The following is a 72,089-nucleotide window of genomic DNA, read 5'->3' on the forward strand; positions in this document are numbered from 1 at the left end:
ATGCTGGGTGCTACAAAGCAGCCATACAGTAGTTTCAGGTTGCTTAAAGCCGTTGTCCATGTGGGGGCGCTGTAAAATGCACACCATAGTTAGCTACACCTAACTTACACAATAATACAACAGCTTCTTCACTTCCACATTTTATTAGATTTAGTTATACTATTTTAATTTATGGAAACTGCATTCTGTGCTATTATGTAATTTTTGTGAAACGGATTTAGTTATTTGTTGCATACTGCTTTTTCCCTTTTTTTTTGTAAATGCTTCAGACTTTTTGTGACTAAAATAAAATCTATATATTAGCCTCACAAAGTGTAAACTAATGGTTCATAAGTTCAGTTCTGAGAGGAACCTGTGGGCTGCATATTTTTGCTTGTTGCCCTAAATTTATCTCACTGTTTAAGCAGCCACTTTGTATGTCTTCTCTTATTTTGCAATCAGACATTACATTAGTGTTAGCTGTGCATTTATAAGAAATGTGTAGTTTTGCCATATTTGGATGCTTAAGCCAATTTGTTTATTTCACTTTTTCTGTCATGTTTGTTCTCTTAATTGTATTTAAATACTGACAATTAATGATAAGCGTTCAAGACACCAGCGCAAACACCACACAATGCGAAAAGGCAGCTAACTTTAATGTTATGGATTTGTCTGTTTATTAGTAAATAATGGCAAATAGAAAGAAAAATAAAAAGAACACAGTATATAAAAGCAAAAAATGATTTTTTTTTATGCAACTAATACAGACATTCCTGGTTCATTCAACAAAATGTTAGCATAACCAATCTGCAACTTCTGGATTTATACAAAAAGTCAAAATAATTGAATAAATTAGTTGGGATGAAAACGTGCAGCCTCAGGGGGCCTTTAGGACTGAACTTGAGAGCCATTGATGTAACCAATCATCTTTGTAAGGTGTAATATGGGCTAAGAACAGAGGCCTGGATAAAATTAAGTAACTTAAATCTTACTTTTCAACGATATCAATTCCCACATAAAGAAATAAAAAGGCAAGCTCTTTTCACAGAAAGTACATTAGATACGCTCAGATTACCTGCTGTGGTTCACTTCACAACATTCTGGCTAGAACTCAACAAATGAGCTCTTGTCCCGTTAGGCGTCTCATTAACTGTGAATGTTGCCAACACCTGAATAAAAACATCAATTTTTATTCATTTCTATTCAAAAACTTATTACTCTGTATATCTGAGTTTGTTACAAGGAACATAGCTTAAAGAAAACTCAATCTACTACAGATAATAGAATCCCTATAAAGTGCTGGAATTACTTAAAGAAATAGGTAATGCTGTCTTCCCATTTCAATAGATTGCAATGTTAAATTGGAAGAATATTAATTTTATACCCGTATTATACCAGGTTAACACAGCGAGTATTCTATACAGACAGTAAGAAAACAACAAAAGGGTGCTATATACTTAAAATTGTTATTTAATGACTCTGTGACATAGGGCAACAACATTTTCAAACCTGATCAATCAGGCTTAGGGTACAAGGGAGGTACCAGCCCTGGAGAGAATGACAAATTCCAGTACTTTTCTAAAAATCACAGGAACCATCAAGTCAACTATAAACTAAAAAATGTACCTCTTAATCATTGCAGAGTAAATGTTACTATTTCAAACAGTGTACTTAACAGCAACTTTAAAGATGATATGTCCCCAGGGAAACAATTATGTAACCAATATTTATGTCTGTACCATGTATCATACACAGCATACAAAATACTTGTGTAACTGAAACACTGCCCTCTATCCAGTAAACTGAGATAAACCAGTTTGGTGTGAAAACATGAAGATGTGAAAGGGAAATAATACACAAAGTATACAGAAAGTAATATTAACTGGACCTAATCTATCACCAGTTCAGCTGAAGCTCTTCAGCATTACAAAGGCATCTGGATTTAGGAAGAACACATATTACCAGCTGCTGTAATAAAAATAAAAAAGTGGAGTGCGTACATCAGAGCAAACCTAGTCTGCAAGGTGCTACCTTCACTAACACTCCGTGCTCACACAGACTCCAGCACCAGCTACTTCCATGTCCTGATTATGGTTTAAATAACAGCAGAGACAAGGCCTCATAGTGTGTGTGGGTCTATTGATAAAACTCCTAGAAAGATGAACAAACATTCATCAATGAACTCTAACATTACAACACCCACCAACCAATTTCCAGCCAGACATTTTAGCTTAATATGTATGCAACATATTCTGGTGTGGAAGCGTTGTGTTTACAGCTGGGGTGACACTCTAAAGAGCTGTAGGTAGAACATTAACTAGGTCTGTTCTTGTCTTATTTTTTAAATAAAATGTATTTTGGCATTTAACATGTGCATAATGTGTGCACTGTCTTATAATGGAGTAATATATCCTAACATAGGGTCCTATATCCTAACATAGGGTCACGGATATTTCACTCGGTTTCAAATAACTAAATATTCACTTAAAATAAAATAAATCACACAGATCAGCAACTGGAAAACAGAAAGAGTGGTTAATGTGTAATTTAAAAACGGATCGACTGACTGACAAAAGTGAGATACAAAATGTTTATGAAAATCCTACAGTGGAAGGCAGCAGTTTCAATGAAGCACTTATGTCTGGACAAGCAAACATCCAATAAGGAAAAAAAAAGGTTTTGTAAACAAATTTTTATGAAATATGAGAAAAAAAACTCACCTGCTGAATTGCAGCATTTTAGTGCGAATATCCACTTCTAAGGTTTAAGAGCAATTATCGGTGTACCACCTCTCAAAACATTCAGTTTCTAACTCTTGTTAAATGAAATAAAAGCAAAATAAAGACCTTCATAAAAATGGGGCAGAAATCACAGGCATTGAAGCATTTTTTATATTAAAATTCCATACAAAGGTGGACATAACAGAAGCACAATTTTACCATGATATGAAAAACATCTTGTGGCTATTTATAAAAATAAAAGTGTCCCTCCATTTAGATGGCAGCAAGTATTATTAAAGTATCTAATGTTGGGTGGGAGAGGAAGGAGTTCATATTTCTACATCATTAACACCCTTAACTCGCAGGGCTAGTCGCACAGCTTTAGCAGTCATTTCATACATAGCTCCCACGGTTTCTCTTAGAAATCCCATACTCTCAGAAGCTGTGCCTCATGCATTTAGCAGCCGTCAGCAAACGTGGTCACTCAGAATTCTTGACGGATATTCTCTTTGTTCTCATCCCCATGCTGCTGCTTCAACTGATAAATTTCATTCTCCAGCTGGACAATAGCTCGTTCAATCTCATAGTTCTTGCTGACCAGTGATACCCATCTGCACAGAAAAAAAAAATACAATTTCCAGTAAAGTACAATCCTCATAAATACTATATAAAAATGAAGTAGATACTGTTTAATGCCCCATTGAGGCTATTTCTATTTTTATGGCACTCAAAAGTACTTTTATGTAGTTAAAACCACTTACAGTCAGTTTACCAATTAGCATTTCCTGGAAATGTGCTGTCAGAATCATTTTTAGTAGTTGGTAACATTACAACTCAAGCTGAATTATATTGAAGTTTTTTTTTTTTTATGAGAGATTGACAAAATAACAAAAACATCTAACAATATAATAAAGAGGACCCAATACAGAGCATGGCCACCTTTTGCCTTCAAGACAACCTTCTTGGAATGCAGTCACACAATTCCTGAACTGCAGGCATGGGATACTGCACCATTTTTCAAAACGAAGGCCTTGAATTCTTTGAGGGATGAAGAAAGTAGAAATCTTTCTATACAATTTGTGCTCTAGAACTTCCCAAAGTTACAATGATGTTTAAATTTGGCGACTACAGAACAATGGTGGACATCTGAGTTCAGCCAGGTATTCACAAAAACCATGTCTTGAATCAGTTTAGCGGTGTGAATGGAGGTGTTTTTACTCTGGAGTAGGAAACATCATAAAAGAACACTGTCCCAAGGGTATACATGGTGTTATAGAATGGTTTCAGATTTGTTGGTCTTTATACAACTATGCAAATACAAAAGCTGGACCTAATGATTCCAACAGGAAGACAGCCTGTTAATAAGCAGCCACTGTACGAGTTGTCAGGAACACATGCAATAACTATGGTAGCTTGTCTAGGACAGCTGGCTGGGACAGTGGTTAGCATTTGTGCCTCAAAGCTCCAGGTATCCAGGTTAGAACAAAAGCTCAGTCAGTATATGCCTGGAATTTGTATATTCTTGCCATGTCTATTTGATATTAACTCAGTCTACTCCAGTTTATCCTCCACATTCCAAAGACTTGCAGGTTTGTTAACTGTTGCCTTTAAAATGGCCACTGCAGCATTCCTTCAGATGTGTGGACTGAGTGGGTACTTTGGCAAATCCCACACAGAGATATTTACCCACTGGACGGGAAGTAACCACTTTGAATTTGGAAGTACCCTTAAAATGGCTTGAATTAATAAAATGGGACACAGCTATGGATTGTTATTGCAAGATGCACGGTTCCTACTGGGGATGCAAATTTTCATTATTGATGGTCAGACTTTTTGATCAATTAATAATCCTTAACCATTAAAAGCAGAAGCAACTTTTTAATATAGTAGAAATTAAGACAAAGCTAAATCTCCTAAAAAGGAAATTTATGCATTAAGCATGAAAGTATGTGTTTAAATTTTAAGTGAAAGCTGGTCACAAAACAATACTGGAAAGTGCCATATTCAGTTTTGTTTAGAAATTGAAGCATATTAATGTATTTTAAGTGTCAGGCACGTGAACACCCACTCTAACATCAACGTGTGCTCAGGTAGCCTCTTGCTCATGTTAAATCTATTACTGACTAAGACCTTCAATGAATAAGCGGCCACTGTGCGAGTTATCATGAAGACATACAATAACTATGGTAGTGTGTCACAATGCCTATACAGTAGCAGTTAGGCTCAAAGGCAAGGTTGGTATCTGTTTACTTCTCTGGAACATTTTGTGTTTGAAGTCACATTGATTTCACCCATTTTATTGGCTAACTGATAAGCTATTGAAGGCCTCTGTCAGCAACAATGTTGACTGAGAACACTGTACATGCCCTTTGTGCAAGTTCCTCGGACACTAGATTGGCACGTTTACTCCTTGCTAATGCTGCCAATGCTGTAGGTTGTTGCAGTTTGACCTCACAATTGGAATGCTTGTTTTGCATCTTGTTAACACACTGCTGTTCCTCATTGGTATTTCACTACATAATTAATTAGGTTGCAGTAAACTTTGTTATCCTATCACACCAAATGTTCCCAAATGAGCTAGTACTCACTATTTGGGGACCAAATCTGACAGCAAGAAAGCCAGTTTCCTAACATATATAAGAATGGGCTTGCATGTGTAATTTGGGCACCATTTCTGTATATTTTGCGATTTGTTAACATGGCAAAACAGCTACAAATTCATGTTAAAATACTTAGGTTTTAACAACGTGCTTCTAATACTCATTCTGTTTACTGCATTTCTCTCCTTTTACTCGATTGTCTTGTGCATTTACTGCTTTATGAACATACTTCTTTTCAACTTTGTAATTAAACTGCAATATAACCTGAAGTGTTCATGTTGGAATTTGTATAGTTTCCAGTCCTAATACCCATAAAAACACTACAGAGCTGTTAGCATTAGTGCTGCTTGATGTTCAAAGTATGACATAATTTAGATTGAAGGTTAAAGTTAAACTTTATCATTGTGTTGAATTTATTACTATTACACTTTTGAAAAATTGCAGAGTTAAAATTTCATTCTTTCCTTCCTCAACAAAGTCAAAATCATTGTTCTTTCTTGTCTCTTACCACCCTCTATTGTGACCACTGCATTTCAGAACTGACCTACGCATACACTCTCATAAAAGCAGCACACACTTACGTGGACTCAAGCTCCCGCAGTTTTGCTCCTCCTGAAAGTTGATCATTCTTCCTCTGCCAGTTTAAATCCTGGATCTGCTTTCTGCAATAAAGAAAACAGAGATAGAGAACCACTCATGTTAAGCATGTAATGGCTACCTTGTAATAACATTCTTATTTTTCACTATGCTGATTGGCTGTATCTATTAGCCACTTATCAAATACACACACATTTCTATACTCTAAACTGAAGCAGTGGTAGTTACAAATAAAGAAATGCAGCAGAGCAGAAAAGTACACAGTGAGACACAAAGGTCTAATACATGAAGAAAAAAAGTACAATTCTGCCACTTGTCAACGTGTGCAAATCTGAAGCTTGGTGAATATTGGATATGAAATATTTAAAAAGAAATTAAGAGAAAAACAGTGTTTTCTGACCGCAAGACTTTAAGGCTAAAGTACACTTAAAGACACATAAACACAAGAATGTTAAACAGATTATACATTCTGTTCTCAATAACCAAAATACCTAAACATTACAGATCCCCTCTTTCCAAGGGGTACAGTCTATGCCCACTCTATAGACAACAGGGAAAGACAGCTCAAATGGGTGACAGCTAAATCACACCTGTCTCAGTAACTACTGCAATATCAGATCACATAATAAAATGTCCAGCGTATGGTGGTACTTATGTACAGTTACATTCTCCCCCTCCACATTCCAACATTCTACACAAAAACACAAACAAAAAAGAGAAATATTTGGTAAGCAAAAGACAGCCACCTTAGATGGCCCAACAACAGGCCAAATACAGTGAAGACCTGGAAGTCCTTTATCTGTGACAAATTCCTTACCTGAACCTTTGTAACTCCTTCTGTGTTTGCTCAATCAAATGCACCAGGTTGCTGTCACAAAGAAGAGGACACAGTTTGTTAATTTGTAGTCGACTTAAACTCATTAGCTGAACATGCAGAAGTGTGATTCTATATTAAAGAAGAAACAGGAAACCAGAAAGTTACAGACTCAATCCCACAATGGAGTTAGTGTTATCTAACTCAGGCATGTCAAACACGCGGCCCCCAAGCCACATGCAGCCCACATGACAGATCCTAGTTAGAACTGAACTTGTACAAAATGATTACTATCGTTTGTGACTGATTCATTCTGCATCTTCAGTGTTACTTATTGACTCTTTTTACTTCTGCCTTCTCACAAAAGCACGTTTTCCCATGGCATTACGGTACCGGAAACGTCATCTGCTAGTATAGCCACAAGCCTTGACCAAAGTTAATGAGCCGCAATGTCACAACTGAAGTGCTAGGCTGCAGCAGCGGGTTGCAGGGGCGGCTTTAGGCATGTGCAAACTTTGCACCTGCACAGGACCGCCACATCAATATATATTGAATATAAAACAGAAAGAGAAAATAACGACACAGCTGACGGCAATGCGGCTGAAAAACATGGTGTTTCTTGTTAATTAGTACGCTGTATTTACTAATGTTGCTAGAGTCGGAGAAGTAAGCTATATGTAGTATTATAATGTTCTGCCATAATGAGAATATCATAGGCTGCCACTTGGTTTTCAAGTTGTGGACATGCGCATATAGAAGTGTGTCATGAGCACGAGGCGGCTATGCAGTGTCCGGAACGCCGTGCATAACATACCATATTGACATTGGCGGGCGAAGGGGCCACCAATTCTCTCTCTGCCCAGGGCCGCCCCTGCTAGGCTACACTACTGGCTGGGCTGCTGGGACTGGCCACTGGGCAGAACTGACCATCACGAGTAGTAATAGCTTGCATATTTTCACGTTTTTTTGCTCTAGATTTATGTAATTTTGTGCTAGTATTGTAACGAACAGTTAGTGCAGACTACAGCTGAAGATCTGAAGTGGACGCGAGAAGTTGGTGAGTTGTTTATTAACATATTTTTGTGATTTTGAGTTTGTAAAATTAGTGTAGGTCAGGTGGCTTTTTGCATATCAGCTTATTTTACAATATAAACTTTGAAGTAAACTTAGTAAAGTAAAATTAGATTTTTGGAGGATTTGTTTTCCAACTTGAATTACTGAGCAATTAATTCAGTGGGCGTTTTCGTGATTTCAGTTCACACGAACAGAACTTTGCACTATTCTCTTACAACGTTGAGAATGCGCCTGAGAATATCCAAATGGAATTGATTGAACTGCAGTCAGATTCTATTCTGAAGGCAAAATACAACGAAGATGGTGTGTCAAGCTTGTATGCTTGCCTGCCACCCTCGTATGTACAGATCCGTAAGTTGGCATTGAGAGTACTGTCTATGTTCGGAAGCACATACCTTTGCGAGAAATTGTTTTCATTAATAAAAGCTACCAAAACCCCACATTACTCAAGACTTACTGTCGAACACCTTTCATCCCTCATAAAAGTTGCAGCTGCACAAGATTTCAAGCCTGATATTGACGAACCGGTTACTAACAAGAGATGCCAAGTGTCGGGACAAAAGAATTAGATCTCACAATGTAAGACTCCTATAAAAGCAATGAACATAATATAATGAATATAATATAATAATATAAGGACCTAGCTAAGAGGCTAAGACTCTAATTGTACGCTGTTGTATGGAGAGTGTATGGAAATAAATTGCTTTTCTTTAAACTTTAAGTGTTACATTTTTTAAAGTTTTCAGTATTGGAAAGAAAGCTACAGTAACTTGGTATAATAGTATTTGTTACAGTGCGGCCCACTGACGCACCTTTGGCAGTAGAAGCGGCCCACCAATGGTAGGGAGTTTGACATGCCTGATCTAACTCACTTAATATACAAGTGAGACAAATGTGCATAAAAAAAGAATTTGTCAGAATGTTTGTCACATAGGCACTACATAAGATGAAGGTATACGGAATAGCAAATAATGGACTACTGTGCCCAGCCAGCTTCTAATAAATCAGCCAAATGAATGAATCAAGTAGGGTGGGTACAATTGTGCACTAAGGACAGAATGAGAATTGTTTATATTTTTTAGAGACTTAGTTGAACACCTACTCATTATAAAGCTTCCATGCATTGCTACCATACTGCAGCATGAGTTCTAAATTCTCAATACGAACAGCCTGGTGCTCCAGCTGTGCCATGGAGTTGTTTACACACTCCTGCCAAGCAGTAATGTCATTTTTCTGGCCAGATGAAGGAGCTGGCAGCTCATACCTGAGGAAGAGAAACAGTTGCATTTTACATATATTGCTAGACAAAACCTTTTACAAATGTCAAGTGAACAATTTAACTTTCAATATCCCCTTACTCATTGCTTAAATGTAGGCCTTTAAGACTCCAATGAATGCATAGACTACACTTCATTTAAAAAAAAAAAAACTAAACTGTACTCTGCAATGGTATTCATTAAAGGTAACTAGATTTCCAAAGATCAGAAGAAGAGGATGCACATGTCACATGGCAGGGCAGCTACAGACTATAGTGTCGTTCATTCACCATAAATGCTATTCTGAAACTGTGTGTGTGTGTGTGTGTGTTCCAGCATCACTTCCGAATGGCTGGAGCGATTTTCATGAAACTTGTAACACATATTTCTCATTGGTTGACTAAAAATACTGGAGGGTGAAATCAACCCTAACCCACCCACCCCCATTCTGGGTAGGGTGGGATGTGATCTTGCGGTCTTGTATGCATGTTATCATCCACGTGACACTCGGAACAACCACAAGAGGGCAATTTGGAGGAGACTGCCAGCATTCTTTATATTTGAGCACCATCGCGCCCCTGTTGCTTTTGAAATTAAATAGAGTTGGCCAGTTCCGAGCATCAACTGGATGATAACATATATGCAAGACCGCAAGACAAGCATATTAGTGAGTATTCATTTTTTGTGGGTATTTCAGCTTGTTGAACTACTGTATAAGTTGCCAGTTTGGTGTCTCTCTCTGTATGTCCTTAAGCAAGACATTGTAAAAGTTGTAACCGAGACTGAAAATACAAACTTTGTAATTCTGACCTACAGGTTACTCTGGATAGAATATTAAATCTAAAAAATATTAGACTTAATATTATACATACCTTTTCATACTGAGAAGCTCCATAGGCTGTCTAGATGCCAACCTTTCAAATTCATTGCGCATAATTTCGGTCTAAACAGACGAAAGAAAAACCCAAGAGCTGATGTCAAGAACACTCAAGCTTTACATACAATGCACAGTGGTCTTACATTCTTTTCTGCATTACTGTATGAATCTTTGGTTTGACCCATATCGCCAAAGTATGGCTGGACAAATCTGATGACAATCATATCTTAAGACACCATTACAAAACACATTTTAATCAACATATAGTATGATGAAATCAAACAGGTACAATTTTATAAACAAAAGAATTTGAATGATGTTGGATTTATTGCGTGCTGCACATGCAGACTAATTCTGTAGCTGTACTTGATACAAGGTAAACAACTTGCATCCACATTGGTCTAATGAACAAATAATTGCTAACTCCCAAAAATATAGTACAGTATAATAATGTAATTAGTTATTTTGCATTGAAGTAAATTTAAAAATATTTTGGGACTGCTGGTAAAGGTTAATGTGCACATATAAAATTTGTCTTAAGATGCACCTTCTGTGAATATATTAAGTATTGTGATTTAATAAAAATAAGAACATTTTAGTAAAACTAGGGCGCTTCGCTCGCCCACCCCCGTGTTTGGTTTACCGGATATACAATTTAAAGAGATTGTTATTTTTATGGGAATTGTTACTTGTGCATTATTTACACTTTTACTTTAAAACTTTTGTAAAAACAATACTGTACTTGTCCTTTATTTCTGGCTCCAGGTGTGGTTAAATCTCTTTCTCACAGGACATATAACGGTGCACGGGTTGTGTAGGGGGGCGAGGGGGATTGGGGGTTTAGCTAAAAGCATGCTAAAGAGAAGCGGTTGGATCATCTGCTGGCTTGCTGCTGCATATTCTCCTTGTTGCACGACGTGTCAATCATTTAAAAGCCTGTACAGCAGCTGTCCTTTTGCCACTTCGCGTCTCTGCTGCTCACGTTGTGAAGGGGGGAGGGGGTTTGGCTGAACGCATGCTAAGGAGTAGCAGTCAGATCTGCTTCTGGCTTGCTGCTGCTGGCAAGCTGCGTGTTCTGCTTGTCGTTGTTTTAAGAGCTGGGAGCACAGTGTCTGCCAAAAGCATTCCAATAACTGCTTCGTTAGATGTCCATGAACTTGTTTTAAATGTTGTCTCAAGGGACATCAAATTGTCTTCTGAGAAGATCACGCCTAGTCTCACTAGTCTTCCAAGATTTTTTTTTATAATAGAAAGATAACACAAAGTGATCTAATTAAGTATTAAAGCTGTTGCAAAATGTAAGTAAAATTCATCTTTTGATTTGCTTGGCCCTGCATTTATTGTGTCTGTTGCATCCAAGACTATGGTTCAGAGTAGATTTAAGCACACCATACTTTACTCTGATAAAACAATACTTAGTAGCAGCAGCAGCATATATATTGTCAACTGTGCTAGTAATATTTCACAACACAGGTACTCTGACCTTCCAGTAAACACCAGCATAAAGCTTTCTTTTTTCCCCAAACAAGGTCACAGCTAGTACTGTAACAGTTTATGTAAAAGCTCTGCAAAGAATAATGGAATAAACTGCTTGAATCCAGTTGTGCAAAGCTTATAGAGACGTCCTAAGAAAATCTGAAGCTGAAATTGCTGCTAAAGGAATTTTAGCAAAAGTACTGAATTAAGGGCCTGAAAACTTAATACAAATTAGAAATTGCAGTTTTGATTTTTTAATAAAAGTGGAAACCTCTCTAAAAATTATATTTTCACTTTGTCACTATGGGTTACTTAGTGTAGACTGATGATAAATTAAATCTACAACACAATAAACTGTGCAGCAAATCAAGGGTCTGAATACTTTCTAAATCCACTGTAGGATCTTTCTCCATACTGTAGTCAAAAAAGGATATTTAAAAATGTTTTTTAAAATATATAAGCAACAAAATGTACATTCAGATTTTAGTTTAGTCTATACAATAATTCTGACATATATGTTTGTGACACACTACTACTTAAACCAATTATCTTCAAGGATGCCATAAGGGTCCCCAGTACATCTATAACTTGGACATATCGTACAGTATTTTACATAGCAGACTTTCCCTTGGAATTGTTATACATAAACAAAATATATAATTATAATAATAATATACCTCAAAAGCAGAAAAGTCTGGTGTAGGAAGGTAACTCAAATAATTCTTGGTGGGTCTGTATCTTCTAGTCTCTTCTTCAACCAAAGCAGCAGCCTGAAATAAATAAACATTTGTATGTTACTGTGTTCAACAGCTGACCAGAGAAATGAGAAGGATAGTCTTCCTCTCATTTTCTTGCTTCTTTTGGCACTTTCCAACTACTTTTTGTGTCCGTGACCTGTGCATAAACAGCTAGATGCTTTACAGTGCCCACTGTTTTAGACTACAGGTAGTAAGTAGAATGTAAATTGCTTTAAAAGATGGAACTGTGCACAGCATAGAATGTTCACTTGTTTTTACAGTCGGTCCTCGCTAAAACGAACTTAAAGGGACCCGAAAAAAAATTCGACTTACGGAGTTTACGAGTAGGGGAAAACGGCATAATAGGCGCGGGTTAATCAAGGACATTATTTTTCCGGCTTAATTATTATACAGTATAACCGTTTATTATAGTGTCGTTTTATACATATACATGTAGGCTACATCAGCGCTTCCTGATTGGGGGTGCTCGCAGAATCCATCGAGAAAGACAAATGAAAAACATTATTTTTACAAAATCTTAATTTATCTATCCATTCCTAAATAATTAAATGGGCAGGCTATTTCGTATCAGTGCAATATGCTGCTTGTTAAAACGGATGACTTCCGCTCTTACGCGCACTTAGTGCTGCGTGGGTATTATGAACTATCATATGAACTCATATTTTTTCATACTTCTTCTCAAACCAAGGAGTTGCGAAATTGGCCTCATCCGTCACAGGGGGTGCGAGGGTAAAATGAATCGGGAAGCGCTGCAGTACATGCATCTACAGTATGTACTATCGAACAGTGCAACGAAACAGGTTACCTTTAGAGAAAAAAGTCTGTTAACTTCGTTTGGCGTCAATGCACCGATTAATCTCGCTCGACAATCTCCTCAATCTCGTCAATGGACCGAAACACATTTTCCTCAAGATCTGGTGCATTGAAGACGTCATCAGGACTGTAATCTTGAACAATTTCTGGCAGTTTCTGTATCAAATTACTGCAATCTTTTTCTGGCACTTGCGCCACATAGCCTATTAAACACAATTCCGTGTCTTTTCTTGAATTTGTCCAGCCAACCATTGCTGGCTTTAAATTCTGAATGGCCCAACTCTTTGGCAAATTCAATAGGAACGTTCCTATCCCTCGCTTGCACAAACCACTTCAAAATGCATTGTTCAATGACGGGATACTCACATTCCCTCATCCTCTTCTGATGGCCACATGACTTCTCACTGTACAGTTTCAAAATCTTTTCTTTTTCTTTCAGAAAAGTGGAGAGCGTACTTGTGGGAATACCGAATTGCTCTGCAATTTCCACTCTATTCTTGTCGCCCTTTTCGACGACTACGATGACGGTAACTTCTTCCGCAATTGACAACGTTTTAAGCTTACGCTTACCAGTTGCCATTTTCGGGGCACGTACCGTATGGGAGACTATGGAGAAGCACACAGACACAAACACTATTAAAGGCTCCTCCCGACAACAGACTGACAAAGGTGAAGGGAAAATGGGTTAAAAACGTCTTTCTTGACACAATTTGGAAATTCCACACGCCACCCGGTTGGTTATGACTCATGGAGCACCGAAGGGACGCGGATTATTCCAGCCACTCCCTTTAGTTTTCGGACATTTTTGGTCTCAAAATAGACGTCCTACCTTCAGAGAGTCGCTTAACCCCTTGTGGAATGCATTAAGATAAGACTTTACGTCCCTTTTCTTGGTTTTCTGGATCACGTGTTCTGAAATGTAGCCTCAGAATAATAACCCAAAGACCATAGAAAATTCGACTAATGGAGTTTGTGAGCCGAAAAGTTTTCGAGTTGAGGAGATCTAAATACATTGGTCTTATGGGAATTCGGCCAGGGACTAACGAGCAATTCGAAATAGGGAGGTTTTTGACTTAGAGAAGGTCGACTTAGCGAGGTCCGACTGTATCAGTAAATATAAGCCTCCATTTTCTAGTTTTCTGAGCTGCTGTGAGGCTCAGAATAAAAAAAAGTGGTGGACACTTTCTGAAGAACATGTTTAGCCAGCAGAACTGGAAAACCTACAATGTGTCCAGCAGCAGAACTCCTTAAGACCTACTAAGTTGTGATTTTTTACTAATGGACAGCAGGGCAACACCCACCACTAAAAACATAATTCTAGGAACATTTTTCAAAAATAAATGGAAAGACATTATGGCAATTTCACTACATAAGGTTTGATTTTATTTAGGTGCAAGTTTTATTCTTAGCTATGTAACTGTTAGAATGGGGCCTCAAGAACGCAAGACTTTTTTTTTTTTGTTCTTTATTTCGCCTTGTACAATTTCTCATATTAGGAATTTGTTAGTTTTCGCATACCCCTTGGAGTCAGAGTGCAGGGTCAGCCATTGTACAGCGCCCCTGGAGCAATTGAAGGTTAAGAGCCTTGCTCAAGGGCCCAGCAGAGTAGGACACATTTTGGCAGTAACGGGGATTCAAACCGGCAACCTTCGGGATACCAGCGCAGATAACACATTCTGTGGCCGCACCACTTTAAACTTTATAGAGGTACAGATGTACAATCTAAATGCTATTAAACAGTTTCAGATTAATGAGAACAATCAAAACCACAAGCATAGGTTTTTCATTTTGCTTTCACATCCTGGGTATTCATGTTTGCATACATTAATACATTTTAAATAGGTTTTAAATTGAGAAAATACATATTAATGCATAATTGATTGTTGAATTTTTCATAACTTTCTACCACAGGCCATTTCCAAGGAGGTCTATAGCATCCCTTATATGTGCCACTGTTTAAATGAAAACTCACTCACACTAGCCATGATCAAGAATGAAAACGTAAGGCATCTTTCCATAGGGAATCTAACTTTTTCCTGGATGTGGATATTCTGCTATGTTTAACAGTTCTCTTTGTACTACAAATGCCTGAGGCCTATGGTTTGTGGTCATTGGGCAGCTTTACTTTATATATAAAAAAAGTCTGGGTCAAAAAAAAAAAAAAAAATTTTTTTCATACTCAGTGTGCAGTCACTTCAAAAATACCACACACCATACCCACTTTTTTAAAATAAAAACAACACACTGGAATAACTTCACTAATAAGGCTGTTCATTATCAAACACCAACTAAGTACAGTATCCTAATTTATTTTATAGAAACCCTGGTACAAATTGGCCAAGTGCCAGGACAGGCCATTCAAAACACTTCAAATAGTAGGAACACTATGAATCTACTTATTACTTAAGGGATCAGAACACAAGGTTCATCAGCTGACTAGATATGTACAAATATTTATAAAGACATCAGTAAAGAATAGTTTGTTTATTCAAATAAAAAACATAAATACAATTAAGACCAGATAAATATTTCTTTTACAAAGTGACTACATCATACTGTAAAGCAGAAAGTGAGCAAGCACCATACTTTCTTTTTTAAGATTATAGTTTGGCCAAACTAATGGTAAATATTTTTAATACTGCTGTGTGTGGAAACTAAAGCAGAAAATGAGGAGCTACTAAATAATTTAAAGAATAAAACAAAAAATGCGGACCTAAAGGCAATGCTGGCTGTACAGTGTAATGCCAGAAACTGAAAAACATAATATAGTATTCAGTAAATTTTAAATATGGAGTGCCTATTAACTTTAGTTTAAAATCATAAGTGATAAAATGAAGTTACAATGGGGTTCAGTGCCGTTTCATGCATTACTCACCCCTAATTTCAATAATGGTTCAGAGCTTCCATTTAGCTAATAAGGAAGAAAAAGAAGAGATGAAGAAGAGGGACAGAAAAGGATATGAAATGATTTTGACATATGGTGAGCTTTTGTGTTTTTGAGTTTCCTAAGTTTTTCAATGTAACAGTGTGGCTTGGAACAGAATGTAAATGTCATTGAAAATGTGCTTAGTATATTACAGAAGATAGACTGGAACCACAAGATTGTAAAAAATGGTGATGAGTAATATAATTCTCAGAATCTTCCCTTAATCAACACTTTTTTCCTCCTCACAAACCACTTTTTTACTCAATTCCAAAATCAACTATTGTCCCTCTTGTGGGCCATGCTTGGAAACCGAACATACAAAATAAAATATAATGAACCAAACAAAATTCTAGAATGCCATCTCCAAGACAGACACCTTATTATGGTTCATACAATGAGCCGTCTGTAACAAGACTGAAAATGTGATGAATGCTAAGTTGAAGCAGTGATGAGTGATATTTAACTTTAAGGAACAAACCAAGCCAAAGAAAACAAAACACTTCCAATGGTAGTAACTGAACGAGGAATTTAGCAATTGAATGCAGAATTTTTTCCTACCTGGTGAAACTGGCAAAGTCCTATCTAAGCACTCATGCAACATCCTTAACCTGAAAAGGACTACTCTGCCTAATGGGAATATGGAGACTACAAAGCAAACTACTGTCCCCATGCAGTGTCTTGATAGCTTGCATATCTGAGCTTTAATGACTGCTACAAACTGACAACCACTAGTACAGAAATTATATGAACCAAATCAGGTATGGTAAGTTTCAAAATATTATATAGTACATTGTGATGAAATAATTGTCCAGTGACTACTGTGGTCCTTCCACATTTGTGGTTTCTATCACAAAAATGTCAGTCCAGATGGTGGTATGAAGAGTATTTCATCAAAAATTCCCAAATTTGATGGTTTAGCTGCAACAGCACTTTCGTGTGGAAAAGACAATGTATTAACACAAAACCATTCAACTAAAATGGCTGTATGCACAGATGCAGCAGACTCTTCAGCCCCCACGTACGGTGCTATGTTTATATTAATGTCCATCCTGGTGTTTCCAGGAATGCAAGTCCTTTTCGTTTTAGTTATAGTCGTAATATTCTTATGGCTTTAGATTAAAGAACACACATCGAGGCAGGTACACTGCAACAATTTCTACATCGGTAACAGAGAGACTAAATGACCTAGGGCTGCTACAAGGAAAAAGTTCCACCACAGCGACACGTAACTCAGATGCTGGGGATAGGAGGCACCGCAAGTTGTGCGAGAGGAATACGTAATAAGCAATCGTGAGTCTGTTGTTGGCCAAGCCCAGCCGTCCATTTAGGAATGTCACTGCTTCCTGCAAGACCTGTGGCAGGGGGACTCTGTGTTTATGTAAACAATGACTAGTGCTACGGCAGTTCTGACTTATTGCCCACCACAGCTGGAATTTTTAGAGGTGAAATATCATCTGTTTTATCTACAGCGAGAATTCACCTTAATTATAGTTGCTGTAGTGTACAACACCCCCAGCGAATGCAAATGAGGAGCTGCAAGAGGTCATCAGTGAGCTGGAAACGGCCTATCCGGACAGCTTTTTTTTTTTATCATTGTCGATGATTTCAAACATGCCAACTTAAAAACTGCAACACCACAGTTTTACTAGCATGTGAACTTTGCCACAAGGGGTGAGAATATGCTGGACCTTTTTTAACACTAGAATTACCAGAGCCTACGAGAAAACTCGTAAATCCGGCCCACCTTAAATCCGTTCGCACCTCTCCCTCAGCGTCTTTTGTCCTGTAAATGTGCTGATTAAGACAAGAAGCCTGCTATTCCATCCCCCACTTCGCAGAACGTTCACAAACTTCTCCTAGCTTGTGCCTTGTTTGATTATCTGGGAGTGAAGTGCTGGAGTTTGAGTAGAAATAATAGATTGTTATTTGGAACACATGCATTCATGTGTGTTCTGTTACTACAATAATCTGTGTAAACACATTGTTAAAACAGAAACCCTTTCATATTTTAGTTATAAATGTTACAAAATGTAGGTATAAACTATAGAATGTGTGAAGCCTGAAATCCAAAGATCAGATAAACACTTTCACAAAAGTTTCAAGTACGATACAACAGCTTCCGTGGCGTAGCGGTAAGATTTGCTGACTTGTAATCAAGAGTACCTGGTTTGATCCCCACTGCCTCCTATATTTGCCATTTACAGTAGTAAGCTGCTCTTATCGTTAATACTAGCAGGAGTACCCGGCGTTGCCCTGAAATCCATAACTGGTAAATTTCCCAAATGAAAGAAACAGAACATAGAAATAGAACAAACAGTTTTCTGATTCACATTTTATTGTAAGTTCCTCTACTTTGGATTGTGTCTGCTGTGGCGTTTGAGACGCCCTTGAAATAGACTTTTTTCTGGCATCTGAAGTGGACCATGGAATTGTACGTCTTTTTTTTGGTGACATGGTTATATTCGCCTGCGGTGGGCTGGCGCCCTGCCCGGGGTTTGTTTCCTGCCTTGCGCCCTGTGTTGGCTGGGATTGGCTCCAGCTGATCCCCGTGACCCAGTAGTTAGGATATAGCATGTTAGATAATGGATGGATGGGTATATTCGCATAAAGCAAGAATTATAATGTGTTACATGGTATTACGTACGGAATATGCACCACAGTGAGATTAATTAAATGTATTTACACTACGTTGGAAAGCGAAAAAAATCATAGACATATATAGATAGACGCTGCATTCACTGTGTTGCCCAGTCGACACGATACGTCAGCGCGTCCGCATTATTGCGAGTGGTAAAAATACCATTTAAAACTAATACATGTAGATGTGGAAACTGGGTTTTCTGATGAAAAAACAATAACATTTAAAACAGTATCGTTTACATACAACATATTTTGGCAAATCTTATAAATGTAATCATTTATATCCATTTATACACTAATGAAGGCAATTACTAAATAATACTAATAATAAATTATTATTATTATTATTATAAAATAATTCCTCTCATATAAGTAACATTTCGCAGACTGCCTTCTTCCATCTCTGAAACATTTCTAGACTTCGTCCTGTTCTTACGCAACACAGTGCTGAAGTATAGGTTAATGCCCTAGTCACGTCTAGATCACTGTAATGCTATTCTATCTGGCATCCCACAAAAAATTATCCATCACTTACAACTTCTTCAAAATTCTGCTGCCAGGATAATAACCTGATGTTCTAAATCCACTGAACATATTACACCGATAATCTCTCTCAGCTTCCATGGCTCCCTGTTAATTACAGAATACAATAAAAAAATACCGCTCTTAACATTTAACACTCTCCAGTATTTAGTCGAGGTATTGACACGAACACCATACATCATCATACATACGGGGTATTGACGCGATCACCAAACATATGGATATTATCAAATTATATATAAAGGATTATACAGTACACACATATATTTGGTTTGCGTCTATAACAGACCATGTACATTTATAGTTCTGTACTTGTAAAAGTTACCTTTTTTTTTTTCACTTTTATTCTCTCAGTCATGATCACGATACATACTACCGCCCTAGGGATCTGACACTGTTCGTTTTTATTTGAAACTGGGAGTAACTGTAGATGCGAATAGTGTTTTGAGGCAATGGAACTGGACATTCTCTGATCTGGAGGGATAAAAGCTGACACACACTAAGTAACAGCCCCAGCATAAATTCACACCTGATCTGACACTGTTCGTTTTTCAAATAATATTGCATTAGTGCGATGATGTTTTCCGATTGGTATTATTCAGGTCATAAAATTACTTCTTCAAAATGTCACATATATTGTCTCTTTCTTTCAGGTGTGTAATAGAAACCACCACAACATAGAGAGAAGTGTGCGCATTGCAACAGGTACACATGTCGTAAATGTAGGAAAGACAGTCCTTGCATGTATGTGAACTGTTAACATTTGAATTTGATGACTGCATATAGTGCTGAACTGACCTCATAAAAGGTCATAAAATTAATAATTCCAAATATCATATATACCTACATCTGTTTTTTTTTTGACATCATAAACCATAAGGGGCATACTAATTCTGTGTGAGCAGGAACACTCAATAAAACAGAATAAAAAAAAAATAAACTGACGGTGAGATTCACTAGCGTTTGTGTGTCAGCTTTTATCCCTCCAGATCAGAGAATGTCCAGTTCCATTGCCTCAAAACACCACTCACATCTACTGTTGCTCCCAGTTTCAAATAAAAACTAACAGCGTCAGATTCCTAGGGCGGTAGTATGTATCGTGATCATGAAGTGAAGTGGAAAAAAAAACGGTAACTTTTACAAGTACAGTGCTATAAATGTACATGGTCTGTTACAGACGCAAACAAAATGTATGTGTGTACTGTATAATATTAACAATAAGAGTAGCTCACTACTGAAAACGGCAAATATAGGAGGCAGTGGGGATCAAATCGGGGACACTTGATTACAAGTCAGCAAATCTTACTGCTACGCCACGGAAGCAGTTGTCTTTTCCTTGAACCTTTTGTGAAAGTCTTTATTTGATCTTTGGATTTCAGGCTTCACACATTCCATAGTTTATGCCTACATTTTGTAACATTTATTACTAAAATATGAAAAAGTTTCTGTTTTAACAATGTGTTTACACAGATTACTGTAGAAACGGAACACACATGAAAAGCATGTGTTCCACTTAACGATTTATTATTTCCACTCTAAATCTCCAGCACTTCACTTCCAAATAATCAAACAAGGAATGAGCTTGGAGAAGTTTGTGAACGTTCTGTGATGGAGGTGGGTAGGAATGGAATAGCAGGGTGCTTGCTGCTTGTCTTAATTGGCACATTTACAACACAAAAGACACAGACAGAGAGGTGCAAGTTGATTTAAGGTGGGCCTGATTTATGAGTTTTCTCGTAGGCTCTGGTAATTCTACTGTTAAACAGATATTAAAAGATTCTTACAAGGCTGTACCCTGCCCCCATTTGGGATTCTCAGACCACTTCTGTGTTATGTTACTCCCAGCATACAGGTCACTGCTGAAACAATCCATGCCAATACAAAAAACAATCAGTCTGGCCTGAAGGAGCCAACTCAGCATTGTAGGACTGCTTTGAATGTACATACTGGAATATGTTCAGGGAGACAGCCACCTACGACCAGCATATTAACTTAGAAGAATACACTGGCTCTGTGAATGGGTACATAGGAAAGTGCATTTAAGAATTGTCACTATTGGAAAAAAAACTATCATTATACACACCAACCAGAAGCCATAGCTGACAGCTGAAATCCATGCTGTGCCGAGAGCAAGAGATACTACCTTCAGATCAGGAGATGAAGGGGATCTCAGATCAGCATGGGCAGAGCTTTCCAAGTCCATCAGGAAAGCTAAAAGTCAGTAGGCACAGAAGATAAACAACAACTACTGTGACTTGAAAGATCCTAGGTGCATGTGGCAGGGCATCCAGACCTTAATGGATTATAAAATCTCACCAAAGACCTATAGCACTGATATTTCCCTCTCTGTCATGCTCAACAACTTTTACACACGTTTTAAGGCTCAAACCAGCACACAGCCATACAAGTCCAAGCCCTCCCCTGAGGAACAGGCACACTGTCTGGATCCTGTCGATGCAAGGCGGACACTTTCCAGAGTCAATCCATGAAAAGCTGCAGGACCAGACAACATTTCTGGGTGTGTGCTTATAGACTGTGCCGCCCAGTTGGCTGATGTCCTCACAAACATCTTTAACATCTATTTGAGCCAGGCTGTGGTCCCCAAAAAAGCTTCAAAAAGACCATTTTCATTTCAGTGCCAAAGAAGTCAATGGAGACATGTCTTAATGACAACAACCCTGTAGCACTGATACCCTTCGTGATGAAGTGCTTCGAACAGTAGGTCAAAAGACACAACACCATCCTCCCTAACTCTCTGGACCCAATTTAGTTTGTTTACCGTCCAAATCATTCCACTGATGATGCCATCTCCTGTATCTTGCACACTCTCACCTGAACACCAGGGATACATACGTATGTCAGAATGCTGTTTGTTGATTTCAGCTCAGCATTCAACAGGATCATTCCCCAGCAGTTGGGGAGAAAACTCTCCCTGCTGGGCCTTGACACTCCTCTTGGCAACTGGATTCTGGACTTTTTGAAAGAGAGGCCACAGTCAGTGTGCATTGGCAGCAGAACATCTAATACCATCAGGCTGAGCACAGGTGCATCGCGTGAAGTATAACTCCGGCCTAAGATGAAAGAGATGCTTGTCGATCTCGAAAGAACATCGGCTGACTATTCACCACAGTTCATCAATGCCTCTGCTGTGGAGACACTCAGCAGAAACAAGTTTCTTGTGGGTGTACATTTCTGATGACCTCTCCTGGACAATCAACACCAACTCCATTGTCAAGAAGGCAGAAAAATGCCTCTTTTCTGTGGAGACTGAAGAGAAATTGGCTTATCACAACCCATTCTTACCACCTTTTACAGAGGAACAGACAAACTGTATGAATGTGTGGTTTGGGAACAGCAAAGCACAAGACTCTACAACGTGTAGCGTGTAGTAAGGACCACCGAGAGGATCATAAGGGTCTCCTTCCCATCAATCCAGGACATCTTTTAGACTTGCTGTCTGCGTGACGCTGAGCCTACGCCATTGTGAAAGATGTCTCTCGCGCATCAAAACTCATTGTTTGATCTCCTACCATCAGGCAGAAGATAACGCAGTATTAGGACCAGCACAGCTAGGTCCTGTAACAGCTTCTTTTACCATCTATCAGACTTTTGAACATATAACATTCTCCCAATTATGTACTGCCACTTTGCACTTTAATATGGATACCAAGCATTGTTCAAGCTTTATAGTCTTGCATCTTTTTCTCTTATTGTATTGTAGTTGCTGCTCTGGTTTTTGGTAGTGTTATGGTGTATGTTAAATGTATGTAGTTTTGCCCAAGCACCTTGAACTGTAAAGAACAAAATTTTGTTCAATAATATACTATGTATGTGAATGAATGACAACAAAAAACACACAGAGAAACAAATTTAAAGGGAAAAAAATTCAAATATCAATTAAGACTTAATTTAATTGGTTGAACTCTCTCTGTCTAGGCTGTCTATTCCGAGGGCCCACACGTTAAACAGTATTACCTCCTCCCATCTTTGGGTATCTACCATTATATTTTAATTACATTAATCAGAAGTATCTCTCCCTCCCTGTCTCTTTCTCTGACATTAATAGCCAGTTGTCTCAGTATTTCCATTTGTCCAATACAAAATTTCCTACAAATCTTCTTGAGGGTTTGATTAAAAAGTGCCTCCAACTCATTTGGTACGGACTGGTATTAATGGCTACAATCCCTAACTGATAGCAAAGCTGTGTCATCAGTCTTGATATAAAATTAGACCCTTAATCAGTTATTGTCTTTCCAGGAAAGCCCAATCTGGAAAACACTTGACCAAAGCATTTATGATATTACCTATAGTAATAGAACTTACTGGGAAAGGTTCAAGACAATACAATCCATTTTAATAAACTACATACAGTGCATTCAGAAATTATTTAATTCCCTTCATTTTTTTCCCCCATTTTGCCATGTTGCAGCCTTATGCTAAAACATTTAACTCCACCCCATCAAGTAACACTCAATACCCCACAATGACAAAGAAAAAACAAGATTTAGAAATTTTACAAATGTTTCAAAAATAAAAAACAAAAATACCACATTGACACAAGTACTCAGACCCTTTATTCAGTACTTATTCCCTTTGGCAATGATTATAGACTGCAGTCTTCTTGGGTATGATGCAACAAACTCTGCACCCCTGCGTTTGAAAATTTTTTAACTGCCTCTGCAGATCCTCTGAAGCTGTATCAGGATGAATGTAGGACAGCTTTTTTCAAGTCTTTCCAGAACTGTTCGATTGGATTCAAATTCAGGCTTTGGTTAGAACATTCATAGAGTTGTCCCGTCTTTGCTTTGTGTTTAGGGTCATTGGCCTGTTGGAAGGTGATCTTTCAGTCCTAGTCTGAAGTCCAGAGTGTTCTGGAGCAAGTTTTCATTAATCTTTGTACTCTGCTCTATTCTGCTTTCCCTTGATCCTAACTGGTCTTCCTTCCTGTCCCTGCTGCTGAAAAACAACCCCATAGCATGGCACTGCCACCACCATGCTTAACCGTTGGAATGGTACTCTAAAGATGATTACCAGTACTTGGTTTCCTCCAGATATGTCACTTAAAACCAAGACCGGAGACTTCAGACTTGGTTTCATCAGATCACAGAATCTTGTTCCTTACAGAAGGAGTCTCCTTTAGGTGCCTTTTTGTAAACTCTAAGTGGGCTTCATGTGTCTTTTACTGAGTAGAGGTTTACATCTGGTCACTGTGACACTAAGCCATGATCAGGGAAATGTTGCAGTGATGGCTGTTCTTCTGAAAGTTAATCTCATCTCTACACAGGTTCTCTGGAGCTTATCTATTTTTGGTCACCTCTCCTACTTAGGCCTTTCTTCCCCAATTACTCAATTTGCCTCGGTGGCCATCCCTAGGAAGAGTTGTGGTTGCTCCAAACGTCAGCCATTTAAGAAATGGGGAGGTAACTGTATTCTTGGAAACCTTCAATACTGCCGAGATTTTTTTAAAGCTTTCCCCAGATGTGTGCCTTGATACAATCCTGTTGGAGTTCTACAGGCAATTACTTCAACCTCATAGTCTGGTTATTGGTCTGATGTACATTGTAAACTGTGGGACTTATGTAGACAGGTGTGTGCCTTTCCTAACCATGTCCAGTCAATTGAATTCACCACACCGTAGGTGAACTCCAAAGAAGGTGCAGAAACATCTCAATGATGATGGATTAACAAAATAGGATGCACATGAGCCAAATATCAATGGTTATGCTTAGGGTCATTGTCCTGCTGAAAGATGAACCATCGCCCCAGTCTGAGGTCAAGAGCGCTCTGAAGCAGGTTTTCATCCAGGATGTCTCTCTACATTGCTGTAGTCATCTTTCCCTGTATCCCAAATAGTCTCCCAGTTTCTGCCACTGAAAAACATCCCCACAGCATGATGCTGCCACCACCATGCTTCACGGTAGGGATGATATTGGCCTGGTGATGAGTGGTGCCTCCAAAGAGTTCAATCTTTGTCTCATCAGACCAGAGAATTTTGTTTCTCATGGTCAGAGTCCTTCAGGTGCCTTTTGGCAAACTCCAGGCGGGCTGCCATGTGCCTTTTACTAAGGAGTGGCTTCTGTCTGGCCACTCTATCATACAGGCCCGATTGGTGGATTGCTGCAGAGATGGTTGTCCTTCTGGAAGGTTCTCCTCTCTCCACAGAGGACCTCTGGAGCTCTGACAGAGTGACCATCGGGTTCTTGGTCACCTCCCTGACCAAGGCCCTTCTCCCCTGATCGCTCAGTTTAGATGGCCGGCCAGCTCTAGGAAGAGGTGGTTTCGAACTTCTTCCACTTACGGATGATGAAGGCCACTGTGCTCACTGGGACCTTCAAAGCAGCAGAAATTTTTCTGTAACCTTCCCCAGATTTGTGCCTTGAGACAATGCTGTCTCGGAGGTCTACAGACAATTCCTTTGACTTCATGCTTTGTTTGTGCTCTGACATGAACTGTCAACTGTGGGACCTTATATAGACAGATGTGTGCCTTTCCAAATCATGTCCAATCAATTGAATTTACCACAGGTGGACTCCAATTAAGCTGCAGAAACATTTCAAGGATGATCAGGGGAAACAGGATGCACCTGAGCTCAATTGTGAGCTTCATGGCAAAGGCTGAGAATACTTATGTACATGTGCTTTCTCAATTTTTTTATTTTTAAGAAATTTGCAAAAATCTCAAGTAAACATTTTTCACGTTGTCATTATGGGGTATGTAGAATTCTGAGGCAAAAAATTTATTTAATCCATTCTGGAATAAGGCTGTAACATAACAAAATGTGGAAAAAGTGAATACTGTCTGGATGCACTGTAACTTGTCTATGTACAACACTAAACAGGCACAGAAGATTAATGATGCATAGGGTAACCGCTGCAAAAATGCATCTGTTCAAGATTTCCAAATAGCCTAAAATATGTGAGATTTGATGATGCTTTCATGTTGACATTTTCTTTCTTTAAGTCGATGTACATTCTATTCGCACTATTTTAGCCCTTCTCTATAGGCCCAATTACATCCTACATGCATCCATTGGTCAAACTCCATGCATCAAATCTACTGAACCACTTAATCCAATTTTAGTTTCTAGTAGGGCGACTAGTAGATGTTTGAGCTTCCACAAGCATAACTTAATGTACTATATAGTAGATGCTGATAGGAAAAGAGGAGGAATTGACATGAATGTCAGTTTGGTTCACTATACAACTATGTTGACAGAGTACAGCTGCATTACCATTAAACGCCAAATCATGAGTACAACAGAGGGCCAAATGAAAAAGTAATTATACAGACAAGTTAAAAAATATTTACCCATATTTCTGACTTAGGTGTAATGCTGGCACTTACAGCATGTTTTTTTTCTGCAAACAAAGATGCTAGCGACTTAAAAATGCACAATCACTCTTCAAAGCACAAAATTGCTGTTAAGGGAGAAAGCTCATCAGCTACTTTATGAGACAAGGTAAAAACAGGATACTGTAATTGCAGCTGATGATGGTTTTGTATTTGACAATAATTACAAATTAGTGAAAAGCCTAGCGGATGAAAAGGATTTATGTATGAGGTACAGGGAATAATATTTATTTGTGTCATTACGTTTCAAAGTGCTTCATTAAACCTGACCATTACTTGCAATCAGCAGGGACTTCTCCCAGGTTATGATGAATATAACTGCTTCATTTTTGTTATTTAATTTTTTTGCTATCATGAAAGAGAAACAGCAAAGATGGAAGTATTACAAAAGCTTTGCAAGAAGATTAAAGTTTTGTTTAGAAAAAGAGGTAAAGATTCATTACTTTTGAGGCATGTTTCAACGTTTATGGAGGATTATTCATACCAAAATTAAATATAACCCAATTGTTAACAACACTACAATGCAATGAAATACATACAGTATTGCACGGGGTAAAAAGAAATCCTGTGTATGAAAACATGCTACCAAAATAAATGTTCTGGTGCATTTCATTTTGGCATTATTTTATCATGTCATAACCCAGCAACGGGAGGGGATGCAAGAACCAATAGGTTTGTTCAAGCCGGTCCCAAGTCTGGATAATTGGGGAGTGTTACGTCAGGAAGGGCATCCAGTGTAAACTTTTGCCAGATATGCGAACAACAATACAGATTTCCATGCTGGATCGGTTGAGGCCCGGGTTAACAACAGCTGCCACCAGTACTGTTAGCCAACGGGTTGCAGAGTGAAATTAGGCTACTGTTGGCTGAAGGATAAGGAGGTGGGAAGACATGTCTGGAGGCAGGAGGAAGAGTAGGAGAGTGGAAGTGTGGGTAGGAACTTTGAACGTAGGCAGTATGACTGGTAAAGGGAGAGAGTTAGCTGATGTGATGGAGAGTAGAAAGGTTGATATATTGTGTGTGCTAGAGACTAAATGGAAAGGAATAAGGCCAGGTGGATCGGAGGTGGATTCAGATTATTCTACCATGATATGAACAGATGGAGAAATGCAGTAGGGGTTATCCTGAAGGAACAGTATGACAAGAGTGTTCTGGAGGTGAAAAAGAGTGTCAGACAGAGTGATGAAGATTGAAATTGAAGGTGTGATGATGAAGATGAAAGCTTTTAGTGTATACACCCCGCAAGTTGGGTATGCGATGAACGAGAAAGAAGACTTCTGGAGTAAGACGGATGAAGGGGTGGAGTAATAGTAAGATACTGCTAATTTGAAAGAATTTCAAAGGATTTGTTGATGAAGAGAACAGAGGGAATATGAAGGTGATGGGTAGCTATGGTGTCAAGGAGAGGAATGAAGAAAGCCAGATGGTAGTGGATTTTGCAAAAAGGACTGGCTATGGTAAATACATATTATAAGAAGAGTGAGGGACACAGGACAATGTACAAGAGTGGAGGAAGATGCACATAGGTAGATTATATCCTATGCAGGAGAGTCAGTCTGAAAGAGACTGGAAACTGAAAAGTGGTGGCAGAAGAAGCATATTTAGGCAGCATAGGATGGTGGTCTGTAGGATTATGCTGCAGATCAAGATGAGGAGGAAAGTGAGGGCAGAGCCAAGGATCTAATGGTGGAAGTTGAAAAAGGAAGACTTTAAGAGTGGAGTTCAGGGAGGAAGTTAGACAGGCACTGGGTGGCAGTGAAGAGTTACCAGACAGCTGGACAACTACACCAGAAGTGGTAAGGGAGATAGCAAGAAGAGTACTTGGAGTGGCATCTGGGCAGAGAAAGGAGGAAAAGGAAACCTAGTGGGGCAATAGAGAAGTACAGGAGAGTATACAGAGGAAAAAGATGGCGAAAAAGAAGTGGGATAGCCAGAAAGATGAATAAAGAGGACAGGAGTACAAGGAGATAAGGTGTAAGGTGAAGGGAGAGGTGGTAAAGGCTAAAGAAAAGGCATATGATGAGTTGTATGAGTGGTTGGACACTATGGGGAAAAAAGAACCTGTACCAATTGGCTAGGCAGAGGGACCAAGCTGGGAAAAATGAGCAGCTGTTTAGAGTGATGAAGCATAATGATGGAAACGTACTCACAAGTATGAAGAGTGTATTGAACAGATGAAGAGTACTTTGAGAGGTTGATTAGTGGAGAGAGAGAGAGATGGTTGAATGATTTGGAAATAATGAAGCAAGAAATGCAACGGATTAGCAAGGAGAAAGTAAGCATAGCTATGAAGATGATGAAGAATGGGAAAGCTGTTCGTCCAGATGACATACCTGTGGTAGTATGGAGGTGTTTAGGAGAGATGGCAATGGACTTTTTAACCTGATTGTTAAATGCAATGTTGGAAAGTGAGAGGATGCCTGAGGAGTGGAGAAAAATAATGGGGATGTGCAGAACTGCAGTAACTACAGAGGGATAAAAATTGAGCAGCCGCAGCATGAAGTTATGGGAAAGAGTAGTGGAAGCTAGGTTAAGAAGGAAGGGGATGATTAGTGAGCAGCAGTATGGTTTCATGCTTTAAAAGAGAACCACAGATGTGATGTTTGCTCTGAGCGTGTTGATAGAGAAGTTGAGACAAGGCCAGAAGGAGTTTCATTGTGTCTTTGTGGACTTGGAGAAAGCATATGACAGGGTGCCTTGAGAGGAGTTGTGGTATTGTATGAAGAAGTCGGGAGTGACAGAAAAGTACGTAAGAGTTGTACAGGATACGTATGAGGGAAGTGTGACAGTTGCGAGGTCTGCGGTAGGAGTGACAGATGCATTTAACGTGGAGGTGGGATTACATCAGGGATTGGCTCTGAGCCCTTTCTTATTTGAATGGTGATGGACAGGTTGACAGACGATATTAGACAGGAGTCTCCATGGACTATGATGTTTTTTCGAATAACACTGTGATCTGTAACAAGAGTAGGGAGCAGGCTGAGGAGACCCTGGAAAGGTGGAGATATGCTCTTGAGAGCAGAGGAATGAAGGTCAGTATGAACAAGACAGAATACAAATTAGTGGGATGCTGGAAGTAGAGTTGGTAAAGGTGCACAAGTTTAAATACTTGGGATCAATAGTACAGAGTAACAGGAATTGTGGAAGAGAGGTGAAGAAGTGGGTGGAGAACAATATCGGGAGTAATTTGTGAGACACGGGTATCAGCAAGAGTGAAAGGGAATGTTTACAGGACGGTAGTGAGACCAGCTATGTTATATGGGCTGGAGATTGTGGCACTGACCAGAAAGTAGGAGACGGAGTTAGAGGTGGCAGAGTTAAAGATGTTAAGATTTGCATTGGGTGTGACGAGGATGGACAGGATTAGAAATGAGTACATTAGAGGGTCAGCTCAGGTTGGACAGTTGGGAGACAAAGTCAGAGAGGCAAGATTGTGTTGGTTTAGACATGTGCAGAGAAGAGATGCTGGGTATATTGGGAGAAGGATGCTAAGGATAGAGCTGCCAGGCAAGAGGAAAAGAAGAAGGCCTAAGAGGAGGTTTATGGATGTGGTGAGAGAGGACATGCTTGTGATGGGTGTTAAAGAACAAGATGCAGAGGACAGGAAAATATGGAAACAGATGATCTGCTGCAGCAACCTCTAATGGGAGCAGCCAAAAGATGCAGAAGATGATTATTTTATCACATGGTAATTAAAAACATATCAACCAACTGACTGATTACTTTTCACTACAGGTCACATTTTTCATGACAGTTTAAAATGCAATACAAGGGTGTACTGCACTTTATGTCCACAGATCATGTGTCATAGCTAAAAGCAAAGCAAATTGCACTTTTCTTACCGACCTCTCCACGAGTACTACATTTTAATTCAAGACCATGCATTAATCTTGCCCAAACTGAATGTAGTCAGCTGACCAATCAGCATCAAAAGATGGGATCAGGGGAGTCAACAGATGAGGTAAAAGAAATTCCACTTCAAACATTTCTGTGTTTAGGGTGATTAAGTTAAACAGCAAAAAATATTTTTTGAGTTTCAATGAAAAACATATTTCTTATGTTGTCTGAATAATGTGTTATGCCTGTCTTATATCAGTGTTCCCTCCTTCTTCGGATAGTCATAACCCATCTGTCAAAAGGTTTAGCAACAGCTGGTAGAGTCATCCCCATCTGCAGGTATTTACAAACCATAATGTGTTCTAAAGATGTTACTGTAGCAGCTGGAAATTCTTCTCCTGTTGCTACTTCTATTACATCGGCCCTTTCCAGCAATCAGTCGACACAGCAGAGAATGAAATCATCATTTTCATCGCCAGCTTCCACCTGTTCAGTAAGAAGGTGCATCCCATGCCTTATCAACTACAGCTTTTAGCGCTGTGTGAACACACTCGAGATTGGAATGTCTGCTGACCCCACTGTTGATGTCAATTGGTCATTAGATTACACTCAGTTTTTGTCTTAATTAAAACGTGGTCTTGAATCGAAATGCAGTAAGTCTGCTTAGGTTTTAGTTATGACACGCGATCCATGGACACGGATTCTGATGCAATACGTGTTTGCAACTGGCAAGAAAATTGTGTGATGTTGTGAAAAGCAATCGGTCGCCGAGTTAGTATTTTTTTTTAATTATGACGTGATAAAACCAATTCAAAATGTAAGGTGCCACATGCAAATGCACTGCACCACAATGTAGTTGAAACGTTGGATTGCATTTCATTCTTACACGAATAACTTTGAATATATGTTTTCACGATCTCTTTAACGAAAAATAAAATATGGTTTCCCTATGATAAATTACATTTAATCACACGGGCTGGCTGTGCACACACTCGGACGAAGCAAACACTTTTAATACGGGCTATTTCCTTATGCTTTGAAAACCATTAATTTTTTTTTTTTTTTGCCTGACCTCATTCATTATTTACAGTTTACTGGCAGTTGTTTAAACAAATAAAGCCATTTAGGTTTGGAAAACTTAAAAACTGAGTCAAATAAAATTAAGGTGGAAAAATATTTCCATCAGCAACGGTAACTTACTAATTAAGAAAAGTGACTACGGCTCTGCAGGAACTATGTTACAACCCCAAGGTTCATATGACTGTACACGTGAAAACAAACCTCGCACCACTACATTAAAAATAAATGGTTTTCACTTTTCATAGAAAGCCAGAGTTTAAAGTTAACATTAGTCTGATTACTTGACCCTCAAAGCTGCGAATCATTTAACCCTACAACATTAATATGCTTATTTGTCTCATATCAATCAGGAATACGTACTTCTCACCTCCCAATCAAGACGCTTTCTTATACTACTACAAGGCAAACGTCAGTTTTATACACTAAAGCACAGTCGCAAACTTACCGCTTCTCTAACGCCTGGCGCATCGTAACCTTGGTCAAAATACGGCAAAGCATCCACAAAAACTTCACCAGCCACAGAGCTCGTTCCGGCCATCTTGACCAGGGGGCTGCAAGACCGTAACACACCGGCGAGCGTAAAAAGCCGGAGACAACAGATCTATGTCGCGATGTGATGACATCACACACCTGAAAACAAGACGGAGGTGTACCTATAGTGATGCAGTAGAGGGCGCTGTAATCCGCGTTCCATTTTTATGAGGGCGGCGTGAGACCGAAGTTTAAAAAACGTTAAACGTCAACATGTGTAAGGGCAATGCGAGTTAAGATTACAACCGTGCCTTTATATGTAAATATTTGATTTAAAAAATACCACCTATAATTATGTATTATTCGGTGTATTTTTTGGCGTTTTAATTGCCGAAGCTGCAGTCTACCCCAGCAAGAATATAGAGCAAGGCAAGAACCAAGCAGACAGTAATAATATGTGCATAGTGTTATAAGGCATATAAAGAGAAAAAAAAGACTTGTAAGCCATTAAGATTTTTTAAAATTAATTTTACACAATTCATGAATATTTGTATACCTGTTCCAGAGTCTATGATGCTTACAAGAAAGTGAAACAAAGAGTCTTAATAAGGCTTTGTTATTATTTGTGGCCCCCACCTAAGTCAGGTGTGTTGGAGTCTTTTTTACATTCACAGTATTAAAATATTTTTCAGAATTTGGCGATGTAAAAGTGGTGTTCCTCATGGGTCAGTGCTGATGCCGATGCTCTTTTAAATACGCAGTACATGTATGACATAGACAAGAATATAATCACAAAGCTGGTTAAATCGGCAGATGAAACTAAACTTGGAAGAAGAGCTGATAATAAAGAATCAGCTAAATTGTTACAGAGAGACTTGGAGAGCAGACAGGCTTGGACAGATTTGTGGCAGATGAAATTTAATGTAAGGAAATGTAAAGTGTTACATGTTAGAAGTAGAAATGCTACACAATTTGAGGTCTGAAAAGTGCACCTTTCGAGAAGGACCTTGGTGTTATAGTGGACTATTATTGTTAAGTTTGCTTAAGCCTCGTTCCCCACAATGACGAATAGGCCTATCTGGATGAGATAGAGAACATGGCAGGCTCATGAATGTCCAAGGAGCTTGTGGTGGACTTCAGGCATTAGTAGCAATAGATCTAAAGCCCCTCATCATAATGGACTTCCTGTTGAGAGGGGGAGCAGCTTCAAGTACCTGGGTGTGTACATCACCGAGGACCTGACATGGACCCAGCACACACAAACTTAGATCAGGAAGGCAAGACAGTGCCTTTATCACCTGAGTGGACTGAGGAAATTCACGGTCTTCCCAACTATTGTCAAGCAGGTATCCAACTTACAGGGAAAACTTGGGGGTTGGTTGCAGGATTGGCACTCCAGCCACTGTAAAAAAAAACCTCACACTGTTCCAGTGTGGTTCTGAGGTGTCACCTTTTGCACGGCTGCACTTGGATCTCAATCCAGGGGCCTCATGTATAACGCCGTGCGTAGAACTCGCACTATAACATGGCGTAAGCACAAAAGCCGAAATGTGTTTACGCACAGAAAAATCCAGATGCAGGAATCTGTGCGTACTCCAACTTCCACGTTCTTCCGCTACATAAATCCCGATCAGCGTGAAAACTAACGCTCGTGCACGCTTTATGTAACGCCCCAACTCCTCCCAGAATTACGCCTCTTTGAATATGCAAATCAATATAACTCGCCCTTAAGCGCAGCCTTCTGTGAAAAGACAATGGGAAAAGCACGGGGAAAATATAAGAATTTCAGTGAATGCCAAGTGGAGGCAAAGGAAAAACATACTATTTGTTCAAATAAACCGTGGTATAATCAACAAAATGAAGTTGATCGAGTGACATAGCGTGTTGGAGAAACTTGAAAGCTCACATTCACAAAATCGCACAGTGCCGGAAATAAAAAAGAAGACACATATCAAAGTTGCCGTGAAAAGAAGAGTTGTAGCCCACCGTCTGAGTGTCATATGAAAGTTTATTAGGGTACAGAGAAAAAAGGCACACGGTGGGGAAAAAGCACGAAATGTCAACTTCAATCTCGACATTTCCACTTTAATCACGTAGTTTATTTTGTCATTTAGTAGAACATTATAAACTTCATATTAAAATCGTTTAATTAACCAGTTTCTCAAATCACATCGTAATTAAAGTAGCACGTTAAATGCTTTGTTTTGTATTTGATCTTCTACTCGTATGTGATATATGTGTGTGAATCACTACTTGCTTCTTAAACTGGCTCTCTTCCTCCAACTGGACACAGAGTCCATTACATTTGTGATATTACAGCTCTCTGAATAACTAAAATACTAAGATGTATACGTGATGTCATTTTCATGATGATAGGAGCTAAAGCACATTATTAAACATGTGTTTCATGAGCCTCGTGCTCATGACAAGCATTTATCTTTTGTCGAAATTTGTCGCTGCGTTTTTAGCTGTGTTGTTATTTTCTCTTTCTGTTTTATATTCAATATATATTGGCGTGGCCACCCCAAGAGTCCTTGCTTTTCTTTCCCCAAGTAACCAATCGCCATACAATCAGCTCTGTAATAGGCGTTAAGCCATCTGTAAGCTTAGCGCGATTCTTCAAAGCGTTTAAAGAACATTGAAATATCTTCGTAGTACATGTTTAATTATTCTATCCTTCACGACACTCCCAGTGAAGAATATAGATTATTTAAATGAAGTTAAAGTTTTATGTGTATAATTTAACAAACATATTTTGCTGCATTTCACCTTAAAAATGATATTGTCATCATATGTAAATCTGGCTTTATAAAGTGGCCCAGGTTATGAGATATTAAAACTGTAGTGCAAGTTTACAGTGGGGTGATTGTACTTATAAGTAGGCTACAAACAGTTCTACAAGGAGCAATTGATTGAGTGCATTTAAAGTTCTTGGGATTAAACTGTTTCTGAACCGCGAGGTCCGTACAGGAAAGGCTTTAAAACGTTTTGCAGTGGCTGAGACAGCGTGTCCTTAAAGCTGTATACCGATAATTCTCTTTCCGATCAGCTGCTGCTGTGATTCCCCACTCAGATACAGTGATATAAATACTCCGAGTCGTGCAGTGAGAGTAATATGGAAAAAGATGATCCGCTGTGGCAACTCCTAACGGGAGCAACTGAAAGAGGAAGAAGAAGAAGAAGAAGAAGAAGAAGAAGAAGAAGAAGAAGAAGAAGAAGGAGATGTGAGAGTAACAACGCTAAAGCAGTTATGGTATTTGGAATACTATGGCTGTTCCCTGGACCATTATATTGTTACGAGTTAATTACAATCAGATGCATTAAACTAATAAACAATATGCGGTTAGTTTCTGTGTATTTATAAAGCCGCGTCATAAAAATAATGAGTAATCACACAAGAACAGTACCATTGCTTTGATGCTGGGTGCCGCCAGTTTGCAAAACCGAGCGGAGAACTTGCGTACGACAAGGCATGAGGTACCGTGGAAAAGTGCGTGGCTTTACGCCAAGTGTAGGTTTTATACATCGCGATTTGAACGTGGAAAAGTTCTTACGCAACATTTCTGTGCGTACGCACCGTTTATACATGAGGCCCCAGGACTTTAGGGATCTTCAAATCTCAACTTGATGTTACTTTAGGCAATCTAGCTGAATAGGAAGGACTAGCTTCTTGGTTTGTTCTTGTCACCATTTTTCCAATATTCTAAAATGTTGATGTTTCTTCAAATTTGTACACATTTATTCCAATACAAGGCCCCAGAGAGTGTTTGGGGAGAGAATTACTGGGCTGCATGACTTCCACACAAGGCTTCATAATCTTACAAGAGAAGAGTATGATATAATGTAATGGACTGTGTATGTGATGTTTATGCTGATGGTAACCTTCCTTTCAAATGTAATCTATTTATAAAAATACCCAGACACCAGTCTGCTTTGGACAGACCATCCTGACCTGAATAGTACTGATAAGTGTCCCCTATGGCATTGCCAGGCTTTCATCTCTAGCTCTACTGTCTTTTCCTTGTATTCATTTATGTTATTGCAATTTGTGCATTTTTTTCTCTATGGTGAAGCAAGACTTCCTCTCCTTACTCATGTTTGAATTGTTCTTTTTTTGTCTTCTTTGTACACTTTTCATTATTATTCATTGTTTTTCATCATTTAACATAATACTAGTCACATTAGAATAAATATAAACATATTTCATATCTCACTTCCTTCTCACACATGCATGTAGGTATTTAGTACCACCTCAAAGTGAGGGAGGGCGCTGTCACTAACCTTGTCACCTGTTTCTTCCTCCACAGCTCCGAGATGATGTCCATGGAAGGCAACTTACTCCGCCCCTTCTGGGCCAGGTCCTATTAAGCTGGGCATCCCCAGAAGGAGGCAGCTCACTTTGAGGCCAACCTAGAACACCACAAAAAGTGAACACCCACTCAACCAAGCAATGACACTACTAATGAGAAGGCTATTTCCTGTATTTTTAGTTTTGTAGCACTATCGTATGTTTTTATTGCTTTTATGATGAATTTAACAAGACAACCTGGTTGGGGTTCCACCATCTCATCCTTGAACCTGGATCTCACTACCTTTCGACCACACCCTATATGTGCCTTCAACACCTTTCCTCAGTGTCTACTTGTGTCTGGACCCCTTTAGACCCCGGCACCTTCTCTTGAGTTCTTTTCTATAAAGCCTGCTTCTCAGTTTGTCACTATTTTCAGGGCACCTTTTTCAACTCCAATCTGGTTTTGTACTTCCTGTCCTTGAAGGCACTTCTCAGCATGCCACTTATGCCTTTACTGCTCTCTGTGTGTCTCACCCGCAGTTCATCTTTCAATTGCATCACCAAAGCTAAACTGACCAATCAGATTGTTCATAGGGAACACACACACATAGGGACCTTAATGTTTCATTGTATAGGGGATTGTTCTGTTCAGTTATTATTAGTGTTATGTATTTTCTGTTAATTTTATCCTGTTTAGTTATTATTTCGTTTGTGTGTGCTTAGATTTGTTCACTTATGTTCCATGTATGTTTTAGGTAGTTCCCTAAGAGATGGGGTCACCAGTCCATCACCGCTGAGGGACTGCTCCATCCCCTATAAAGGCTTAGGGATATGCAGTTCCTTGTCGTTCATTGAATGAGCTTGTCAGTTTGCGGAGTTCTCCTTTTGATTATCGCTTCTTTGAATTTACTGGTTTTAGTGAATTTCTGCTACTGCTTAAAGGATTATGAGTTTTGCTTGAAAGTATTAGGACTTGTTTGCTGAAGATTGCCTTTAAGGCAATTCACTGTTTGTCTCCTTTTTGCTTGTTGAACATTTTGTTATACTTTCTTTTGTTTGTTTGTTATTAAAAAAGTTTTATAACGCTTTTTTGTGGACTTGTCTTTACCACCCACTGTAGTTTTTACAATTCTTCCCTGGAGGGATATACTTAATCTTTTGATAGTCTGTGCTATTCCTTTTGAATTTAAAAGTCTGACATCCACTTTGAGGCCTAGTGAGGCCTATAGCTTCCCATTTTCTTGAGACCAGGTTTGCCTTGGAGTGAGTTTTGTGAGCTGTTTGTAAAGGCCTCACCCTTTGCTATTTTATGGAGACAGACTATTCATAACACTTTTGTGATGTATGTATTTGAATGTTTCGGTTTTCTTTCTTTTTGTCTTTTATTATTTCTTAATGAGATTTTACTGGTTTATTTAATCATTTTGTGATATTATTTTATGCCCTGTGGTGGATTGGCACCCTGCCCGGGGTTTGTTCCTGCCTTGCACCCTGTGCTGGCTTTGATTGGCTCCAGCAGACCCCCATGACCCTATGTTAGGATATAGCGGGTTAGAAAATGACTGACTGACTTATATTATTTTATGTTAAATGCAGATTTACTCCTTTGGGTTGTTCTTATTATGTGTATTGTATGTGATGCTGCCACTGAGAGACCATGTTTATAATGATTTTATTGTTAAGAACTTGAAAGTTCTGAAGCACGAAAGTCCCAAACAATGACTCAAAATGCCCATTGGGGGGATTTAATTACCATCAAACCCCAGCAAGTCACACATGTTCTGTGACACAAAAATCAACTTCAAGGAGTACAAGGTAAAAGGCACAGAAGGCAATGCCTTCAAAAGGTAATCCAACACACAACATAAAGTAAGATACACGGTGTAGGTGCCTGAGAAGGAGAACAAGCATCCTGGCTGGGAAGGAGGACAGTTTCTTACCCGGACAGAAGCCAGAATGGAAGGACAAATTAAGTGGTTGGCTGGATGAAGAAACAACCTTATGGAATAATATCATTGTTGAGCCAGCAGAAGCCTGAAGCTAGGAGCAGTTCCTTACACTATACGGCAGGTGGCAGTGGTCCTTTTGTGGTAGTCCAGTTTGGACACTTGCAAGAGTGCTTGGGAAAAGGAACCCTGTAATCCTGTTTGAGTCCTGAGGTGGCAGTAGAGGGCGCTGTCATGGGAGGATCTCCCTACTTTCCATATGACCCAGAAGTGCTTCCAAGAGGACATGCTGTGGCACCAGAAGCAGCCCCAGATCTGGCTTCAAAAGGAACCCACCACCTCACATTGGGGAGTCAAAGTCTTTTTGCGAAAGACGCAATGGAATAAAAAGGTCACCTCAAGTTCACTTACTAATCCAAGTGCATCAATCCTTAAACACTTTTTGCCCCACTCTCTTTTTCTAAACTAAAAGCTTGTTTATGATCTTTCTCGTACTGACCTCTGCCTGTATATTTTGACTTTGATTTTTTTGTTTCTCATTTGGTTCTGACACCAGCACAGCTTTATCTCTTGGTTTCATGCATTTTGCTTTTGAATTTTGACTACTGAATTTTTCTCCTGGTTGCTCTTTCTTTATTTTGCTTGACCATCTAGTAGAACATTTTTGACTTGCTTTGTTTTGAACTATAACTTTGTCTTTTTGATCACCGCCTGGTGCTGTTTTCATTCTTACAATAAACTTTGGACATGTCTTGTGTTCCAACAACCACTTTTTGATGTTTATGAGCAGGACATTTTTATAATGCAAAGGTCTCACTAAATGGACTCTATATCTAGAACAACAAGCATGTTAGCTAGTTAGATTAAAATAAAATCAACTTTTGCTCAGTTAAGTGGAAGGAGCTGTAAGGTATATAAGCGTAGAAGCTCAGCCACAATGATTTGAAGAATTCATTGATCAAACATTCCGAGCTGTCACAAAACAACTTTGAAAGCCACAAAGCCCAGGTCACTGCTTCATTGCTATAACTTCCAGATGCTTCTTGAAAGTGAAAGCGCTTCTCACTAAAATAACTTGTTCACTATCCTTTTGCGTCAAAGACTTTCTTAATTTCTTTTGAAGGTGTGTACCAAAGTGTTTAACTTATACAGGGTGAGTCAAAATTATGTTAACATGTGAATGGCGGAAACAATTTATTCACAAAACATGTTTCATATGTGCAAGATGATTTACAGGAATGTCTCAACCTGTTCGCAATCATGTTCAACACACAAAAACCAACGAGCAACAGAACCATTTAAAGCCCAGACACACATTTCGCTGGGAATAAATGATAGCACAGTCCATATTCTGTCCTTCAGGTCGTTGATATCACAAATTTTCCTGCTATACACGCGATCCTTCACCATACCGCACAACCAGAAATCACAAGGTGACAAATCAAGGGAGTGTGGAGGCCAGGGTAATGTCCCACCATGACCTATCCGTCAACATGGAAAGGTGTGGTCAAGATAAAAAATAATCCCTTAGTGTTAACATAATTTTGACTCACCTGGTATGTTTTGTCTCATCTCTGCTTAGAAAATTAAATTTATGCACAAAATAGAGAGCCTAACATAGCAGTACTGGATGTAAGGAAGAAACCAACCTCTGATGGGACGAGAGTGTATCACAGCGTGCACTCCATCCACTCTCACACAGAATCCATTCAGAGTTTTCAGTTCACCAGAGCAGATCACCTTTGAAATGAATAAGAAAAACTGAGTACAAAGAGAACAAATGGAGAAAGCATAAATTAATTCCACACAGACAGAGACTTGTTCAGTATTTGTGTTGTAACTGTGCACAACATGTTTGGATTCCTTTTTTTCATTAGGTGCATGCAACAACATTACTGTGGAAAATGTGGAGTTGCTGAACCACTGCATGGCACATCACTTCTTAAACAGAATCTGGCAACACAATCCCACATTGAGGTGAAGATCGAAACAAGCAGGCAATGAAATTGGAGTAATGAACAGATAAAACAGATGATGCTTTATTCTTCTAATCCTTAATCCAAAGTAGAAAGAATGGGCAGCAATCCATAGGTACAAAATAGCAAACACGGCACAGACAAATATATCCCAAAATTATAGCCACAAGCAGATTCCAAAAGCACAAGGAAAAGGTTGAAAACAATTATTTAGAAAACCAGACACAAACACACACACACAAGGAGCATAGACTAGAGGCTTTCACAAACACCATGTGCCAACACCAACACCAGTGCCATGCCACCCTCCCTCCATTACTGCCTTTGCCTCACCTATTATGTGTGTGCCACCTGATTAATGCTGAATGGCAAAAGGCCCCAGTGGGAGAAGCTAAGGGCATTTTGTAGGCCTAACAAGAGGCTCAGGCTGAGTCCCATTCACGTGGTTAGAACTGGTACTTCTCAACTTCAGAGTCCTGTATTGAAATAGTGGCATGGTCACTGACTGTGGAGTTTGCATGGCCTCCTTGTATCTGTCAATGCGTCCTCCTGATATTCCAGTTTCCTTCTACATTCTAAAGACATGCAGGTTATGTTGATTGGTTTGAGTGACTATGGACATGTAAGCATAAAGTGAGTCCTGCTACAGAAAAGATGACCCATCCAAGTTTGGTTCCTACATTGTATCCAGCCTACCCCCTGTGACACGGAACTGAAATAAATGGATGGATATTTTTTTTATTATAATATTTTCTTATTTTTTAAAGGCTCCTGCTATATTTTGGATGTCAAGGTAGATTTTGTTCTTTGATTAATTTTCATATTTCTTTCATAGCTGCTTCTATTTTGCTGACTCAAATGAGAAAAGACTAATAATATAATTAAAGTCTAATACAAGACTAGGAACTTGAAAGTAAACAAGATGGCGCTAAAAACAGAAGTCAAAATGGCTCCTTTTCCATCAAGAAAGCAATCAGGCAATTTATACCCCCATCCAATAATCCATTTATCAATAATTAATCAGTCAATCTAAATAATAGCACCTTTCATATACAGCAGCATCATAGTTCACTTTTCAAAGCACATAAAATGGAATGCAAAACAGCACCAGATAACAAGCTGCAACACAAAAAAATCCTTTGTATAGTCCAGTTCTGTTTCAGGAGACAAGCCCCACAGACGCAACTGACGTGATGATAATATCTACCATGTGCATCGCCAACGGGTGAAGTACTCCAGTGTTTTATTAGTCCAGATGTATGATAGCAATACATAGCCAGATAAATGTAAGATGTTGGGACTTCTTTTTGGAAAGTGAGTTTAAGTTAAAATGTGTAAGATTTACACTACCTAGCTAATGACAGCCAGAGTGGTGTAGTGGTTAAGAGGTTTTGGGTTCAAATCCCACCACTGACACCACTGTGTTACTATGAGCGAGTCTTTTCAACCGCCTGTGCTCCAACTGGAAAAACAAAAAGAAATTAAACCAATTGTATCTCAAATGTTGTAAGTTGCCTTGGATAAAGGACTTAACCAAGTAAAAAAATAGATATGTGTGTTTAGGTCTCATGCATTTTAACACCACCACATCAAACATAGTCAAATTGATATTATGTAGCATTTCAAATTAAATAACTCATAACTTAATTTTATTTATATTGTAGCACCCTGGCAGTCAGCGCTGCCGGAGTGATGCATTGTGGGAAGGTTGTACGTTCACTACTTTTTATAATGTTTTTCCTGTTGTATTTATTAATGTCTTAACTTGTAAATAATTGTTGTGTTTGTGTTCAATTAGTTGGGTGGGTTTGGGTCATCGCCGTCCGGGGTTATTTATTTTGTAAAAAGTACCGGTTATGTGAAATGTGTCTTCGTGCATGACCTTGACCATGGCAGTGCAATAATGTCGAGCTTTGTTTACTGGCTATCTGTGAATAAAGAGATACAACAGGACAGAGCTGTTATTCATTGCTAAGATTTTATCTAAGCAATTAATGCCGAGACACTCGGAGTCGTGCGGTGTATGGGACACGAGTGCTCGTTACTTAAGAAGCTGGGTACAGCTGCGTGCTGCCGAGACACTCGTAGTCGTGCGGTGTATGGGACACGAGTGCTCGCTACTTGAAGAGCTGGGTAAAGCTGCGTGCATAACGCTGGCAATCCGCTAGCCGACAGCTTGGGAGAGGTGCACGGCAGCGATCTGCTTTAAAAACTTCAAGACTCGACCACGGGTCGCTACAATATATTGCACTGTACCAAATGAAGTTGATCTCAATTGCAACTGTTAATTGATGTTATTTTTTTTAGAATTATTTTATTTGCAATTAAAGTACAGTAACATTCATCCATCTTTGTTTCCAGACCCATTCGCTCCATTGCAAGATCACGGGTGGCTACAGCTTATGGCAGCAGAATTGAGTCAAAGTAGAAGATAACCCTGCACAGGCTGAAGCAGAAACAGTGACGAGCGAAACAAGCAAGTTTTGATTTGTACGTGATTTAGCAAAACTGACACTAAAATTAATTTCTCTTGCAATTTCACAATTGTAAAACACAAAACTCACTAAAGAGAGTTTTTTGGGAAGTTTTAAGTGTTTTTTTTTTGTTGTGGAAAATAAGGAATACCACTTCCTAAATCAATGCTGGATTAAGACCCCCACAGGCCCCTGGGTGACTCAACAAATACTTTTAACAATGCAGCATGTGGACACTGGATCCTTCTCACTCTTGATTTCAGCACAAGACTCAATTGCTTCATTGCTCCCTGTGGTTATTTCGACTCATGGATTTTTGATCATTTCATAGGGCTTTGGGGGGGCTTTGGGTTTACCCCCTTGGGCATCTCAACTTGCAGGCATGTGATTGTTTCATCGAGCAGGGGGTGAGTCCCCTTTGGTCACTTCAACTCGTGGACCGGTTGATCAGTCCATCGAACGTCATGGCTGGGAGATATATTGATGAAAATACCCCTTGGTGCATACCCAGAATGCCCTGATAGTAGATGTGCCCCTGCCCTAAAGCCTTACCCACACTTTAGTGTTTACATGTGCTCTTTTCTGCAGCTGCATAATGCATGTAACCTGTTGCACACTAGCAAAATTGTTTCTATGTATGTCTTTTGTTCACATCAATGCAGAGGAGCCCAGAATATTTCTTAAATATTCCACACAGACACACTAAAACATACCTTCATGCACATTACTGTGTTTTCCTAAAAGGAAATATTACTACACTAGCTGTGTAAGGCCGTTCTGTAAAAAGTCCAGGCTCCTAGAAACTATTGAAATTGTCAGAAAAAAAATTGAAATGCAGGGTCGGTGGTTTCGTGTGCTCGTCCCCCTTTGTCTGTCAGTGGCTAAGGGAGTTTCTTGCTCCTCGGAGGTTTCTTTTTGCCGATGTGCTCACCTTGCTTGTGTATTAGCTGTTAAATGAGTTTGTCTTTCCGCGGCGGTTTCACTTTGGTGACGGAGTCACTTTCTTTCAGTTTCATGCCGCAGCCTCACACTTCTTTCTTCTTCCAACTCATTAACTTGGAACCGCCTTGCCGACTCTTTGAGCTTCATGCTGTAGCCTTGCACTTCTGGGCTGCCACACACTTCCGGGCCGGACAGAAAGACACACACACTTCCACATGTAGACGTTTATATATAAGATAAGAAGTTGGCCCTTCCATTTCGCCATTAGTTAGCAACTGTCTTTTCCTGTTTATTATTTCCTATAGAACAGGTTGGCAATGTGCACTCTCCAAGTTCCAGGAATTTCAATTTTCTTTTTTGTCTCAGATGCATCTTTAGGACTGTGATTGTGAAGATCAGTGCTCCCCACTTATATCTGGAGGGCCTCAGTGGCTGCTGGTTATCACTTGAGCAAATTTCTTAAATAGAATCCATTTATTTGCAACTACTACAATATGATTTAATGGACTCAGTTTTAGTTAACTTGTTTGTTGCAATTTATAACCCTTAGTGCCTTATCTAAGTTTCAAAATGTTGCATTTTGGTTTTAATTGTTGTCTTTTTTCTTAACCAGTCATCAGTTAATAACGAGATGCAAACAACAAAGGAACCACCAGCTCTTGAGCTAATGTGCTTCCCATTAAACCTGTATGTATGCACCATGAAGTACCTGTGTTAGTGAATTGTTTTGAAATAAACAGAGAACGGAAGGGCCAAGAGGTACAAATGTTTTCCAGACTACATAATACATGGATAATATTCTCAGAAAACAAAAAAAAATCTACAATATGATAAAAATTTGTCTTGGAACAATGAAAGCACAAACAAGTCATGTAAGTAAATAAATATATACCGTGTTTCATTATCTGCTATGCCTGGACTTGAATTAGAAACTTGGTTGGACTGAAAACTTGCACCCACTTCAGCTCTTCAGGACCATAACTGAGGACCTCTGCTGATGATTGGCAAAGTGGGTATCGAACTACCAGAACATCTGTTCTGGTGGTACAGCAAAATGTCTACATGCGACAGGAAATGAGTCCAATGATCTTTGTCTGCTACACTTGAGATCTTTATTTAAATGCTAAATGACTGGAAAACCCACGCAGAATTAATTCATGAAATCACTTTCTGTGGCAGTCTGAGTAGGCTCCACGTTCCCTTAAATCCAGAACCATCAATATCAAAACCGAGAATGAGCTGTGCAAATGATGACTTAAACAGTCAGAAAGAGTATGGTCAAAACTGCTTTAGTGTTTTTTATTTTCAGCCAACATGTGTTCAAACAGTGCAGGGCTCCTTCAATTAATAAACCATAATAAAATCCAGTGCTTGTGGAGGATAAAATCAGCAATAAATAATCTGTCCAAAGCCAAAAGTAAAACTTGCAGACTCTGGGTCCTTCCATCCTGATCACCTATTGGGCCAGTGCGTCCTTCTCTTTCTGTCTCCCCAGCTCACCCTTCCCAGGTCTTGAAACTGGTGGAAACACCAACAGCGGTGGTGACGCTCTCTGCCTTTCATCCCAACTGCTCCAATTTGACATCTGCAAGCACACAAGGAATCCAACTCCCACTTTCGTAATAGCTCCATCGATGTCTGCAGGACTTCAGGGTACTTAGTTGTCCCCTCTACTCCGTGGGAGCAATCTGCCCTTGAAGCACCATTCCCCATACTTCCTCCTCACGCCACTGACTGCTCTGCCTTCTATTCATCCATCCATCCATCTCGCTAGCTCACTTTCCCGATTCTGCCATTTCCTCTTTCCTTTGCAGTCTCCTCGCTTTCTGTCTTCTCAGGCTTCTCTAGTAATGTGCTGGCAATAATTACAGACTCCAAAGTATTAATGAGGTAATCAACTGAACTGTATGCATCTGTGCATAAATACATTCTCAGCCAATCACCCCAATTCACATCCCGGAGCCACTCTACCATATAACAACACACACATCTACACCCCACATAAGCCCAAGCACTTCTTAATTTATTTCTTTTCTTAAAAGACCCAACGCACCAACTCCTCTAACAGCACTTTCTGGCAGGACTAAACACCTTTTTTCTTGCATCATTTTGCTGGATGTTTTAAAATGCAATTTATTTTGCAAATTTTTTTGTGAAGCAAAACAAATTTGTGTGTATCAGTTTGCTCATCACTATTAACCAGTGCTGACTCTTGCATCAGCAGTCTGGGCAGGAATAAGAAAAGTAGCGGTGATGAGAGCCGCAGTATAAGCTGGTATTTTCCATTATTCAAACAAGCAACTTCAGTGCCAACAATGTGAGAAAACAGACAAAGGATTAACCTGCCAGACTGGCAGCTCTTATAATGATAGCAAGCTCCCTAAAGCAGCAGTAAAATGAGGGTATTGAGTCACTGCTGGCACACAGCTACGATATATACAAACAATCAATAAAAGGCAAAATTGTCTAATTTGTTTAGTTGAGGATATGCACATATTTCTATTGATAGGAGTGATTATTTATTACATATTAGCAGAAGAAAAAAAAATGTTACCAGGGTGCTTTTGAAATTTTGTGTTTCTATTTTCCATGGGGAAAAGAGAGGAGAGGTTAGGAGCAGGCACTGATACAGCGTATTGCCGTACCCGCCACATGACAAATCAACTCAGGATTTCCAGATTAAGACCCGAGTGTAGCCATGCAATGGGTGACACCGCAGTACCACACTAGTTCAGATGGAATGGAACCAATGCGAGGCTTTTTATGGTGGCCAGAGTGCCAATTCTGCCACCAACCCCCAGGTTTTTCCCTGTAGGTTGGAGGGCCTACATGCAGGGATGGATGCAGATTAACGTCATACCCAGGACGGAGCACTTGCAGGTTTAGGGCTTGCTCAGTGGATGGAGAAAAAAAACAAAAAGTATTAATATTTAATAATTAACAACATGTTTGTTTAAAACATTCGAAAAAACCATGAAGTTTCTTTGTAAACTTTTAAAATTGTTTGTCTGCTCAGACATAAAATATGATTTTTGCAATTTGCATGGCTGAATCCTGTGTTCATATCCCAAACCTGGTTGTTGTTATGTGGCGTTCGTCATTCTACTCATGTCTGGAAGGCATTTCCTGCCACATTCCCAAAAGTTGTACAGGTCTTTTTAGCTAGCAATCCCAAATTGTCCTGGTGTGAGCGTGTGCATAAATATGTCGTGGGGGTAATGCTGCTGGGGTAGTTCTTTTACTCCCTGCAACTGTAAAATGGATTAACTGGGTTTGGGAGGCTTCATTTTATCTAACACTCTAGGCAGTCCTCATATATTTGACTGTAAAAAAAACATGGATTGTTCAAGTCATTTCCCATTCCTTGTTAAACTTTAACCCTGATCTTTATTTCTATATGTTACCAAGTCTAATTACACTTTACTTCATTGCCATAAAATAAAAGTTTCATGAAGTTTGATTTGATGAAGGTCACACAAATATAACATCAATCCAAAGTTCAAGCACATCGACATTTAATAAGGAGATCCTAACTCAAGTCACAAAGCATGGGGATCAGGAGGTGGGTTTTTTATTGGTGGTAAACATTTCTCAGGGGTCATTAGGTGGACACCCCCCACCCCTTCTTAGATGTTTCATTGGTTTAAGTCCAGTACATTTCCAGAGGGCTTAATCATGCAATCTGGACTCCCACAACGCAACCCCTCTTCACATCTATTGTCAGATATGTGCGCATGAGGGACAGTTTACAGGCTGAAATAGTGTTATTTATCAAAAAGACCGGGGGTTGGTGCTCACAACTGATCCCCTCTCCTCTTGTATCCCTGCAGATCAGCAGAAGGCCCTGCCTCTCAGTGACATCACTCCCGAACCACCCACTAACACCATTTTTGGCCAATTCCAATGACATCACTTCTGGTACCCGGAACTCATCCTCCCGCCACATCAGTTCCTGTTTTGGCCACCATAATTCCACCTCTTCCTCTTATTCACAATATTTATAGAACAGTCTTATCCTGTTAGTTCAGTTCAGTTGTGAACTGCGATCTACAAAGACGTGCTTCTTTTATTTTGCTGATTTTTCAGTATACGGGGTGGCCATCCCCAAGTCTTTTTCTTGTCTACTGCCTTATTTTTACCACACTATGTAGCCATATAATATTTTGTGGCTCTTTGTCATCACACCTCTTTATTCGTAACCAGTGGCTGCATTACTCAGTTGGCTCTGAAAGCTGTTTTATAGCTTGGCACTAGTCCTGGCATTGGACTCCCTAACACTTTAGCAGTTGGTCCATGGAAGTAGCCACAGAGTTTCTGCAGCCAATCTCTACTGGACAGATCTGCACCTTGCATTCATTCTGCTTAAGATATGTGGCCACCTCAGTGTATCTTAGATGTTTCTGCTCATATGCCTCGCAGACTACATCTTTCCAGGGCACTGTGAGTGCTGAGATTAATACAGCCTTCAGCATAGACCATAAGACTAAGTCTGGTCTGACAGTTGTAGTGACTTCTTCTGGTGGAAACAGAGGCTGCCTTAGGGATGTGCAGGGCCTAGGGATGACCAACCCCATGCTGTTACCAGTATGTGTGGACTGTAAAAACTTGTGCATGAATTTAATAAAAATAATGTTAACATGCACTGGATTTTCTCATTACAGTATTTAGCAAAATTTTTACAAGATAACACATGGACTTTATCAACATATAATGATATAATCTATTAAAAAAGTGTACCGTGATCTCTTCCACTCATGGCGTTGACAGCAATAGGGCTAAACCAGTAATAAAACGATGCTGCTGTTCCACTACCAAACACTTCCCGCACTGTTTCAGCTAGGCCTACTGTAGTAAACTGAGCCAAAGACTCGACTAAGAAATGATGGTAGACTCTCCTGACGCGAATTAAGTCATAAGCGACAAGCCATCTGCTGTTTCCAAGTCAAAACAGAAGTTAACCCAGCAACTAATGGGCTATACCTATTTTAGGAAGGGATTACACTGGCAACACTTTTCGGGCAATGAAGGTGGTCTATGGAATATTTTCAAAGACGTACATGTATGGAGGAGTTTTAAAAGTGTTCCCCTTACATATGGACCTCAAAAGTGGGGCCCTTTTAGGCGCAGGTCCTGGGTCTGTAGCCCCAATTGCCAATCCCAAACGCCACTCTTATGTGGAAATATTAGTCTTTTATCAATGTCAACATTCATATTACAGTCACAAGCTAGTTCAAGTATGCCTGACACCAATTGTGTCACTGCAGGAGCCACTGACTGTCTTTGGCAGACAGAGGGAATCCTAGTTGTTCCAGTTCTCAGAGGCATTGAGTTTTCTTCTCCACAATGGATGCTAAACATGTAAGAACTCTTACACGCCACATTTGATGCTCTATACTTCTTCCACCATCATAACTCGCCTTTGCTTTTGAGCCTATTTGAATCTGTGCCAAGACCACTTCTTCCAATTTGTTCCTGGACAGCAATTTCTGCAAATGCTTCCTTCCTGTTAAGGTTCTGGATGTAATGGCCTTAATAACATCATCATGGGAATCTGAAAGAGTCACCTCCAGTCTTACCTTGGCATGCTTGAACTCTTCTTTCAACCGTATGACAGGCAACACCAGAGCCTCTATGTCATAAACATGGATATTGTTTAGAGATCTTGGTAGGCCCATCCACTTTTTAATGACAGAACTGATTGTCCTCTCTAGCATTTCAATGTTGAGTGATGTAAACTTCAATAGACAGTCAGTGGTCATAACGCCCAAGGAAGGTCTTATCAATGATTTTTAGCCCTCTAATAATTTCTTCACTCAACAAATTCACTTGATTTTTACATCATATTGAACAAAACCCCTTTTAGACCTATAAATTGGTTTGTGTAAAAGTCTTTAAAGTCAATAAAAGTAATGTATTTCAGGAGTTTACTATTAAAATATGTCATTTCTGCCTATTAAAACATAACATTCGTAAGTCAACTGTCCAATTCAAGATTATTGGAGCCCTGAGCGTATTCTGTCAGGAAATAACCCTAGAGAGGGCGTTGTACATACATCTTTGGGCCAGTCATGTACTCACACAAACATTCAGATTCCAACAGGGAATCAAATAAAGTGGCTAGTTGACCTAACAGACATGTTTTGGGATGATAAAGGAGCACCTGGATGAACACAACCGGGTCAGGAATTCAAAACCAGCAAGCTGGATCTGTAAAGAAACAACACTAGTCAATGCAAGACCATGCTGCCATAGTATAACATAACACAGAACAAAAGTAAATTTCGCACGAACATTAGGAAGTTTTTCTTTACACAGAGAACCACAGACACTTAAGCTATCAAGCAGACTTTAAGGACTTTCAAAACTAGACTTGATTTTTTTTAGAAAAATTAAGAGGTTGGACTTGCGAGCTTTGTTGGGCTGAATGGCCTATTCTCATCTAAAATGTTCTAATGTTATGGAAAAAAAACATAAGTATACTCAAACCTGGCAGCTCAAGGCAAGAACCAGAACTATGCAAGGAGGCAGTTCATTGCATGGACTACTAAAGCACTCACCCACACTTACATTTACACTCACAGAGGGCTCATTTAGAGTTACTAATTAATCTAACAGGCACCTGTTTAGAATGCGGGAGCAAAACTAAAAACTAAACTAACACAGTAACACAGTCAAAATCAAAATGTTGGTAACAGTAAATTTTAGCTACGGGGAAAATGCAGCTTTGTGGTAGTGATTATTTGTGTATGTCACAATGAACCATTTCTCAATTTTTTCAACAATTTTTGACCACCCTTACAATGCGTGAGGGAATACGCAGATTCATACATTTCTCCACCACTCCAAGTCAGATCATGTTAAAGCAAGCTGCGTTCATGCAAATTGGCATGTACATAAAGATTGTTGCCCTAAGTGTGGATGAACACGCATATGTGAATTGAAGATATCCCGCTATGAACACACAGGTGGTTGTGGATACAAATTGTATTGTAGTAGCCAGCATCTAACCCTAAAGATAGGCACGGGTGGGTAGATGATTCGTAGCAAAATGTCACACTAGTATGCTGAGCTCTGCATTCCATAAAGTATGACTGTGGATAATTTATTGTTAAATAAATGGGCTCATTATTGGGGTTTGTTCTCATTTGGTGTGTATGTCTTGGTCTTTCCATACTGGTGCTTGTCACAGTATTATTCTCGATCCTGTTTCAATCAAGTAGAAACAATTATCTACAGCTTAGTGCAATATCCTACTTTATTATGGTTTCCTTCTTTTTCTCCTTCTTCTACTTTGAATATTATTATTATTGTTATTATTATATTTGTTGTGAAGCGTTAGCATTAGAATCAGAAAATCACAAAATATCATCACAAGTGGCAATTTGCAGCAATACGTTATCATTAATTTTCAAATGGATTGGACCCAGGAACAATACCAAGTGGGAGGCCAGTATATTGGAAGGACAGGGGAGGACAAATCAGCAGGACCATGAATCCCTCGAGACAATTGAAGACAGCTTCCTTAGGTGATGTTATCTCTGTGGATACCCACAAGACACTCTGGATATTGTGCTTCCCTAGAACAGCCTTGTTGGGTTCTGTGGGGAGCGCCAGGGGGTATTACAGATTCTTCATCCCTGTTTTGTGGGAACCGACTCAGAAGTACTTCCATTGGGCTGTGCCTTAGCGCCGGAAATATTCCTGGGTCCTAGATAAAAGAAGCTAGCTCTATCTCATCCAGGCGAGTCAGAGTCAGAGTCAGGTGGAAGTTGACACAGCTTGCCTGGGAGGTGTAGAGGATGAGAAAAGAGGGAGAGTGTGGAAAGATTTGTATTTATTGCACTTTTGGAACATTTGTGGAAGGTTGTGTGAAAATAAACCATTTTAATTTGAACTAACGGGACTTGTGTCTGTGGGTTTGTGTCTGGGGTTGGGCCATCTCTGGTGCCCTCTACTGGTCACATGCACCTGACAAGCCTGGACTTGATAAAGACTCTTCAGTCATGACCCCCATGCAACCTGACAGAGCCTGAGCAATTTTGCAAAGAAGAATCGGGAAAACCTGCAGTGGTCAGATGTGTAAAGCTGACAGAGACCTGTGCAGACGGACACAAAGTTGTCATGGCTGCCAAAGGGATATCTAATAAATACTTACTTGAATACTTGTGCAATCAGTTATTTTGTATTAAGTATTCAATTACCTTTTCATGGAGTTGCTTGGAGTGATCTTCTTTCTTCTCATTTTGCAGGTTAGCAAAGAATACTGGCTCACCCCAAGCTGGACCTGATTTCCATGATTTTGGGATATCATATTAAAGAGGGTGAAGACTTGCGTTATCAATTATTTTGCATTTGTAATTAATTTAGACCACTTTGCAAAGATCTGTTTTCATGTTACCATTAAAGAGTCCTTTTTGCTGATCAGTGTTAAAAAAGCCAACTTAAATCCGCTGCAATATTGTGGAACAATATTGTGTGAAAACGTCCAACGTGGTAAATATTTTTTATAAGCACATCCATCTTCCGTCCATTATCCAACCCGCTATATGCTAACTACAGGGTCACGGGGGAAACAAACCATGAGCAGGGCACGCACACGCACACACACACACCAAGCACACATTAGGGACAATTTAGAATCGCCAGTCCACCTAACCTGCATGTCTTTGGACTGTGGGAGAAAACCGGAGCACCCGGAGGAAAACCATGCAGACACGGGGAGAACATGCAAACTCCAAGCTGGGTGGACCGGGAAGTGAACCCGGGTTTCCGAACAGCGAGGCAGCAGCGCTACCCACTGCACAACTCATACATCCATCTTCCTAACCCACTTAATCAGAGCAGAGTTGCGATGCAGTTGGAGCTTACCCCACCAATCACTGGGTGCCAGGCAGGAAGAATACTTGCCCACGACACCAGTCCATTGAAGGATGAATATCTACACACAAACACACACACACACAAATGCAGACCAACTTAGTAACAGCATTTCACCTAATCTGCAAGTTTTTAGACTGTGTGAGGAAACCTGAGCACCTGCAGGAAACCAACATGAACCTAGGGAGAACATGCGAAGTCCATGTAGGGAATCCTGATCTCGTTACTGTGGCACTACTGTGCCACTGCAGTATAACATAATCTTATATATAAACATCTATGCATGGAAGTGTGTGTGTCTGTCTGTCTGGCCCGGAAGTGAAAGGTGGAGTCGGGGTAAGGGCTCTACCTCCGAGGAAACAGAAACTCGCTTAGCTGCTAAAAAAGAAAGTGTGGCGAGCACATCGGCAAAACGGTATCCCTTTTACTTTTCCCCCTGCTGCTAATACACAAAAGAGACGAGCATGTTGGCAAAACGAAACCTCCGAAGAAAGACTCACTTGCTTAGCCACTAATGCACAAATCATGTGAGCACATCGGCAAAAAAATTCCCGCTAGGAGAGAGACACCCAGAGTAGTTCCTTTCAATTACCTGACATCTCTAAATTTCAATTTTTTTTTCCGATGATTTCAATAGTTTCTAGGACCCTGGGCTTTTTATAAAACGGGCTGACACAGCTTGTATAATATCATATCATTTTCAGGACCCACTTATTTAATTCAGTGTCATAGTGCGCTGTTGGTGGAGCCAATGTTTTGCAGCATCAGGTACATGACTGAAGCCAGCCCTGGATAGAGAGTCTCTCTGTCACAGGACACACACACACACGTGCACAGACATACACACACACATGTGCACACACGCACACACACACATGTGCACAGACATACACACACGTGCACAGACACACGCGCACGCACATGTGCAGAGACACACACACACATACACTCTCACTCATACTGAGTCAATTCTGAGGTATTAGCTAATTCACCCAGAACGTATGCCTTTGTGTATAATATATTACATAATTTTAAGTATTAAATCAATTTCAGATGAAAACGTATTGTTGGATACCATTAGGTTGATTTCTAATAATAATATAAATTTTTTATTTTAAAATAAAGGTTGAACATTTTTTCTGGATCAATATCTCTAAAATAAGCAATTGGAAGCTATAAAGTTTCATATGTTCAATATTTTTCTTTTTTAATTGTGAAAGTAGTATTCAGCATTGCCTAGGGACTTTTAAAATCTTCATATTTCTGTAACTGAGATATATATAGATATCTTCAGATATGTCTATCTGAACTCACTAAACATTTCTAAAGCAGACTGTGCAGACACTTACACACTGTATCCAAATGAAAGAAACACATTTAAATCAAAAACAGAATGAATGAAATGAAACACTACATCTCTCTGATGATTCACCTTCAGCAATAGTCGTCTGACTTTGGCTATCTTTAGATGTGCCCACTTTAGTCATACTTTGCTCTGCTGTGCCCGCGGTCTGCTGAAAATAGTCACAAAATTGTTAAGTAGTTTCCATCTAATCGCTGCCAAAGATACATGCAGACCTCTGTTTTGTTTTATTTAGAGGTTCTGTAAGCCTAAGAGGAGCGGTTAGCAGCACTCTGTACAGAATGAATGTAGAGCACGTGAAGCCTTGTGATTTATGGTTAATGATCATATTCCACAGAGGCTTTCACAGGAAAACTTTACAAGCTACAGTGTGTGTTAGTAACTTGGGGACAGAGTCCATTGATATCACAGTTGAGTAACTGCTGATTCCAATGAACGGGTTATTTACCTAGAACTTTAAAACAATTTAAAAGATGCATGTTTTAAAGTTGTTTGCATTGTTTACAACATTTGCCAGTTCCAAAATGGAGTTGTCCTTACAAATTCAATTTGCTTGCACATGCAGGTCAATGTACCATTTTTTCCACTTTTTCCACTCAACTCTATCTTAATCTATCAATTGATTTCAGTTTACAATTAAACTTAAATTAACTGAATTCAATTAAACGAGGCAATGTGGCACAGTGGTTAAACCCTGAAGTTGTGAGCTCATGTGTGACCATGAGCAAGTCACTTCACCTGCTTGTGTGCCAATTGGAAAAGCAAAAGAAATGTAACAAATTTTTGCCGAAATGTGTAATTCGCCTTGGATTAAAGGTATCGACCAAATAAGTAATAATAAATCAATTAATGTGTACCTGAAAATGAACTTTGCTCCATCTGGCAGAAGCTGTACCTTGTTTTTTAGATTATCTGCCTCCCTCAGTCTCACAGGCTCTCTGTCCTCTTAGTGCTGGACACTCAAAGTGCCTCAGTACACTCAAGGGGACCACTAGTTCTAAGATTAGATCTTCTAGGCACAGTGGCTGAGCTGACTAGGAGAATAAAGCCTTAGTTCAGTTCTCCAAGACTCTTAGCAAGGCATCTTTTAATTTAGTAGGGTACCTCAAAGAATTGTAATCTTCCCTATGAAAATGTAGAGGAAATGGGAAAACAGCCTATGATTAAAAGCGATCTGACAAAGACTGTGCCACACCATGGACCCAAGATGGCAAAGCTAAATGAATGCATACAACTGCAAGCAAAGTTCCTCACTTGAACCTGAGGTGAAGTTAACACACAATATGTCTCTAATGTTCAAAGAACAAGAAAGTCCCTAAAACACTTCCAAAAATACCCAAGGGGGATAGGGGTGGATTTACCATCAACCTCTAAATAGATATAAGAGAAAACACAGAATCAATATAAAATAATAGATTTATTTCACAAAATAACCCTGTGACACTCCAGAGATTGGCAATTCCGAAAGCAAACAAGTCCCAATTCACACCAAAGAATGGTTAATAAAAACAGAGCAGAAGGTCATAAAATCTCAAAAATCAAAAAAGAACAGCAAAAGCGCAAGTAAACTCACAGAGTCCCTAGCACATTCAAATGAGCTGTCTGGAACTGTGGGAAACGCTCACCCTTATAAAGCTGAGGGCAGTCCCTCATGGTGAAGGGTACTGGAACCACCCATAAGACACAAGGTACATTAACACAGGCATAAAAAAACAAAGCAGACAACTAACAAAACAACACTGACATAAATACAGTAAATGACACAAACATGAACAAAAAAGATTAAAAAGTAAGGAATTGAGGCCTATTCAGAGCAGGAACCCTGGCTGAAATATAATAATGCCATGGTTTGCTCCACCTCCCAGGAGAATATGTTAAGGAACTCCGAAAGCCAGCAAGAATTGGTCACATTCAGAAAGGACAATGACATGGTTGGTTCAAGACATGCCTAATATGTGAATTTCCCCTTGGGATTAATAAAGTATCTATCTATCTATCTATCTATCTATCTATCTATCTATCTATCTATCTATCTATCTATCTATCTATCTATCTAATGAGGTCACAGGATGACCGTTTCCGGTCACATGCCCCAAAGACAGGATATATCTATAAGGGACCCAAGCCAGATTAGACATCATAAGAAACTCTAATCTGCCTGGGCTGTACCTTTTGCTCTCATCAGATATTATCCCAGGTTAACTTCTAAATGTTTTGGCATTAGCCAGGGCTGCATTGCTGGCCTTTGTTTTCTTTTTTTCAAAGTTTGTTATATTTTTGCAGTAGTTTCGTTATTTTTCTGCTTCTCGATTTTCCTATTTTTGGTGCTTTTTCCTGTTAACTTAGCTGAATGTTAACCTTGTTTATTGTATTTTGAAACTGAGGGGGGTGGGTCCCCCTATCCCTGCAAGGCCTCAGTTCTGTCTTTCTCCCATGTGTGTTATTCAGCCCCCATTTTTTGATTCTTTAGAGATTTCGTAAGTGTCTTGCTTTTCTATTTTTTGAATCTTTGGTCAAAATCAGAAACAAGTTGAAACCTAGAAGACGGAAAATTTGCACCAATGCTTATTTATTAACCAGTAATTAATGTCAAAGGGTAAAACACAAAGATCAATAAACAAAAATTCTGGAGTGAAATTCACATTATGTTTGATTGAGTTTTTATCCAAATCATATATTCTGAATGAACTTTTATTCTAGTATTTAAGGTGTCACCCTGATGACATAGGACACACCAACATCTAAAATCTGGTTCCATGGCAACTGGGAACAACCTCCCAGTAATGGGAATCATACTATGATGGTGCTTATATTAAAAACTAAACATAACGTAGCAAAATCGCAAAATCAATGGTCGCCATGTTCTAGAAGCATTATAACACAAGGTGACCATACAGAAATGTTCCAAAGTAATAGAAATCAATATTCCCACAAATACTTTTCCATAGAAATATTATATTGTAATACAAATAAATTTTAAAGTAAACAGCTCATAACAGGTTCTTGTTCCTGGTTTTTGATTTTTGAAAAACTGACGTGTTGTTATTTTGTTTTTTTTTCACTTTGAGGGGCTTTGATTCTCCTTTGCTCCTGTGTTGTTTTTGTTTTGAATGTTTTGTTAATAAAATCTTTTATAATAAAGAAACTTTGTTTTTGTTATTTGGACCAGGACTTTCATGGTTCCCACGGACATTTAAGTGTGGGCTCCTTTTAGCCTGTGAAAGCCAAGTGTGTGGGCCAGGCTTAGTTGTTCTGGTGAGGCCTACCTCTTGTTTTCAGACTTGTTTGGAGGACCCACTGAATTTTAAAGAATTGAGGTTTACCACATTTTTGAGTTTCACAGGTCTGCAATTCAGAACACTGAAGGCTTTAATAAAATAAACTCAACATTGTTCCAGAGGGAACTACTAATGCCATGGAATGGTTATGGTGTGAGTTCTCTTCATGGAGGTCGAGCGCCCCAGAGAGATGATACTTGGCATTGCCGTGAAAAGATAAATTTGAACTCTAACCGGCCTGCCAAACACTTGCGTTCTTAGATTTATTTGTTACTGTTTAACATGTTCAGACAACTGGAAATGAAAAACCCTCGGTACACTTGAGCCAGAAACAGTAAGCCAACTGTGATGTCACACAGACGTTTCAAAAGATGGCATGGTGATTGATGAGCAGCTATCTTTCTCTGGCCACATTTCAGCTGTTGTCTGTTCATGCAGATTCACTCTGTATAACATCAGTCCTTATCTGACCGAGTATGCAGCACAACATCTGCTCCAGGCATTGATCTTGTCATGTCTGGATTACTACAACTCACTACTGGAGGAGTATCCGCACGTGCTATCAAGCCGCTGCACATGGTCCAAAGCGAGGTGGCTGGTCTTGTCTTTTACAAGCCAAAAGGAGTGCATGTCACTACTCTCATCAGATCACTACATTGGCTTCCTGTAGCAGCACACACTAATTCATATCCTTGATGCTTGCCTACAGAGTAGTCAATGGGTTGGCCCCTGTACGCGTGAAGATTCTGGTGAGTTGCTTTTCTCCTTCTCCCCCACTCAGGTCTGCCAGTAAGCAAAGTCTGGTGATGCCACTTCTGTGTGGTATCAAATTTCATGTGTATCTCCTAGTTGGTAGAATGAGCTGCCCACCTCCATCTGAATTGCTTAATCCCCCAATGTGTTTAAAAGGTGATTGAAACCCTGCTATTGTGTGAATATCTGCCTAATGGTTAAGGAGTGTTTTTTGCTCTGTGGATCTGTCAATGTTAATTGATGATTTTTTTTTTTTGTTTGGCTAGTTTTTATTTCTTTAATATCAGTTGTTAATTGCTGATATTTGATACTTCAAAAATGTTTTTGTATTACTTTTGGTGATCAGCTTTTATAAGCTGTTCTGTGTTGCTTGCTCAAAAATAGCCACCTAGACCAGGGGTCCCCAACTCCGGTCCTGGAGAGCCCCCAGTGGCTACAGGTTTTCATTCTAACCCTTTTCTTAATTAGTGACCTGTTTATGCTGCCAATTAACTTCATTTTATTTGACTTGCTCTTGAATACTCAGACGCCTTAGTTGTTTCTTTCTCCATAATTAGCAGCCAAGAAATAATGAGATACAAAATGAACCAAAACAGGACTAGCATTGTTAATCATACAATATCCGAAAATAAAGAAAGTTGACGGTCTCAGGAATGTTGATCTGCTCAGATCCAAAAAATATTTTAACAATCAATAATTTCAGAGAGGTGTGCTATTGCACAATGAAAGCAGCAACAAGCCATGGAATTAAAGAACGGGTTTAATTAATGACAAGAACCAAAGCCTCATTAAGCAACTGGTTGGAGTGAAAGTGGTTGGAGTTTGAGGCCCTGACTTAGCTGGTCTTCTGTTGGCTCACTCACTTCACATTTCATTTCTGTTTGAGTGCCATTTCAGGAACGAAAAGAAGCAATTCAGAGGAAAGATGAAGAAATCAATCCTGGAGAACAAATCTTTAAAAAGCAAGTCAATTAAAATTAATTAAAAAGAAGTTAATTAGCAGCAAAAACTGGCTGCTAATTAAGAAAAGGGTTAGAATGAAAACCTGCAGCCACTGTGGCCTTCCAGGACCGGAGTTGGGGACCCCGATCTTGACTGATGTTGACCTCCTTTGTAAGTCAGTTTGGATAAAATTTCCTGCTAAGCAAAATAAATTTAAAAATAAACAATAAAGAGAAAATATTTAAATGGAAAAGTGTATAAGATCAAGAAACTTAAAAAAATAAAAAAACAGGAACAGCCTCTTGTGTGTGATATATGTTTATTTGTCTGTCTCGTCTGTCTCGCATCCTGTCTTTGATACTGTATATGCAGAACTAGCCCTTTTTAATGTTTGTATTTATCAATGAATTGTATTTTTGTGTTTCTTAAAACAAGTGATCTTCACTTACCATCATGTAAGACCAATGGTGAGAAGCCACATCTCCAAAGAATGATATGGAGAAAAAGTGAGAGCCTGATTTCTAAGAGTGGTGCTGACAATTACGATGCTGAAAATAAGCAAGTAAAAGTATTTTTCTTTTTTATCTGATGGTTCATTAATTTGCCTTTTGTCCCCCATTTTTAAAGCAGAACAATGTGGCATAGACACACGAATCCACACAGTTATTGGACACCCCCCATAAAGGCTTTGTATTGTAGAACTGTTCCTTGTGCCAAGATAAATTAGATCTCTAAGCAGCTATAAAACACTGTGCTAAACACCTGCTCTCTCATGTTTAATTGTTACTGTGTAACAAGGTCACATCTAACTGTGTCAGGTAAACGTTTAGCTTTTACAAGATAATCTGAGGACAAGAAAAAGTCTTCACTTGCAGCACAGCAGTTTCACTCCCTCTCACTGATGGCTTTGCATTTGACAAAAGGCAAGCTAACTGTGCCATCACACTAAACTTCCAAAAGTAAAGCACTTAACAAAAAAATCTTACTGTAATCTGCAAAATCCATAAAATTTTTAAAAGAACAAAGAACAGCCAGAATCTTCTGTGTTATATATTTGTCTTCCTCGTCTGTCTTGCTTCAGGTCTTTTATGCCAACTGTGGCAGACGGCCAGGACCCATGCCCAGTTGGGACGACCTTTTGACACTGGGACCGTGGGAGCAGCAATGGGATGCACACTACGTCCCCCGGAATGCGTGGTGGTAGCCCTCCTGGGTTACATCGGGGCCACAGGCATGGGACTTCAGGGCTCAGCCATGTTGGGCACCATGTGCACCATCGGGAGGAGCTGCATGGCTTAATGAGCCTGTGTGGGCTGGAATGCAGCCACACCCGGAAGTGCAGCCTGAATTAGGTTAATTATCACCTGAAACACTTCCAGGTGGGCTATAAGAAGAGCCTGCAGCCCCTACTCGAGGCGCCAGAGTTGGGAGGAGGAGGACGACGATGATGATGATGATGACGATGATGATGATGTTGATGACGTCGATGACGACGACGAAGCAACTGCCACCTGGGAGGAGTGGAGAAAGAAGAGTGTGGCTTTTGGGTGTTTACTTTGTGTGTGTTTTGGGGACTGTGTAGGGCCTGTGGGACACGGGTAAGATGTGCCCCATGGCTGAAGAATACAAGAATAAATGTTTTTGTTCATTTTCACCTGTGCCTCCATTGTCAGTCTGTGTCATTTCAGTCACTTCAATTACCCTCTAGGTACTGCTGGTCCCTACCTGCCACCAGGGCAGCCTCCTTACCAAGGATACCTGAAGGATGGTTGGCCGAATGCTCCTCCTCCTGGCCCAGCATATGTAGAAGCACCTAAAAACATGGCTTATGTAGTGGAAGAGAGAAGACAGAATGACTCCAGAAAGACCACCTGCCTGACTGCTTGCTGGCCGGCCCTGTGCTGCTGTTGCCTCTGGGACATGCCCACCTAGGGGCCAACTTGTGGCTCAAGCAACTAACCTTACACTCTAAGGCCTTTTTAATCTGAGGTGCTGAACGTCCACCACCATAGGCTCACTTGTTGCTTTTTTTTTTTTTTCTTTTTGTTAAGAACATTTAAATGATAGAATTATGTATAGTGAATGTACCCTATGGTCCCCGCTCTGCCATTTTTCAAAGTTTTATTATTTCCATTTGATCGATGTTTGTTATGAGAAAACTTTTTAAATGTTTTTCTTTGTGTTTTTTTCCCCTACCCAAATTAAAAAAAAATGTTTTCAGTACTGTAATTTTTTTTAACATTCCCTGAATGCAAGGCTGTAAGTTTAAATAAAGACAGACATTTATTAATTCAGATTTGCACAATCAATAAATGAATGGTTCCTTAAAAAAAAAAAGTTATCATTCACTTTGTAGCCACAGGAGTGTAAGGCGAGTTCTCGCACGGGTAAAAATGAGTGCCGAAAGAAATCTCTCAGTCCAAAAGTTCGTTTTAAAATATTTAATGAAAATTTAAAGCAAACGATCCACACAAGAATAAAGAAAAAAGTTGTTACACATGTAGAATAAAAGGCAAAAAGTTAGAAAAAAATGTATCTTCTCTAAACTTAGCTTGTCTTGTAAAACTTTAGTTGTTTCTATACTTAAAGATTCTTTATTTCTTCTTCTGTACACTTTAAACGTACGGTGCAGCACATTCAATTAAGTACTTTGTCTTTCATGTTACTTGGCACACAAAACACATCAGCCATGGTTTAAAACCATGTGCCCTCTACACCTTACACATGACAAGGCTGATCACTAACTGAGAATCATGTTTAGTCAGGGAGGCCAGAAATAGTTGGAATATACCAATTCAATTCAACTTATGGGGCTTATAGGAACCTCCCATACAGTAGATTATGCACTAATATTTAGTAAAACATTCATATAACTTAAATAACTAGCAAATGGCTCTTACACACTTTGTTTATATGTATTATTTGTATAATTATTTGTATAATTATGTTTGTCAACTGTGATTATTATTTAGTTTCTATACATGAGAAGATGTTCTGTCTTGTTCATTGTGTCTTCTGGATGTTTACTAAGGAGATGGGGCCACCTATCAATTTTTGTTGAAGGGCTGCTTCCAGCCCTGTAAAGGCTCATAGGAATTGCAGTCCCCTGCTATACATTGTATGCACTTGTTGCTTGGTGAGTTATCTTCTTTATGCTTGGTGCTATACTCAAGATTTACTGGCATTTCAATGTTATACTGCTCTGTTTTTAGATTTTTTTGTGAATAAACTTCCTTTTATAAAGATTCTTTTGTCTTGCTTTATACTGGCCAGGGTTTGACAGTTTTCCTCTCCCTAGTGTGGTATTTTGCATGCAGTTTGGAACATTTCAGAACATATTTTTGAAGCTTAAAAATTAAAAGCATTGCAGCCTGGTGAAGGCCCAAGCCAGCCACTCTAGTTGAAGCTAGGATGCCTTTTGGTTTAACTCCTCTTGGCAGGCTGGTGTGATTCACACCTGTTCCCCGCTCTCTTACACTTCATTGGCTATTTTGGATGGGTGAATTACAACATGTAGAGAAAGTATCACCATCGATATGTACTCCACCCCCAAGCCTTGGTCAAAATTTTCTGAACAATTTTTTCTAAAATTGCTTTTGCGCATGTGTGGAGGCTGATCTCTGACATTTTAGTATTATGTGGCAGTTTAGGCATAGGGACGATACAGCACTATGAATGTATATTCACAAAAGCAAGCACACTACTGGTGTGTTAAAGAAAAGAGAGTGTGTATTGGACATGTGAATAACTTCCCAGTAGAAGAGGGTGCTTTACTTCCTAGAATAACTGTGATGTTCTTTTTTTAGCATTGTTGTGACTTTTATAACAATTAAACCTTTGACATGCTGAAAAACTAACATGAAAATGACTCCGGGACAAACTGCTTTGGAAACAGCTTTGACGTATGGGAATGCTTGTTTGTATTAGAATCTGTTTGATGATGTTTCATATTGTGGCTATGTCTTTATTCTGAACTGACTATTGTATGTAACTGACATATGGTTTATAGGTGGGGGACATTCAAGATAAACTAAATATATACCTATATAATATGTAGGAAGACATTTCATAAGCATATGGACCTAGAAAGTACTTCACTGGTAAAAGAGTTTAGAATGGCCTTATCATGGTATACAACCAGGAAATGTGCAGAAGTAGTTAAAATGTGTAATGGAAGAGTAGTATGCCGGCTAATGTGAAAAATATAGCAAACAGGATAATAAAAGACCAGGAGATATAACATGGCACGTAAACAGACCAAAATTCAGTATTACGAGAAAAATCAAACTAAGTCATCAGAAATGAAGCCCTAAGCTATTAAATATTCAAGAGAAAAAAAGATCAGGGGCAAATCAAACAAATCTTTTAAAAGTACCCCAAATCTTGGACAACCAGTAAGTGCAAGATGCTGACCCATTGTTCTGCTAAGGATTAAAATGAAAAACATTTTATAAAGAATCAGGAGATGGGAGGGACAAAAATTATAATCAAGAACAAAAGAGAAGGTCAAAAATTACAGAGAGATCAAAATAAACTATAAGGAACCAGCCCAAAATGTTATTTAAGTCTGAAAGTCAACATTACACACTGAAGTTGTTTGCCCTGAGTAATTATTTTAAGTCCTCTATCCTATTATTTTGAATGTTTGCTTTCATTTAGGAATACAGTATCATCGACACCTAGATGGACACGCTGTTACCTCATGTCACCTTCAGGAAACTATGAAGGCAGATGACCGGGGACCTTGCCCCACCAGGACGCCTGGAGAGTGGAAGAACCGGGAGAGAGGTAATACTTTCCTCGGGAAATGAGAGGGCAGCCCCCCTGGTTTGCATCAGGGCCACAGGACTGGAGCTTGGTAGCTCAATTCTGTTGGGGACCGTGGCAACCACCAGGGGACACTTGGACAATCCCGGAGCCTTGGACTGCAGCACTTCTGCCACACCAGGAAGTGCTGCTAGAAGAGAACCCAGGCGCACTGGAAATGCTTCTGGGCGCTGAAGGAAGAGCGTCAGGGAACACCTTGAGCACATCCGGGTGCATTATAAAAGGGGCCACGTCACTCCATTCGGGGAGCCGGAGTTGAGCGGTAGAGGACAGAGCTTGCGAGGAGAGGAGTTGAGGCGGCAGAAGAAAAAGGAGAAAGAAAAGTACTGCAAGTTTATTGAGGTGATCTGTGCACAGTGTTGTGTGTTTAAAGGAGAAGAAAATAAATGTGTGTGTTTTGGGACATTGTAAGTTGGTGCCTGTCTGTAGCTGGGCTGACCTTTCCACACTATATAACAATACGCAACATTCCGGTGTCATGTGATGGCTGTGCTGACTGCACAGGGTGGCAGGGGTTTAAAGTAAGATGGAATCAGAAGATGAACCATAATAGTAATGACAAGCCAGGGTCATAATGAGGAGAGTAGGAATTAAATTAAACAAAGGCCAGGACATGAGACAAAACTGTACAATGAGAAACATAGTGAGACAGTTCCAAGAATATTTCACGTGGTCAATATGCAAGATGTACTGTAAATCAAACTCAAAGAACAGAAAAATATTTGTAACCAGAGATATCTTAACAGTAATAACCCAAGAGTTTTCTGTTTGTATTAATGTGCAAATTTGAACAATTTGGTAATGTATGGTGCTGACATTTATACTGTGACAGTAAATCATCCTGCGTAGTAACAGTCTGGCAAACCCTGCAGCACAAACAACAAACAGTGGCAGTGCCCATAATAAAAGCAAAATTAGCATTGGTAGAAGACATGTTTCAAAAATAACATCTTCAAAAACATTCTAGATCCAAACAACAGTCAGACTATTTAATTCCTTGACCTCTAAAGCCACCAAAATAATACCTCCTTTATTTTAAGAGGCTAGGGAAAAGGCTGAAAAAATATAAAATAAAGTCCAGATCATGACAATGGAAATGAGAATATTGTGCCATGCACAAGATGGCTGCTGAGAACAAAAAACACAAAATGGCAGGGAAAATTCGGAACAAAATAATAACTTTCAGAATACCTAAAATACTGTAATGTGCATAATATGTCCATTATGAATTGAAAGTAAACCCTAACCCCAATATTATAACACATTTATACTATCGTGCACTCCTGCCTGTCTCAGCATAGCAATGCAGTAACAGCCTTAAATAGAGCACAAAATACAGAGGTGGAAATATTTCAAGTATTTCAATGGGAAATCAAATGTATAAATACATGAAAAAAAGTTAATTCTACACTAAAAAAATAGGATTGGTTTTGTAATGACACTATATTAAAGAAAGAGGAAGATCTCTGCTCATGTCCTGAAACTTGACTTAGCATGGACTTCATTCCTTTTGATGCTGGTACAGGCTGGGAGTTTGACACATGTACTTTTATATTTGGATGGCGTCCTGTTCACCCAATTTGTTATTTTATTCTTTGTTTAGTTTTCATCATGACCATTAATTTCTTTTCAGAGAAGAAGTCTGTCCTATAAGAAGCTTAGCACATTGACCGTCATATAACAGTTAGAACAATTAGAATTAGAACAATTAGAACAATTAGAACAATCTAGATGAGAACAGGTCATTCAGCCCAACAAAGCTCACCAGTCCTATCCACTTGTTTCCTCCAAGAAAACATCAAGTCGAGTTTTGAAAGTCCCTAACGTCTTACTGTCTACCACACTACTTGGTAGCTTATTCCAAGTGTCTATCGTTCTTTGTGTAAAGAAAAACTTCCTAATGTTTGTGCGAAATTTACCCTTAACAAGTTTCCAACTGTGTCCCCGTGTTCTTGATGAACTCATTTTAAAATACAAGCCTCGATCCACTGTACTAATTCCCTTCATAATTTTAAACACTTCAATCATGTCACCTCTTAATCTTCTTTTGCTTAAACTGTAAAGGCTCAGCTCTTCTAATCTTTCCTCATAATTCAACTCCTGTAGCTCTGGAATCAGCCTAGTCGCTCTTCTCTGGACCTTTTCTAGTGCTGCTATGTCCTTTTTGTAGCCTGGAGACCAAAACTGCACACAGTACTGAAGATGAGGCCTCACCAGTGCATTATAAAGGTTGAAGTTATCTTGTAGTAGGTGATCTACAGATGGACACCACTTATAGTTTATCTTGTAAACCGTCTTCAGGGCTGTAGCCCCAAATATGATTATATTGTGGGTAACAGATGTAAATATAGGGTAGTGGGCATCTAAAGTAACAATGAACTGTGTTATCACAGAACAGAATATTTCACTTTCAGCTAGTTTTTTTCTTATTAGGCATATTTTAGATTACATTGATTTTTCAAAGAAATAATTTAAAAACATAATTTATATACTGTAATAGAATAGGGCGCTATCTCGCACCCTTGTACCCTCAGACTATACGTCAGACACCAGGTAAAAGTCCAATGATGATATTTATTATAATAATAAAGTGCACAAAGCACGCTCCTCTCCACAATTCTCAATACACAATACAATAATTAATAACAATCCTCCACTCCCAGACGCTTAGCCACCCTGCCTCCCAACTCAGCTCATCGTCTGGGAGCTCCCACAGTCCTTTTATATTCCCTGACCCGGAGGTGTTCCTGCCCAACAGTCCACAAGTCCTTATTCCTTCCGGGTCAGGGTAAATAGTCCTTTTCTTCAACCCGGGAGCACATCGTTTCTTCCTGTCACGTGACCGTGACGCACTCCCGGGTCATAGGGCACATAAGAGCCTACAAGCCCCCCTACAGCGACGCCTGGTGGCCCCCAAGGTATCCAGCAGGGCTGTGTACAAACACTACATAGTCCATGATGCCCTGCTGGAACTCGGGGCATGATCATGCTGTCGGGAGAGCTCCTCCTGGCAGCCTGGGGTTGAGGGCCGGAGTAAAATGCCGGCAATCCACCACAGTTCCCCCCCCTTAGCGACGACAACTGGGGCGGAGCGTCGATCCCCGCGAGGGACGTCCTCCTCCAGGAGGACGCGTCATCCGGACCTTGGCTGTATTGTTTGAACCTCCCGGCAAACCTTGGGGGAACGATGTATCTTCTATCCCTCCGCTCCCCTGTCCTCCGGGAACAATCACGCCACACGTGTCCTGGTTGCCGACAGTTGTAGCACCGCCGACATCCTCCTGGTTGTCTCTCTTCCCGAGACCTGAAACATCTCGGGAATTCTGTCAGCCACCCTTTCCCCCGCTAAGGAGGGTTTTCTGGCCGCCTCGCTGCTCTCCGCCATTTTTTCCACCTTGTCAGGAGACCCACGGTATATTTCGGGGATCGGCGCACAGCTTGAGTCTCTCTATTGGGAAAAGAGAGCCTCTTTGCTGTTTGCATGCCCATTGACTTTAAAGAAACCAGAGGCGGTGTCTTCAGCACCGCATCGCTCCGAGAGACAGCACTTTTCAGCTGCTCTGGTACGATCGGTGCTTCCACCGCCCCTTCTGTCATCACCCCACATTCACTTGTAGGGCTAGTAGTGACTTGGCACCCGCTACTAATTAACCACGGTCCCGTGTCACTCTGTGTCCCCTTATTCTGTACGGTACCGGTAAAACTCACCTGTACCGCCAAATCAATCATGATGGGAGACGCCTGACCAAATCGCCGTAAGAATTCATCCACCCTCCTTAAAGGCGCTTCTGCAGCTGCTCCCAGATCCCCAGCGATCTTCTTTATTGTCTCCACCACCTGTAAAAATTTGTGCACGGGCTGAAGCAACTTTTCCAGCTCGTGCGTCCAAAAGTTACTTAATTCACCCGGAGGCATGTTCGAGCCATCATTAGCCTTACCCTCCGGGTGGGAGCCAATAAACACGGCCGCTCCTGGCACGTGCTCAGACAGGTCCCGCAAGGGAGCCTGGGATTTGGAGTTCTTTTCGGACGAGGACCGGGCCGCCATCTTTGGCTGACTGCGATCTGCCTTTATTAATTTGTCGGTAGATCGACCAGCCATTTCCCGGCCCTCCTTACCTTCTCGTGGGTTGAGCGGTGCTTCGCTCACCTCCCCTTTCCCCGGAAAAATCAAGTCCGTCTTTTCCTGGGTGAAGCCACAAGCAGCTGAACACGGACCTTCTCCTTCCCATAATCTTCCGGGGTGGGTCACGTGTCCTTGCCGGCACCCGTAATGCGGGAGTCCTTAGGGTTACTCGGCTGCCTGAACGAGAGCGCGCCATCGCCTTCAGGTTTGTCCTCTGCCTCCCGCAGAGCCTTCGGATGGACATCTGGGAGGTATGTATATGGGACATCATGTGTTACATTAAAAAGATTGTAAAGTACATTCCCTGCACATACCTTGTCGGAGACGTCCTCTTCCGGAAATCTCTCCCTAAACACGTAGCTGCTCCATGGCTCATCTTGAGCGTAGGCAATGCCGAGCTTTAGACCTTCGCTGTGGCTGGCGCTCTGCTTTGTCTTCTTCTTCCCCATTACGGACTTGAAAATAGGGTTAGTGGTGATTTTTCCTGTGTGTGTCATGACGTTGTCTTCCCGGGGTATTCTGTCCACAATAAATTTTTTAAATACAGGTCCTCTGCCAAACTGACGGCCAGAGAATCCTGCCGACTACGCCAATTGTAATAGAATAGGGCGCTATCTCGCACCCTTGTACCCTCAGACTATACGTCAGACACCAGGTAAAAGTCCAATGATGATATTTATTATAATAATAAAGTGCACGAAGCACGCTCCTCTCCACAATTCTCAATACACAATACAATAATTAATAACAATCCTCCACTCCCAGATGCTTAGCCACCCTGCCTCCCAACTCAGCTCATCGTCTGGGAGCTCCCACAGTCCTTTTATATTCCCTGACCCGGAGGTGTTCCTGCCCAACAGTCCACAAGTCCTTATTCCTTCCGGGTCAGGGTAAATAGTCCTTTTCTTCAACCCGGGAGCACATTGTTTCTTCCTGTCACGTGACCGTGATGCACTCCCGGGTCATAGGGCACATAAGAGCCTACAAGCCCCCCTACAGCAACGCCTGGTGAACCCCAAGGTATCCAGCAGGGCTGTGTACAAACACTACATAGTCCATGATGCCCTGCTGGAACTCGGGGCATGATCATGCTGTCGGGAGTGCTCCTCCTGGCGGCCTGGGGTTGAGGGTAGGAGTAAAATGCAGGCAATCCACCACAATACGTAGATCCACAACCATCTGAATATCTCTCAATGACTAGTAGCTCATCACTTCAAAATTCAGATAGACACTGCAACGTTCAGTTGCAGTGATTTGTGCAAGATCTAACATGCTAGACCTAGCCAAGTTCTCTTGCCTCTGGCAAGCACAAATAATTTTCTCTTGAGGTAACTCGAAAAGATCTTTTTTAGAGTTTTGCTCAATTTCAAAATGCATTTAATTAGTGTATTAAAATAACACCCTGCTTTTACAATGCCATCATGAAAAAATGAACCAATGTTCACTATGGCAGTCAGCGTGTTAAACATCCTTACATTTCTAAAGACATGAGAGAGAGGGGTGGGGGTTGGGAGCATACACTGATACAGCGTGTTGCCACACCCACCACACAACAAACAACCTCAGGATCCCAAATAAGGACCCGAAAGCAGCCGTGCAACAGGTGACACCTCAGCACCACACTAGAACAGTGTGAAGTTTTTACAGTGGCTGGACTGAAAATCCTGCCACCAAATTCTCCACGTTCTCCCTGCAAGTTGGAGGACCTGGATGCAGGTTAATGTCATACCCAGGAAGGAGTAATTACTAGTTAAGAGCCTTGTTCAAGGACCAACATAGTGGAATCAATTCTGGCATTTATGGGATTTGAACTGGCAACCTTCTGTTGGCTGGCGCAGATCCCTGGCCTCAGAGCCACCATCTTAAATAGTGTTAACATGATGATATTATAAGTGATGAATGTCTGAATCAGATTACTGGCAATAAACAGTATTGTAGTCTACAAAATGGAGGTGCCTAAGGGGGGGGAAATGGCAACAAAATGGCGCTGTGATGACACCACCAAAATAATGCAAAAGTATCAAGAAACTCACAGTGTTGTAATTTTGTTATTATTTCACCTTGTACAATTTCTTGTATTAGTTTTTGCATACCCTTTGGGGTCAGAACACAGGGCAAGCCATTGCACAGCACCCCTGAAACAATTGCAGGTTAAAGGCATTGCCCAAGGGCCCAGCAGAGTAGGATCGGGTATTCAAACCAGGAAACCTTCCAGATATTAGCACAGGCCCTCAGCCTCAGAGCCACTTTTGAACTGTGTTTGATAAATTACTTACATTAGTTTTTGATTATTTAAAATATGTAACATCTTATTCGTTCACTATATCTGAAATTTGAAAGTTCTTTTAACAACAAGCATCCACTGCTGCCACATTACCAGTCTGCGACACAGTACATGTCATCATCAGACCTTCTGCTATGAGCACTCAGTATATGCAGGTATAAAAAAACAATTCTTCTGTGAGTTAGCATCAGGTTCATTTGGGTTTAGACCTCATTTTGCCTTTGGATGTATTCATGACTGCTAAAAACAATTGACGCTGCTCATCTTAGCTTTCTGTGATGACCTTTTCCTGTCTCTGTCTTTTGTTTTGTAGTTTCCCTTTTGCCTGTATTTTCTTTTTTTCCTTCATTTCACTTTAGTTTAGGTACTGCAAAAATGCATGTGTTATTTATTTACTCTTATGTAACAAGACCTTAACAAAGCCTTCCTTTGGTCTTCATAACATTTGCAGAACATCAGTAGATCGGTTATTCATCTCTGTGCAGTGCAGCATATTGACATGATGGTAAAATGACTTGTTAATGTGAAGGATTCACAGGTCTTATACTAAATATGTAATATCAAGAGAAGTGCGTCACAGTGAAGCCACACCAGATGACTCCAAAGTGAAGTTCTGTTAGTAGGTCACTTTGCAGAGATGAATAAACACTTTGCTGATGCTTTGTAAGTGTTATGAGGAAGGTCTAGCTACATAATAGTAAAAGAGTAATGGAGGCATTTCTGCAGCACCTAAAGTGTTACCGTGTTTTCTCTGTCACAAAATCCTTAGCTATTTTTCATATTGTAGTTTAAGTATGATGTATTTACTATTTAATTAAAAGTCCAAAAAATGGATCATAGGTAGGCATCAACTAAATTGTGGGTTTACTAGACAGCATGAAATTTCTTTGTTAGAAGTATCAAAGATCCCTTTGTATGACCCACGATAGTGGCTCAGTTTTTTATTTTTAACGCAAACTGTATTTAAACCTTTCTTACCACTTTGTCATAATGGGTTAATGAGTGTAGATTCGTGTATTCAAATGTATCTATTTAAAGTTAAATCTACAACACAATAAAGTAAAGGAGTCAGAATATTTTCTGAATCCACTGTACAGTGTTTAAAGTATTCCGTAATAAAAAAGAACTTCACAAAATATAAAGATTTGGGGACCGTCCCCGTATATTGTTCTGTGGACAAAAGGTTGTAAAGTGATCAAAAGTACTGAAAAAATGAGTAACAATTGACAAATGTGTTGTGACAAAATGGCGTTTTTATACAAAAATGGTTGACGGCAACAGGAAGTGGTTGGCAGGAAATGACGATGTAATCAGGAATCGGAAACAGTGTCATTATTGAGGAATTGGAATTGATGTTCATGGGGTTAACCGGAAGTGATGCCAAATGGAGTCACCAGAAGTGATGTTGTGGCGGCCATTTTAAAACCCAGAAATGGCCGCGATTATTTTTCTTCTGTTTTCCTGTTGAGAGAAGAAGTTCAGGTAAGTACCATGTGATAACCCTTTATCTCACGATGTTTCACTCACCTTTGGGCTTTTTGACTGCCTCCCAATCACACGTGTGTGACAACAGGTATATATGAACACTATGGTAATCCAAAATGAACAAAAGAAAACAGAAATAATATTATGTGCTAATTTGAAATCTTACATTTTTGATCTGCTGTTTATATTTCCTCAAAAGGTGGTATGAAATTGCTTAAAATATATCACCTTTTATCAACGACCCCTAATGTTAATCTTTATAATGGAACAGGAAACCCTGTCCTTGATTTCTAAAATGAAATCATCCACCAAACTCTGTAGATACACTTCCAGTTAAGTTAGTGACTAAATTACCATACTTGCAGCACAAATATTTTTAAACATTTTTAATATATCTTTATAATTTCCTGGATACATAACAAGTGACCATTAGCAGACCTTTGCTGAAGAAATCATATCAATGCCACAAATGCTTCTGAACTTGTTTCAAATACACTTTTTCTTTCTTGTGTATTTTTAAAAGCATTAGCCTTGCTTTTTCAGTCCCACCTTAATTACTTCAGCATATCAAAAAATATCTCCTTTTCCTGCACTGGTTACTATAAATAAACAGCATTAATTTGTACTGTAATTAACACTCTGTAATCTTAACTATACCAATGTGGCTGGTAAAGTTGAGTGCAGATTTTAACACAACAGTCTGCTACACTAAGTT

At 39.7% G+C, this 72,089-nt stretch overlaps 1 protein-coding gene across 1 annotated transcript; it reads right to left on the reverse strand.

The window, feature by feature from the left end:
* Window positions 1-1,433: 1,433 nt before the first annotated feature.
* Window positions 1,434-31,928, reverse strand: bcas2 (BCAS2 pre-mRNA processing factor). Its single transcript, XM_039747292.1, has 7 exons — window positions 31,786-31,928; window positions 12,071-12,163; window positions 9,913-9,983; window positions 8,887-9,048; window positions 6,714-6,764; window positions 5,881-5,961; window positions 1,434-3,310 (listed from the first exon to the last, which is right to left on the reverse strand). The coding sequence occupies exons 1-7, from the start codon at window positions 31,876-31,878 to the stop codon at window positions 3,184-3,186; spliced, it is 678 nt and encodes a 225-aa protein (XP_039603226.1). The 5' UTR covers window positions 31,879-31,928; the 3' UTR covers window positions 1,434-3,183.
* Window positions 31,929-72,089: the final 40,161 nt, after the last annotated feature.

This window comes from Polypterus senegalus, chromosome 3 (assembly GCF_016835505.1).
Source record: "Polypterus senegalus isolate Bchr_013 chromosome 3, ASM1683550v1, whole genome shotgun sequence".
NCBI lineage: Eukaryota > Metazoa > Chordata > Cladistia > Polypteriformes > Polypteridae > Polypterus > Polypterus senegalus.

Excerpts from the sequence above, each read along its gene's own strand:
- bcas2 (XM_039747292.1), bottom strand. The coding sequence starts at position 31,878 with ATGGCCGGAACGAGCTCTGTGGCTGGTGAAGTTTTTGTGGATGCTTTG. Across the intron at positions 9,049-9,912 it reads GAGCTTCTCAGTATGAAAAG|GTATGAGCTGCCAGCTCCTT; the intron begins GTATGTATAATA and ends TCTCTTCCTCAG. Across the intron at positions 3,311-5,880 it reads CTGCGGGAGCTTGAGTCCAC|ATGGGTATCACTGGTCAGCA; the intron begins GTAAGTGTGTGC and ends TTTTCTGTGCAG.